The following is a 72089-nucleotide window of genomic DNA, read 5'->3' on the forward strand; positions in this document are numbered from 1 at the left end:
TTAAATGTTATCAAAAGTTAGTTCTTTGAATTTCTAAAATTAAAATATATTTCTCAAAATTCCTCACTTATAGATCCGCAAACCTACTTAACCGACTTAACTTATTATTGGGACATTCTGTTTAGCCAGATTACCTTTAGATTTAAAGCGAAGGAAGATTGTTGTACATTTAGTAAGCAATGTTTAATTTTTAATCATATGGTATTTTTAAAGTTGTAAGAAAAACATTTTTAATAATTTATCATAATAATTATTCTTAATAATAATAATCGAATAATTATAGAACAAATTTATTCTACATAGAATATAGATTTTATTATATATTATTAACAACACAAAATTCTTTAATTATTTAATAAATAATTAAAATAGTTTTATAATTGTGAAAAGTCAGATAAGTAAGAAAACATTAATTTCCTTCCAACGCTTTGCAATTATCCGATTTTGACTCTGTTCATGGATTAAGGTTCGTTTCTAATTAAAAAACTAGTTTAAATAGATAATTTCGGTGAACTGGATCAAGCCTAACATTGTATGCAGAGGACGAATATCTAAAATTTTTAAATAATAATATAGTTCTATATTTACTATATTATTTAAAAATAATTTTAAAAATCTATAATAAAGCAAAAATATAATGTTTTTCAAATGAATAAATGATTGTGTTTATGTTTATTTAAAGAGTCCTTATTAACTTTATGAAGATTAATTATTTTTATCATTTTTAATTTCAAATAATCATCACATAATTTAAAAAATATGGGATTTTTTATAAGGAATATATGTATTAAAAATTATATGAATTAAATATTAAAAAACGGGAAGGGGGGAGCAGGGTAGAAAGATATATTGTAAATATTTTCTGGCTTAGAACCGAGGATGAAGATAAAATCATATCTGAATATCTCAAGAGATATTCTTTATCTAAAAGTATAATAAAAATTGGGATCTCTATTGATTGTTGTTAGTTAATTTCTTAACCTAAAGATTTTAAAAGAGGATATCCTTATAAAAAAAATTAGAGAAGTTAATGATATTAATATTTATTAACATACTAGTAGACTTTCGATATACCGTCAAGAATGGAGACCTGATTGATTTCTATTATTTTTAAAAAAATGCCGATCATAAAAGAACTCCAATTCTGTTTAAATGATTTCGATCATTTTTTACAGATAACCAAATTAACAACTACATGTGCATTTTGAATTTTTATTATTTTTTGCCTAGTAAATGTTCTTTTCTTTACATTCCTAAATCTAAAGTAATAATATAATATATCTTATCTAGTCATATAAATATTAATATTATGAGATAACTGAATTTTTAGCTCTTAATTTATAAAAAAAAAATCATAGTGTATAAAAATTATTATTTAGGTTGCTTAAGTTTATACAACATGATCATATATATATTTAAATATGATAAATTAATTATATTTAATGCTCAATTTTAAAAATAATTAGTTACTATATACTTTTTATATTGTGGCTACAAGGTTATATCTATTAATATTTCAGCCAAATTATAGATTTTTGATTGAAATATCAAATAAATTAAATTTTTTTCAAATAAATAATTCTTGCTTTAAGTTGTTCTTCTCATTACCATATTTAAAATCACAAATCTATGACTAGCTTGAATATCTTATATTTAAACTTGTTTCTTATATAAGTTTTAATGCTACTAAAATATATTTAATTAATTGTTAGAGAATAATATGATAAATACTTTAATTTTGCCTAAAGCCATTTTTGAATGAAAAGCTAGTCATATAAAATCTATTGGATATATATTTATAGAACATTAATATTTTTATATGATAAATCATTTATTGGTGTATCCAGGACTTTCCTAATGGTGGTTGAGACTTTTCCTAGATAAATTTTATTGGGAGGCCCTCAATCTCACTTTTTGCATCTATCTTACTTTTAAAAAATAATCTTGGTACACATTTTTTCAGAAAAAATTTTACTGCTAAAAATAGCTAAATAGAGTCTGAACCCAACCCTAGAATTCCCAGAACTACTTTAAATTTAAGAACTGAAACTTAAATACACTTTAAAATTTTTAGAAAAAAAATATAGATGAGACCACTTATTATGCATAATTTCTTATTTACTCATCTTTTGGAAGGGAAGGGTGGCAAGGATATAAATTTTTATTTTAAAATTATATTTATAAACTTTGCAAAATTTTTAATATATGGATTATTGATGCCAAATCACTCCATTTTATTTTAAAAATGACGAACTCAATATTTTAGGTAGAAAAATATTGCCAAAGTTTAGAGATTTCACTAATAGATGTCCAAACATTTCTGCCATTTATGAGCAAAATCTTCAGGCTTGCATAATATTTATCTGGAGATAATACTGAGTTAGCCATTATAAAAAAATTGGCTGAAAAGAAACAATTTTGCATCACTAATATGGGGACCTCTCTCCCTACTTATGGCCTATGAAATTATTGAATAGGACTTTCTTTTTAAAAGATAATGTACCAAAATAATTTAAAGAAATTGTTTTGTTAATATTTCATCTGAAACAATTTTTTTCATTTAGTTTCTTTAATTTCTTTTATCATAAATGATTCTTACAACCATTCTTTTTTATAATAGGAATGCATTTTTCTGCAATTTTTTGAAAAAAAAGACTTTATTATATTTAAAAGTTGTGCCAATATTAAAGGGTATTGGGTTCAATATTTTTCATTTTTTAAAAACAAATGGATCCAAAAAAAACTTCTATATTGTTATTTTTGGTTATTTTATTATTTATATATAATTAATTATATATCATTTTTTTTATTTTACTTCCCATTATTAATGAATTGAATAAAAGGAACTTAAAAAAATTTAATTGTATTATTTTTTAAAAAAAAGGATATTATTATTTGAAACAAGAAAAGGATTTTAAAAATATTTAAGAAGTCACATTCAACCATAAATTCCCCACCTTTTAAATGCCATGATTAATTTTTGGGAATAAAAAAAATAATATACTTAATTATTCAAGATAGATAATGCAATGAGAAACGGGATATTTATAACTGTTTCATTTTTTCCCATAGTTTATAGTTATTTATTTTTTTGTAGAAAATATTGGTTTTTTATGGCATAAATAAATTACGGAATCCGTTATCTCGAACAGCTAATTATTGATTCTTATAGCGAGATTAAGGAAAGAATTCTTTTAAAAAAATTTTTGAATATATTCTATATCATCTAGCGAAATTTTATTTCTGTTTTCTATTTATCATAGCGAATAGAAATACTTCTTTTACGATAAAATGTACAATTACAACAAAGTTGCACTTTTATTGATTATAATATTTATACATTTTATAGATAATTTTAATCCGATAAGATTATCCCCCCCCCCATATATAATCACAAAGAAAATGTTAGTTTAAAGTGAATATTATGGTAATAATTTACATTCGATCAATTTTATATCAACAAAAAAATTTATGATTTATAATATTAGGGAATAGTATAGTTATGCTCTATTCATATTCGGAAATGATTGGCGTTTGTATTTGAGCACTATACGGACCTGTCTAGAATTCTTTAAGGCTGTTTAAGTCGGAACCTTCATTTAAAATTGGACCTAGAAAAAATATCATTAACCCTTTTTAATGGTTTTATAAAAAAAAATACTCATTTCAAAATAAAAGATCAATTCTTATTTTTCTTTAACTTTTTTTCCGGATTAAATATTAGAACCTATTTCGAAAATAAGAGTTCGAATCAGCTTCTGGCAGGACCTGAAAACTCAGTTCGATATTTAAATTTGACTCCGATTTGTTTTAAATAAAATCGAATCTTTTTTTAAAAAATGATGACATTTAATTATACGCACAAGTTGAGCATTTGCGTTTTTTCGTACTCTTTTAAGAAAAAAAACATCTTCTTTGTTTAAATTGAAGTTTCCTTTTTATTAGTATCATCGATTCGAAATTTTGATTAAGACCTCATTTATAGTAAACGCGATTTGTTCAAGCGGTGCGGTATTTAACTCTAGGTTATTTACAAAATCAAGCCAATAGATAGGTATAATTTATAAATATGGAGCGAAACGATGAAAACATTTTGATGACATTTGAAAAACATATGTTGCGACGTATATTTCAAAAATTATTATCACTGTGAAGAATCAGATATGATTTCGATAGCTTTAAATACCGCATCTCTTGAACAAAACTCGTTTACTATAAATGCGGCGCAAGTTACAAAAAAGAATTAGTTTTTATGTGTTATATTATCGTCTGGCTTTTTATTTCATTTTCTAAATTTCCCATTTAAAAGACAATTTATTTTTTTTATATTTTATATAATATTAAATTAAATTTACATATAATTAACCAGACTATGAAGAGATTTTTATTCCCCCCCCCCCTATTATTCTTATCTGCGTAACAAGGCTTTGTTTGCTTTCTTGCGAAAAAAAACTGAGTCAAACTGGTCGTAGACTAGTTTGCGTTTTTTTAAAATGGTTTCTAACGCAAAGCGATAATTTGACCAATTTACACCATACTATAATGCTCAATTTATTCGCACAATAAAGCTCATAGAGTAATATTTCAGAGTATAAATTGAAACTCATATTTTATTTTACACCACATACTTTTAGATATTTTACCACTTAAAAATCTGTGCATTTTATGCTAGTTGCGACAACGAACTTGATATAGGAAGTAACTTAAATATATGTGCACTCGAGTGATATTGGATATCATTATTCAATAATATTTTTTTTATATAAGCGCCATTTTAGTTTTTTTATAATTGTATTTATATTTTTTTAAATGTTATACTTTATTTTTTGTTTTCGATGGGGGAGAAACAATTTACGTTGTATATTGGATATGGAAAACATGTCGATACATATCTGATCCTTTGCAAGAGGTTCCAGGAGGAATTATTAATCCATCGGTTGTATTGGGGCCTGTCATTGGATCTTGGCTCTTAGCCCTGTTGATATTCTCGATTGTTCTGCTGATAGATAAGACAAAAAACTAAATAATCGGAATTATCCTTTTCTTTTGTCAATTAATAATGGTTAGCGCCTTTATAATAATAATATATAATCATAATTTTATTGCGAAGAAAATTTGAGCACTCATTTTTAATGTTTTTTAATAGTTCTGCTTTATATATTACATAAATATTTTACACTTTCATTTTTTTTATTAATAGAATCGATTTTTTTAGATCCTTTAGAGTAATATGAATAATTTGTAAAAAAATTGTTACTTGTTTTTTCCTTAAAATGTTTTTATTTAAGAAAAACTTCCTTTTTTAAAAAATATATAAGTTTGAAAAACGATTAAGTTATGACGTCATTACATTAGAGCCCTGTAAGTAGGCCGAACTTAAAAAAATTATCGGGCCCAATTAATTTAAATTTTCATTGCCCTAGATGCCATGGATAAATTATAAACTAAAAAAACGTAATTTTTTAAAAAACCGAGATTTTTTTAAAACGTTATATATAAAAAAATTTTATTTGGTGAGTTTATTTTTGTCATACAACGAATTTATTAATTTTTATTTGAATATTATGCATATTTAACAGAGTTGTTAAAAGATACATTTAAGTGGATCTGATACAGATACATCGAGAATATCTAGATAATACAATTTTTATCATACTTATATTCAGGGTTCGCCGTTGTTCTCGAGCAGAAATTGATTATGAGAGCACCAAATACTTAAACAACATTTTAATAATTTGTTCAAATTCAATTCGAAAACCATATAAAAAATAATGATTAAAATATCAATAAATACCTCTATTTTTATCGTTCTTTTGAACAAATTCTCTTAAAAATGTACAATATAAAAAATAATTTACATTAAACTTATAATTTGGTAATTAAAAGTTAGCGAAATATCTATAAATTAAAAAATTCTAAATAAATTTGTTTGCTTAAAATAATTTTGTGCATTGGTATAGTTTTTAATAATTAATGGACATCATGGTCAAGCAAGGATTTATATATTCCTTTACATGATAAAATTATCTTCTACAATCTCGAACTGACATCTATAGATTTAAATGGGGAAAAAATAATAATTAATGAATGTTTATATATTTTTATTATAAATCTTAATATTTATTTAAATTATATGCTCATATGAGATAAAATTAATTTTGCATTCAAATATTTTTATTTTTAAGATAAAAAAGCGTTTAATTACAGATCTAAATGTATCTTAAAAAGTATCCAAAAACAGCAGATACCTCTTAAATAGAATATAGATACATATATAGATACGGCATTATGTATCTAGATACTTTAACAACTATATTTATAATGTCAAAATATATTTAGAAAATTAAATACAAAAATCTCTTCATAATTTATTGGGAGAATCTATTTTATTTAAAAGTTTCTTCTCTTTGGAAATAATTTTGCGAACTCCTCGTAATTCATGTCAGAATTCGGCTTCTAATAAATCGAATGAGAGCGAAGAACAATTTTTTCGCCAAGACTTACTTAATAATTAAACTAAAATGTTTCATCTAAGTGAATGGAGAATTGGAAATATTTGATTACATATTTTTTTTTCAAGTTTATTGCTTGATTATCTAAGAATTTCATCCTTTTTTATGAGATTAATTTGATAAATTTTCAGTTTTGACGAATTTGCTGCATATCGTTTAAATTTACATTTTTAAGTTTAAAGCTATCTACAATTCTTTCAAAATGTTCGAACTTGATTGTATAGTTTTCATTGTCATAAATTTACAATATTTATATTTATTTAATCATTAAAATCATATCTTTTTTCAATATATTTGATAATATTTCAAATAGTTCTGAGCTACTGCTTTATAAGCTTTGACTTTATCTAATACACTTGCATAACCCAGATTTTACAGTTGTACCGTAAAATCTACGCTCATATTTGTCCCAGAAAATAATTGATATTTCATTAAATATGAATGAAATTATAGCTGTTTTTTTTAAACTAAATTCATAAATAAACTAGAGATTTTAAGATTTATGACTAAGCTGGATTTTTATAGGGAATTTTTAATTTCTTAATTTCCACTGACATTTGGTCGCGTTTTTTCTCGGGATAGGTAGGTCTACCCATGGCCCGAAGAAATGTTTTTTCCTTGATTGAGTATCACTCACAATTATTAAACGAATACTAAAAATGTTTTTTCGTATAATATTTTGTTATAAAATAGATAAACAAACAACCATTAATATTATCCAAGTTATCGCAGAATATATAAATTTAATTTGTCACTGTAACTTTATAAGTATTGTCAATAAAAAATTTAATTGGCTACTTTGTTATCATTTTTGGGAGAAACTGTATATATTAAATCATTCAAAATTTTTAAAAAAGAATTGATTTTTTTAAATTATATTATCGTCTGCCTTTTTATATCATCAATTTCTAAAAGTGTTTGGTGCTATTTTAATTTGTTCAGTCGTTATTTCATCTAGCCAAGGGGCTTTATTATACACAGTTTAGTGATTGCTTTCCCAATTTCAACGGAGGCGGGATTGAGTGTTCTCTTATGTTCGTTTTGCAGACGGCTTTTCTTGAGTCGAAGACCCTCATATAGTAATCTAAATAAAGCTATTAGCTCGTCTTGATCCGAAATTTGTTTCCCGAGTACCAATGTAAATATCTTTTTAAGGAAGGAATGGTTAACTAATGAGGCAGTAGTTAAAATCAATCAGCTTAAAGAAGGAAACGTTTTAAACAAAGAATTATGGAAGGACATATAAAAATGTTTGAGGAGCGATAGAAGGATATACATTGCAAAAATAGCTTTTGAAATTGATAAGGATATGAAGGAAAATAGAATATATGATGCGTACAATAAACTAAAATATTTTTGCAAACCCTATAGTTTCAAAAACTCCCATCTCTAGTTTTAAAGAACGGGAATATTTCGGATCAAGACGAGCAAATAGCTTTATGGTTAGATTACTATATGAAGGTCTTCGACTCAAGAAAAGCCGTCTGCCAAATGAACATAAGAGAACTCTCCCGCCTCTGTCCGGTTTCTCCACTGATGAAATTGGGAAAGTTATCACTAAACTGCGTAATAATAAAGCCCCTGGGCTAGATGAAATAACGGCTGAACATATTAAAATAGCATCAAACACTATATCATACTATCTACTACCTCTTTTTAACAAAATCTGGGATAGTGGTGAAACTACCAAAGAAGGGTATATCTCTTTATTATGTAATTTCCCCAAGATATACCCAAAAAATTTCAAAGATTATCGCGCGATTGCTTTCACATCTACTGTGTCTAAAATATTCATGGTTCTGATAAAGAACAGAATATGTCATCTCTGCCAACCTTGCTTCCGAAATATATTTGTGCCTACAGACCAAAGAAAAATATGCTGGAATCAATTTTAGCACTAAAAATAATAATGCAAAAATGTTGGAAATATAAAATTCCCGCCCACTTCACTTTCGTTAATTTCAGCAGAGCTTTTGACAATGTAAATCATGATGCTTTATGGAAGACGCTGTTGGAATGCGGGATCGAATCAAATATAATTCACATTAAAAACTACATGAATCTTACCGGTTGTATCAAAATCAACAATAAGACATCCCCCCTTTCAAGATTAAGAAAGGTGTGAAACAAGGATGTGTACTACCTCTTCTGTTTAATATCATAATGTCTTAAATTATAAATGAAGTCTCGGGAGCCGCCAGTTTAATGGATCTGAGCTCAAACGCAAAGTTACATCTAGAAAATAGGATAATATCATATGCGGATGACATCGCTGTTGTGTCTGTAAGCATCAAAGAAACGGAAAATTTGTTATACCTTTTAGAAAATTTAAGTCTAAAAATGGGATTGAAAATAAATTTTAACAAAACAGTCATTCTTCCTTCCTCTAGTGCAGCCCAAAATCCAAATATTATAATTGGTGGTAATATTATTAAGGTAATAGATAAAATTAAATACTTAGGCATATTGATGGACAACAAGGGCTGCTGTAAAGAAGAAAATAAGAATACAAAAGGCGAAAGGGGCTTTTTACAAGTATATGAAAATATGGAAAACAAAGGAGATCTCTGTTTACATCAAACTTAGAACTTTTAAAATTATCCCCATATTGAATTTTTTTTGGGGGGGGGAGGGGGCTTATGGGAATTAATAAAGCAGAAAATAGGAGAGACTCCAATCCTTTAAATAAGTGTCTTAGAATCGTAAATGGCATTTTTTATCCGAAGGTTATAAATAATAATTTATGGAAAACATCTAAGCATACTCATACACATCACCGAAACGCCGCATTCAATTTTTGGCCCATATCATAAGAAATTTGGATCAAAATTTAGATGATGCCATTACATGGCTTTACACTTATAATAAGAAAGAATATACAAAATATAAATCTCTCTGGTACTATAAGACTATTAAAGATGTAATGGAGTTAAATCTAAATATGAAACAATTCATTAAATTAAATAGTTGCAAAAAGTCCATTAAAAGACTTTTCAGGATAAAGGAAAAATATTTCAAATGAAATATCACCTGTGATTAAAATTTCAATCGTCAACATCTTTTTTCAAATATGTGACGTTTCTAAATCAGGACAAATAGCAAATTGAATGGGTAGGTACTTTAATTCTTTTATAAACACTTTAAACTTAAAATCAGTCACAACCCATCCTTAAAGTAATTTACTTAAACTGCAGTTCTTGGGCATAGGCTCTTTTTTTGCCCCGCTCCTTTTGGTTTTTTAAGCCTATGGACGTCTGCGACATTTTTCGAAATGTTGAGCGTACAAGTACACGCGGCTTGCCCACAAAACATGTGGAGGGCTCCTCATATTTTTTTTAACTTATACCCAAATTAACTTTTGTTCCAATTAGATGGAAATGAGGAAAACCTGGCGTAGCTCTATTGTTACTCAACAGCAGAGGGTATATGCGCTATATATCACGTAAATATTCCATTTTAAAGGAATAGTTTTTTTTGTTACATTTTATATAATATTTAATTTAATTTACATATTAATTAAACAACTAGAAAACAATTTTTAGTACCCCCCCTCCTTATTTTTTTCAAGGGGTTTCTAAATACAAGTTTGAGTTTTACGATATCATTTGAGATGCATTATTTGCGTTTGAAGAGCGCAATTGTAAAATCGTCGCTTTTGAGTGTTAGAATGGACTATCTAACAACTCACCACCCTTAAACCGAGATTTAATTTCGTTATATCTAAGTTTGGGTTATTTTTAAAACTAAATTTTTCAATTCAGACCAGAAGCCTATTTGATGTAACCATTCTACGTAATTCGGTTATAGTCAGAGACGCCTCGACCGATGACTCACGGAATCGATCGTTATCGGTTTCGACGGACGGTTATAATTTTAACCGCCAAAACGATCATTCCTTCCAAACTATAAATGCTTTGTTTAGCTGCACCAAAATTATTTTTAAAAATAAGCCTTTAAAACTTTCTTACCAAAAATTTAATTAATCGTTATGATTAAATTTTTAGAATGTTCTATAAATATATATTTGATTACTTATTCGTTTGTAATTAGTAAACTCACATAAAAATAAAATTATTACAAGAATATTCTTAGAACCATGATAGTTATATTAGTTTACCAAATTTTCTGACCCCATTGAAGGCTAGCAAAAAATAGTTTTATTAAGGCTAAGTTCAAAATCTTTTAAAAAATTCGAATTATTTTGAAACCTTCAGAAGTTTTATAATTTTTTAATGAAAATTTCTAGAATTATATTTTTGGACACGTAATTTTATTTAAAAAAGTTTATATATTTTATTTTTATTCTATAAAGTTTTTAAAAAATATGCGATTCGTATTTTTTGATATTTTTGGACTATCCTTAAAAATAAATATTTTGTCATTAAATAAACATTCGTTCAATGAATTGTATATCATTTTTTTTGCATCATTTCGTTGGGTTATTGACAACTTAAACTAATTTGTTAAACAACGACTTATTTTCTAATACGTTTATTGATTCTGGATTCTGGATCGAATCATGTCATAACCTATGAGCCCCGTATTTGGGACTTTGCCAAACCTATATCTAACCTCGATCCGAAAATATTTCGGTTTATGAATTCGGATCCTCCTTGTCGGGAATTTTTGGTCATTTACGATTGATTTCTAAACAAATTTTAAAAAAATTTAGGTTGCTTACATGTTTTTTTTTGTTCATGTACTACTTGTCCTAGCATGATTTTTAAAATATTATTCGTCGAAAAATTTTTTTATCCATTTTTCGCATTTATTTAATTTGAAAAATTTTCGTATTATCCAAAATTTATCTCATTGTTCAAAATTTATCGTAGAGTATTAAAACTTATAAATATTTTAAATTATTTGTAATTATTTAACATGTATCTTTTTAACGGAACGTTTTATTATTTTTTACTTTATTTTCACATCTAAATTTTAATAATCTAATTTATATCAGTTTGAAAAATCTACCTTTAAAAAAGAAAGATTTTTGATCACCTTTATATATAATCTTTCAAGATAAAATCAAAAAATATTTTTTTTCAAAAATATTCAGAGATTTATTCATTTGAAGATTTATTTCATACTCTGACCTTAATTTTTGAAAATATTATTTAAAGAATTTAATTTTTGAAGAATATTCAACGAATCAAATCGGTTGTTTTTATTATTCGTACGAAAGCAAATAAGGAATTATTCGATTATGAATCGAATACTTCATCTTTATAGTAGGTATAATTTATATTATATTTAATTGTTGTGTAATCCAATCAATAATTTACCTTTCTTGGATTATTAAAAAAAACCCTTTATTTACATAGATGGAAATTTTTATTTTGACAAATCAATAAACTTTTATCTTTTCATCATAACTTGCACTCTAGTTTTAAAATAGATCAAAAAAAATCTAAAAAAAAAATAATTCTTAATATAATATTAATATATTAAAAGAAGTCGGTATTGAACTTATTTTTATATAAATTATTTAAAAATTGTAATATATATATATAACTATTTATTTTTAAAAGATAAAAACCTCCCAGGCTATTTTAAAAGTTTTTTCCAAAAAATAATGAAAAAATTATAATAATGATATCCAATTTCCGAAGAAGGCATCTATCCACATCCTTTAATAGATAATTTTACCTTCTTTTTATGGCCCAGATTTTTTTAAAAATATTTTATTTTTAACTTTTTAGCTAATAATAGCGATACGGCCCTGCCCGAGTATATTTTTTTAAAAAAATTTCAGGCCCGTTATATTTATAAAAATTAAAATTCGGCCCGGGCTTTGAACCGGGTCTGCAGGTCTCTGATATTTCATATTTTTTATTTTTAAAATTGGGAAAATCCCCTTAACCCTACCCATCCCATATTTGCTTATTTTATTTAGAAACTTACCTGGTAATAAAATTCCATTATTTATCTGGTTAAAATATTTTTTAAATAATAACTATTTGCTGCTTATTTTGGTGCGAAGGAAAAAAATGTACTTTATTTATATTTCAAAAAAATATTGAGGTAGAATTTTGTAATATGAAATGGGCCTGTATATATAGATATTATGTTATATTGAAAGCAGGATTTTGGTATTTTTTATTCTCACAATTATTGTTTGCTTCATACACAATTCATTAATAATAGAGGGTGGGAAAGCGATTATATTGATTTTTTGTGAAAACAGTTATCCTGTACTCCCCATCGACTATATGGCTTATCATGCAGAAGGGATAGATAAAAATTTTTTTATATAATGTTATCTTGTATCTGAGATACTCTTATTATATAAAAAATATTTTTTATTATGATACAATTTTTTTATATATAAAGAATCTGTATCTCTAAATTCTGTTTTTGGGGACCTGCCCAACATTGGTTATGCATTAGATTTAAATATTCTTTTATAACTTTGATATTTATTACATAATATTATTTTTAAAATGAACTGTAAATTATTTTTTAAATTTTTCCTTTTTTTAAAAATATTAATTTTATGACTATAAATTGATATTCAATCAGACAAAAGGGTAGAATAAGAAAGAAATATAACAGAAATATATTTTGTGCCACGGGTCGGAGCATATATTTTATTGATGATTTTGCCGCCGGCCTGTATGCAGGGTTGACGGCCCAGGAAAATAATTTGTTATAAAAAAGTGCCAGCTCGGTCACATATATTTTATCGAATTAGTTTCTTTGTCTTAGCGATAATCGGATTATCGGTTCTATTTTTCCGATCCAAAAAAATGAAGGTCATTTTCGATCGAGTTCTGAGAGAATATCTGCCCAAGTCCGAACTATCCTAAGGCTCTATTTACGGCAGTCATTTATAAGTTATTCGTGTTTCACTATTTGAATTTACGCGTAATGTCGTATTGTATATGGGAATGAAATCAATGGGGATTCCTCTTACTTTTGCCGAGGGCCATTTTAAATTAGAATATCAAACCCTGGTGCCTTTTAGAAATTTTTTTTGCTATGAATTTGTATAATTTTTGAACCTATAATAATAGATGGGTAGTTTAAAAGTTCCTGGGAAGATTGTCTTGCTGAATGAAAATATTCTAATATTATGCTGGAATATGTTTCCAGTCAAATCAGACTTAAAAAAAATTTTCAAATTATAATCGAGAGTTTCCGAATTATCCATAATACAAAAAATGTTGTTAAACAACTCGATTTAGCCAAATTTAAAAATTTAAAAAAAATATATTACACGAGTCAAAAGCTCATAGACCGCGGAAAAGTTTGGACACCTATTAGCGATATCTCAAGACTTAGGTAATACGTTTTTTTGCTGAAATATTTATTTCGTCGTCTTTAGAAATTAGCCATGTCGCATTTGACATTGACACTACTAAATACGACGCATACTATTATTCAAAAGGATTTTCATAGAAATATTTAACGATATTTTTATGATAAAAGATCCAGGGACCGAACTGTTAAATGATTTTTTCTGCTAAAATATCCTTAAACCGGTTCATGCCACATGATTCTACGCTTATAAAATATTATTATTATTATATTGCTGAAATTAAATTTATACCCGAAAAAGATTATTGTTAATCAATTTTGATTGATAATTGTAAGTCATAATTTTTATAAGCATTAGTATATTGCCATTTTATAACATTTTAAATATTTTTAAGCTTATAATGCCTTAGAGATAAATTGAATTCAATATATAAATTATTCAAAATTAGTATTATAAATGACACATGAAAATGTAATATTACTGATTATAACACAACTATGAAGGACCATGCATCACCTAGCATATCTTGAGTGTCGCATAAAAAAAGGCCACCCTCTTAGAACTCAATAAAATTAACAAAATATCACAATAAAATATAATATAATTCGAATGTAGGTTATGTATACAAAAGGGTTCGGACCGATATTTTTATTTTTCATGAACCGAACTTGAACCGTTATTTTTATCCGAACACGAGCCGAACCAATATTTGGTCTGATCACCGGAAATATCACAAAGTTTTGTTTAAAAATCAAATAAAAAAAATAATTAATTCATCATTTTTAAAACGGTAAAGCATTATGCCTTTTCTTTTTTAAAAAAATATTTCTTTATTTTAAATTAACACCAGATCCATTTTCCATATACCATCCGCGAAAATAATTAAAATGTGTTTTTTTTTGTTTTATACAAGAAATAACCTTGAAATCTAAAGGAATAATTTTTTTTAATCAAAATCGTTTTTTCATTAAAATTCACGTATATTAAAAATATTTATAAAATTGATAATCTAAACATCAAAGGTGCGCTTAGGTTAGCATCTACTTATGATTTACTTGCCGGTGCCTCACATGATATCTATATCAAACTTTGCGCCAAACATCATAACTACCATCAACCCTATATATCCTCTTCCATACTCGATTCATAGGAAGAGAAAAGCCCTTACATTCCATTAGTATTCCGCCCATGAACTGGATGGAATTAGTCCTGTAATTCGGCAGAACATTACCTTCCCATTAATATTACCCCAATTTTCAATGCAATCAAATTTTGGCCGGTGATATTCAGGATTTACGTCTCTCACTCTTTTTGGTGCACGACTCATTGCTTTGCAAAAACCCAATATTGATATCAGACCAATTGTTATAGGTTCTTCATTTAGGCACCTTGTTGCCTAAATGATTTCCTCTAGAATTAAGCATGATGCATCTCTCATCTTGAGTCTTTTTCATCTGGGCGTTGGAGTTGGCCGTGGTTGTGAGGCTGCGATACACTTAACTCATATAACAATCCTTCCAATGAAATCTTAATAAAGATCGACTTTGTCAATACCTTTAATACCCTCTATTGGAATTCTTCTATAAAATCCTCGAGCACTCTTTCCTGAATATAGAAAATTTTTCCATTCCAACTATCAATCTTCCACTTTACAATTCAATTCCTATAAATTCCTTCTAAAGAAAGGATTCAACGCTATTTTGTCTCGGAATCAACGATATTGATAAATGAGATCAATAAAGCGATCTATATAATATTAGAGATCAGCTCTTCTTTAGGGTTAATTCTGAATCAAAGCAAATCAGAATTCATCCAACTAAATAGTTCCGAAATTAACTCACACAATTTTAGAGTCATTAATCAAGATCTACAGAAACTCAACTGTTTGCACCTTTCTGGATTCAACCCTTGTGACTCTTATCAAATTGGGTTATATCCTTCTCCTTTCCTCTCATAAGTCATTTTTTCTGTTGAATTTTTTTTTAATACACCGCCCATTCTTTACGCTCTTAGGGCTTCTTCTGTTTTAAATATTCTGGTCCTTAGAATGTATATGAAACGGGAATCAAGGAACTTACTGGAAAGATACTAAATCTTAAGTTCGGAAAAATTTCTCGGGCTCAAGCTTCTCTACCAATAAAATTTGGCGGTTTTGGCATCAGATCTCCTTCTGATTTCACTTTAATAACTTTTATCTCAAGTTGTTAACAAAACCAATTGTTACCGCTCACTCTCCTATAGACGATTCGTCGTACACTTAGCTCGAAATCTTGTCGATAATCCTTTACCTGCCACGTGCAAACAAAAGGAATGGGGCATCCCAGTTGCCTGCTGCACCGAAACTACTTTCAAGCAATTAAGCTCACCAAAAATTTACTCTTGCCATTGTAATCCATCAATTGCTCAATTACCCAACCTTACCGTTGCTCTGGATTTAATGTTCCTGTTGACTCGAAGGGTCGACATAGTCTGAACTGCTGTCCATGCAAAGGGCGTATTACTAGACACAATCATTGTAATGCCATTATTCAACTTGCCCTTATATCTACGTGGATTCCATCGATTCTAGAACCTAGTGGTATTTTTAGATCAGTTGAAAACGTCCAGATGGCATTACCCAAATTCTTGGATGAGAGGTCAATTTCTAGTTTGGGACTATTCTTGTATGGATCCCCTAGTTACTACAATTCTTATCACAAACATCTTTGACATCAAAGAGCTGTCCAAATTATATAAATATTCGGAAATATCCAATGAACACATTTTTATAACTATTCTCATCTAAATTAGCCACATAGCCATGTTTTAACCTTCTTCAAGGAAATCGGTTCTCTTATTCGTAAAATCACTGATGAACTTAGGTGAGGTTTTTACCCTAGGCAAAGACTCTCCATTGCCATTCATAAATCTACATCATTTTCATTGGAGTCCTCCTTCCTAAGGAGCTATCCTAACTTTTTTAAAATCCTTTTATATATTTTATTTTTTTTGTATATAATAATCCTTTTTACATATTTTGATTTTATGTTCCTATATATTAACATATGAGTATGAGATGGATTATTATTATAAAGTATATATATTAATATTTTTATAATATAATATATATTAATTATCATAATATGTATTGACAGACAAAATATGGCTATGCACGTTTTATATTGTAAACTTAATAATAATAATAAAAAAGAGTTTCTGGGAACAGGAACAAAAACAATTTTGTCTATCCTATTTAATATCCGCTTCCGGCGGAAAACTGTTCCCTTTCAGGTTTCGAAAAGTTTCTGGAAAAATTATTTTATTATATGTCGCATGGGGATTCGGAATCTCTTGATTCTAAATAATTTTTCTGAGGACCAATTTTAAATTTGAAAATTCTGATTTAACTGGAAATACATTTCTGCATGCGTTTGACCTACCCTGTAAATTGTAGACATTTTATGCCATGAACATTTGAGCATAAAAATCGATACTCTATACTAACTGGAAAACATGGTCTTTATATTTTAAGTATTCTTATTTTATCAGAACTTTATTTTAGTAACTAACATCAAATCAATCTTTACAAAAATTTATATATATCAGAGACCTGCAGGGCCGTATTTTAATTTTTTTAAATATGCCCGGACCGGGTCTGAATTTTTTTTTAAATACACGGGCAAACCAAATATTTTAAATCGCCATTATTAGCTATAAAAATTAAAAATAAATATATTTTAAAAAAATCCGGGTTCATATAAAACAAAAACGGTTAAAAAATATTTTAAATTTGATATTTAAAAATTTATTTAATCTTTAAATTGCATAAATAGAAATGCTAATAAATGAGTATAATAGTTCATCAAATTGATCGTTTGCGTTTTGGTCTTTAGAGTTGTTAAAGTATCTATATACAAGTATCGAGATCCTGTATCTAGATATAAAAATGTGGTATCTGTATCTTGATAGATTTTTTATTAAAATATCTGTATCTAGATATTATTTTAGAGGTATCTATCTGTTTCAGATACTTTTAAGATACATTTTGATATACTTTTATTTAACGCTTTTTATATTATAAACAAAAATATTTGAATGCAAAATTATTTTATTTCATATGAGCATATAATTTAAATATATATATTAAAAAATATTAAGACCACTATAATAAAAAATTATATTTAAAATATTAAAATATATAAAAAAATAGATATATAAATATTCATTAGATATTATGTCAGAGTTTATCAATAAATCCGACAAATTTTGATTTAATTTTCAATGGAATTAGTTAATTTTATTTTATTATACTAATTTTAAAAATTTATTTTAGATTAATATTAATAGTAACGAAGAGGAATAAGTAATCATTAATGGAGCATCGATAAGTTCAGACATTGTTTTTCCATTTTAAAATAATATCTCAAAATAAAAAACAAATCTTTGATAGTAGAATGTTTGCAATATCTACAAAAAAAATATAAAAATTTCAGTTAGCATTACCTCAACTTGCAACATTGTAAAACATTTATGGGTTAAGATACTAAATAAATGTTTAAAATTGTAATTTTTTAAGAGAAAAAATCAAACACTGTTAATGAAAAAAACAATTAATACAAAGATTAGTTGATGAATTATCAAGGTCTTCAACTGATTGCAAACAAATAACCTGCGAAAAAAAAACACTATTTTTTCAGTACCCCACAGCAGCAGATATGATTGTTAATGATTTAAATTTTGATACTCAACAAATTTTAAATAATTTTTTCGAAAATGAATGCCCAGATTTTAGTATTTTTAAAGAATATTCTGATAAAAAATTGTTATTCATAAAATATAACACCACAATCCCTTCAAGTGCCCTGAAAGGCATTTTAGTGTAGCGAAAAATGTCTTTATGGATTAATGAGGATGCCTTAATGACCAAAATTTGAAAATATTTTACTACTGAAATTTAATAATTATTTATAATCATTTAATCATATATTATATTATTATATTAAAATCTAAAAATCATTATTGATAAATGTGATATCTAGTCAATAAAGTTTTTAGTCATTTCATACATTTTCACAATAGAATCCTAATTTAGGTTTATGCAAAGCTTATATAAGAGTATTAATGAATTGTATCTGTATTTAGATACATTTTAAAACTTGTATCTGTATCAAGATAACATTTTGGACGATATATCTGTATCTGGATCTAGATAACTTTTTAGACTCTGTATCTGTATCTAGATCCATTTAAAAAGTATCTTTTAACAACTCTGATAGCGTCGATTTAAAATTTTAACTAAGGGCTAATTTACAGTAAACGCGTCATGTTCAAATGGTGCGTTATTTAAAATCAAGCCAATAAATAGGTATAATTTATAAATATGGACAATTATGACGATAACGCTATGATAAATTTGAAAAACATATGTTGCGATGCGATAATAAAAAAATATGCGATACGAAATACCGTTTACTATAAACGCGGCCTAAGTTATAAAAAAAAGAATAGATTATTTAAATTTTAATATCGTCTGCCATTTCATTTCATTAATTTCTAAATATTCCATTAAAAGATAAGTTTTTTTTTACATTTTATATCATATTTAATTTAATTTACATAACAATTAAACAACTAAGAAAGGATTTTTAGTGTTCATCCGCGTATTTTATCCTTATATGGGTAACTAGGTTTTGTCGGCTCTCTTGAGGAAAAAAAACAGAGTTCTTAAAAAATGGTAGATCAATGTGCAAAATGGATGAATATAAAAAAATAATGAAAAAGACTAACCAATTTGCTTAAATAAAATGGCTTCTAATACCAAGCGGTAACCAAATTTGCGCGATACCATTTAAAATGCTTTGTTTACGTTAGAAACGCTTAATTTATGCGCACTATGATCAGGATTTTGAACCGGTCCGGAAACCCTCGGGAACCGTTACAAATCTAGGAACTAAAACTCACCTAAGATTGTTAGGAACATATGTTAAAGGAACAATGGGATGGTTCAAAATAGGTTGGAACTAAGTGACGATTTTTTTATGATCAAAAATATCTAAATCAATCAACCGAGCAATTTTTGCAGAGGAGGCCACGGATCGGATCTATATGTTATATTTTCTCATGTCCTATTAAATGGTATTTGAATTAGAGGGCTGCAAATTACAAAATTTTTAGGCCCGGTTCAGTTAGATTTTAGCTTTTGCCCTACCAACCCAAATTTGAACCTTGCCCGACTCTTTTCCAAATTTTTATTAAGGTCTAACCCGAATATGCAGTTGAACACCAAAATAAATAACTATCTAGAATATTGGGGAGTGGTTAAATTAAAAACACTGAATTTTATAAATGATCACTTATATCAAATTCAGAATTCTTCAATAATTCAGCATTGTCATTTTTTGGCCCGGCCCAAATAAATTTTCTTTCGATTTTGCCGGGACGCTGCAGACCTTTGAATGATCTATTCTATAGCTTATTCTATTTAGTCAGAATCCAGAAGTTTGCAATGGGCGGGGGTTTAACCCGAACGCGCACCCACCCATAAAAATTACCTCTTACCCATTTATCTTAAAATTTTACTTAACCCGTCAGCCCGACCAATGTTTAAAAATTATTTGATTGACTTGGCTCTTTTTTCTACCTTAGAAATATAAAATATGCGATATTATGACAAAAACAATCTTTTTTAAATTAAATAATAACTTGTTATAAAAATGTTTTTGAGACCCACCCAATGTTTTATACTTTTAAACCGCTCATTACAGACTTCTATTGTTATATTTCTTAAGTACATTTTATATTACGTGTGTTACATAATCTCATAAATAATATAACGTGTTTACAATAACAACTTGATGGATAGATATATGAATTTCGATTTTATAATTGGAGAATTTTACGGAATTTGTTTACCACCGAAGCCATTTTATTTTCTAAAATTTCATGAGAAAAAATTATATTGATTCAGTAACGAATCATTGAAACTGGATAATTAATTACTACTAGTATTTATCTAATGCTAGTGCATCATTATTCATATTCGTAAAAAAACGAGCCGAATTATCTTTACATGTGTTGTTAAACGGCTCGATTTGAGCCGATTTTTAAAAACGGCTATCTCAGTATTTTAGCCAGAAAAATATTGCCTAAGCCTCTAGATTTCACTTATAGATGTCCAAACTTTTGTGCCACCTATGAGCAAAATTTTTAGGCTTGCGTAATGTTTTTCTGGATAAAATATTGAGTTGAGCCATTTAACAACACTAATTACGGTGTATATTTGAAGTACATGAACTTCTATCATTGTAAATAATTGTTATATTATTAACGATAAACACATGTTTGCCATAATTTTCTTTTTATATATAATTATAACATTACTGAAAGATAAAGTCACATTAATTATATTTTCAATTTCCTAGATTAGTAAAGAATAAAAGAAATTTTTTAAAAAATTTGAATTTTTCGCTCATAATTATTTTTTTTTAAAATCATTATTTACACTTCATCGTTTGCATATTTAAATTATTGGCTGAATCATATTATTTTATTTTTTTCAATCCAAGAATAAATAATTTTTCTTTTTTTAAAAAGCCCTTAATTCATTATTTTTCCTTCTTTTCAAAAAAATCTTATTTTTGCCATTTTAAAAAAAATAAAATAAAAAGTATATATCAACCAAGAACAAGAATTTGTGATCATTTGTCAATCTAGGCGCTCAAAATTCGACCGATATTCCTTTAATTTATTTATTTGTGATAACTAGCCATTTTCGACCGTAAAATTATAATTTAAAAAAATAATAAGAAGGTGCAATAACTGATTTATCGGGTTCAACAATAAAGCCTTTATTTAAAAAAAAAACTAATAATAATCTCCTTATTTATATACGAAAACGATGACAAGGCACAAAGTGAAATCAAAAGACGGAAAGTTATAACGAGGTGTCCATCATCGAGGGAATGTCTTCCTGTCTTACTTTCACCCTGGTACTCCTTCATTCTCTCAACAAATTCAAACTACTCATCTATTCCCTAGGCACCCTCCTCCTGTTCAATTATTATTTTGGATTCTTCGATTATTATAATCAGAAAAGTTTCGCCAAAGAGTTTGTATGGTGGCAGCCCGATTTTTCGGTCGAGTTAGCTGACCTGGACTCAAATTGTGGGGAAGAATCATCGGGCGACCCGGGCATCTATCTCATTTTTAAGGAAGGGGGGAACGACACTGACTATTTGACGCGTTATTCCTTTCCCAAATTTTATTCCGCGCCCACTAGCGATAGCTATAAGTACCCACCCCTCGATGATTCAAGCACCTCTCCCTTCATTCTAGCCAAACCCGTGATTATTAATTCGTTGAATACTACTTCCCTTTACTCGAACTCCACCAATCGAAACCTCGAAATTAAAAACGTATTCATTTCTCGAAATACCGGAGTATTATTAGAGAGTCACCATCGCGATTATAATAATAATGATAATAGTAACGAGGGTACCAAAAATCCCGCGATTTTTGAACTAACGCTTCTCGTCAAGAGTAGTCGAGACAACGTAGATCGTCGCAACGTTATTAGATCCACCTGGGGAAACCGGAGTGTTTTAACATTTCCGGGTGGAGATAAACTCGTTATTCGTTCCGTTTTTATACTCGGGCTCTATGAACGAGAACTAAACTCATACGGTGACAATGTCAGTATTAGCTCGGCCGGGAATCTCAACGTGACGACTAATCGTTCCAAGGTGTTCGGCTCTTATCCTTCGTCTCTTCCGTCAATTATGTCGTTCAAGCACATGGATTATTCGTCCTCCGACAAAACGGCTCCGATTACCGCGACAACTCAATCGTTGATCCAGGATGATCGAACGGACGATCTGATATTCGGGTATTTTTTGGACCATTATTACAATAACACGCTCAAAGTACTTCTGGGACTTAAATGGTATTTTTCTTCGCGGATATACGAGGGCGTTAAATTTTGGCCCGGTGTTAGGGAAAAATTGCGGTACCACCATAAACGCGGACTTGCCGATTGTAGAAATACTTATAAAAGAAGGTTTGATTGATATCAAAATATTGTTTATTCTATGGTAATTTATTATTTTCGATATAGATAAATTTTGGAAATGCCCCCTTTTTATGCAAAATAAATTCTACAAATATTTTTTATTTCGATCAAAACATTTTCTAAATTACAATCCTGCTATCCCGCATTTTAAGGACGGAATTAAGGAATTGGCTAATAAGAAAAATCAATTTAATTAAAATCGCGATATAAATCACCCTATTCTTATATTAGTCCAAATTTGAATTGATTTAAAATCAAAAATATTCAAGTGCACTTAGATAAAAAAAAATTATAATTTATTTGATTCATTTTGATTTCCTTTATTTCAATTTTTGACAAAATGTATTAAAATAATTGTTAAATCCTTATCTCGATATAATGAAAAATTATTTAATATTTCTAAATTTAAAAAAAAAAATTTATGTTTTTTTCTTTACGATAAAAAATAACTAATCATGTTGTCAATACATTCCAAAATTTGAATTAAATTTGAAATGCACTCCAAATGAGGCTTTCGCAAAAGCGTTCCTTTCTTTTTTACTTTGTGCCAATTTTATTAATTAAGTGAGTCAGATCTTTAGCTTGGAATTTTACCAAGATACATAAGAGATCGGCATTAAATATAAATTTGGCACCTTCGATAACATTGGCTGTTAAAAAAAACTTTTAACATATTTTGGAGTTAACACTAGATTTTCTTCGAAAAAAAAGTTTCTCCCTTTTTATTGGTTAAAATAATATCTATCGTAATATAATTTAAAAACCTTTAATAGAAATAAGGTTCTAAAAATTTTTTTATATTGGGGTTGCACTAGACAATTGCTGCAACATAATCAATATATTTTTTTAAATGACGTGGTTTTAACCGGTTTTATTTGAATCAGAAACTTTCAAACATGTAACCCAATATTTTAGCCAACAAATATTACGCAAACCTGGAGATTTTACTCATAGATGGTAGAAATGTTTGGACATCTATTAGCGAAATCTCGTATTTTGCCAACCCTAATCAATATGTACTGGAATTATGAACATGATTCCATATAATTTCATTGAATTCTAAGTATGCAAAATTTGTTTGAATCTTTAGAATTTAAATTTGTGTCGACACCAATAATTATAATTCATTTTGTGGGCATATGATTTATACTTTCTCTTAGCTTATTAGAAAAATATAAAATTATTACTCTGGTAATTTCACTCATAATTATTATTTTTCCAGATGTTTCATAATTTTAATTAATTGAATCAGTTTGAGTAGTGATTTTGTTTGACATTATTCTTTATTATTTTAGTTGCCATCTTTAATTATTTAATTGCTTAAAATTTAAGCGTTTTGTTCTATTTCAATTAATTGTAAAATGATGCAAATTATTCACGATTTTTATTGGGAATAATTTAAATACTATTTTTGTGAGTTGCTTTAAATGCTAACTAATCTCATACAATTTTCATATTGACAAGAGGGGGATGTAAAATGGCTAATGAAAAATTCTAGAAGACTTTATATTAAATGGATGTTTTTATCGTGTTGCCCTTAAATCTAGAATGTATATTATATGTTTTGTCTAAAATCTTGAAAATGCAAAAAAAAATATAGAAAATTTTTGGCCAAAATGAAAAAAAATTATATTGTTGATAAAAGCTCCCAGTTTCTGAGCAAAGATTGCAATTAGATAATTAAGCATCTTTAAAAATGTATAAATATTTATATATTTACAATCCTCATTATTAAACTTTATATATTTTTTTAAAGTAAATATTAAATATCGATATATATATATATCAGAGACCTGCAGAGGTACGATTTGCGCAGCCCGGCCTGGCTCGGATTTTTTTAAAATATTTTTTAATTTTTAAAGCTAATAATGGCTATTTACATTATTTGTTTTTAAAATATACATCGCAACCCGGGTATTTTTAAAAAAAATTTAGGCCCAGCCCGGGTATATTTAGGAAAATTGCAGGTTTCTTATATATCGTTTAATTGCAGGTTTCTTATATATCATTAAATTGCAAATTTAATGAGGATTCATTTAAATATATATTTATTAATCAATTATAAACTTTGCTCAGAAACTAAAAGTTTTTGTTAAATATTATTATTTTTTTGGATGACATTTTTTTTATTACGATCTTTAAAAAAAAAATTTTTTTCCGGTCATGGGTTACTTTATTTGAATATTTACTGATATAAATTGAAATTTTTATAAATTAATTAAAACAGATTAAAAGTTGAGGTTAGTGTTGTTAAACGGCTCGTTTTGAGCCGATTTTTAAAAACGGCTAACTCAATATTTTAGCCAGAAAAAATATTGCCTAAGCCTAGATATTTCGATAATATATATCCAGACTTTTGTTCCTTCTATGAGCAAAATCTTTAGGTTTGCATAATATTTTTTCTGGATGAAATAATGAGTTAGCCGTTGAATTATACAAAAGTATTGTGTATCCAGGGCGAATGATAAAAAACATGTTTCAAAGCCTAAAAAACGGAAAAAAAGCTTAAATATTATTTTAACAAAATTTTTTAAGACATAAGGATTGTAGTAATTGCTCCCTATTTAGTCCTTAAATATTATCTAATATTTAAAATAAATTCATAAAACCCGTGCGGCCATCTTAGTTTTCATATTTAAAAATTGTTATTAAACTAGTATTACTTCTTTTCAAAAGTAATTTTGGCACAATGGACTAAATATGCAAATCCTCAAAAAATATCTCCCGGTGCTTCCCCTTCCAATTTAATGAAATGTATGACTCCGGCCCAGAACCTATTAATAACCTTCCCTGAATTCGAACCCCAGATATTTATCGTTTTCTACTTTTTTTTAAATCAGGTTCTTCTTAGAACTATTTTTTAGTTAACAATTTATCTAATATTTTCCCCATTTTAATCCACACCTAATAATTTTTACCCATAAAAAAAGATCCAAACAAACCCCGCCTTTCATCGACTCTAACGCGCACAAGTTCGTCGTCCTCATCGACGACGATTATTACCTATCTCCTTCACACCTTTACAATTACATTCGCCACAACCTGACTAAGGATTCGAGATTTTTCAAGCCATCCTCCGCCTCAAGCGACGTTGGTCAGAATCAACAAGCTCGATCTCAATCCGTAAGTGGTTCCTTCCGTAACGTGTATTGCGGTCACGTATTCAACAGTAACACACCTCACAGGCTCAGATCTAGCAAGTGGTTCGTGGGGCTTGAAACGTATCCTTACGACATTTATCCTCCTTACGTTACGGGCGGTGCTATATTGGTTATTATATTTCATAAAAAAAATCCCTAAGTGTCGCAAAGATTGGCTATATTCGCTTTTCTCGCAGTTCTTCATCTTACTTGATTAATCCGTTATTACATGCTATAATTGAATGTTAACCTTCTTTTTTTAAAAATATTCACCAGTCAAACTGATGGATATCATTCAGTTGAATGAATAGCTAGCTGTTTTTCCCTCCATGAGTTTCCTTTTTTAGTTAGATGGCTTCTATAAAGTTTACCTCCCCAACTTTTATATTTCCTAACTTTTATCCCAATATTTATTCAATAGCAAAGATATGCGCCATTATCCTCACATTCTGAATTATAGCATGCAATAACCATTTATTTATTTTTTAAACCGCATACTTTTTAATACATTATGAATTATTTTTTGGGATATTATTCAATCGTTTGTTATATCATGTTATTTATTTAACTTAATTATCAAAAATAATTTATTCATTTTGTCTAGTTGTCCCATGATGTCGCGCGCTATTTTTACGAAATGGCTTCGATAACCAAGACGTTCGTTTTCGACGATATATATTTAGCAATTTTGGCGCTCAAATTAAAAGTAAAATTATAGATTTTTTTTATATCTAATTCCAGATATATTTAAGAAACCATCCCCATCCATAAGTTTATTCTCTATTTGTAAAATAAGTAAAAAATGCTTCAAATAGATAAAATGGTAATGTCTAAGTTTTTGCGAATTCGATGAATTTATTTAGACTTTTCTACCGATCAAATTGTTAGCCAATGGGTTTCGTTGTGCTTAAGATTTTTTTAAAAAGGTTATTGTTTAAGGTTCGAAATTAAAAAATTAATGTTCATTTTAATTCCAAAATAGATTCGAACCCGCCCCAGTCCTAAAATACCCTCGGTGGAAGTAGTTGTTTAAAATAATTTCTCTCCTGTTCGTACAATTTCCAACAATAAAACAGTTTCAAATTTTTAGAACCCAAACCTTGCCATATTAATATATATACTCTTCCTTTTTTATTCCTTTACAAGAAATGCCCTGTTCACAACCCTGATTTCGTTCTCTTCCCAACATATAATCCCGAAATCGATTTGAAGGACAAAATCGCTAGCCACGGTTACAGCGACCCCAAAGAGCTTTTGAAAATTTGGCGACTATTAAATCCTGTGCTTCCAATCAGCAACAAACAAATGTATAAAGTTAACCCCCTCACCTTTCCCTCATTCTCTAAAGAATCGAAATTATTTTAATTAACTTGATTTCTGATTAGGTAGAGGAAGGCCATCTCGGTTGTTTATTTATTATTCAAAAAATGTCATTTATTATATCCCGATATTTTGTATTCATAATACAAGCTGTAAATTTAACGAGAAAACGATTAAATATCGTTTTCTTATAAAAATTTATTGGACGATATTAGGTTGTAAACAAGATTGTTACTTGATTATTGTATTACAAATTCTTTGTTTTCGGTTTAGATTAGAGGTGTAACAAAACGCCTTCCCCCCTTCCATCAATTTTAAAAATATATATTAAAAAATATCATAATATATATATAACAATATTGAAATATCATGTTAACAATTTAAAACAAGACAACTATTTTTAAAAAGCTTATAAGAGGGGTGGGACCAAAAAAGGCTCCCAGCGAGATCCGTGGATTTGAGTTGATTGTAACATTTTAAAAGAGGATCTATGTTCACCATTAATTTGATAAAAAAAATTTACCTAAAATCTTAAAAAAATGGTAGACGGGCTAGGGTTCCATTGGTATAAATAAATATTGGGATAAAGTGAAAATCTGAAAAATCATGGTACTTTCTAATTATTGACCTTTTGGCCATAATGATCGGATCGATTGGATTAGAGTAAAATTGCGAGACACAGGTGAAATCCCAAAAAGGTGTTTCCCTCTAGGCCAAGGAATGCTTGTGAGCCTGAGTTTAGATAGGGCCAAAATAATTTGTTCGAGATTATAGTTAATAGCTCTATAGTGACTGAACCATCCTTTAAAATATAAACAGGTTAGACCATGTCGGCCCTTAGGTGGAGTCTCCTGTATCCTTAACATTTATCAGATAGACATAGGTCACAGCCTTGTCTGTATTCTATGGTCACCCTCAGCTCCTCATTGGACAGCAAAAGATCATGGCACTAGGGCATCTAAATAATCAAGAATATCTTTTTCATTGTTAGGAGTAACCGTTATTATGTATCACATCCGCAAAATAAGCATAGTTTCATCAAATCTCTATTACTTTCCAGGCATAGCTTTTGAATTTTTCTGTCTGATTATGGTATGATCCCCCCTAATTAAAAAATATATTAATACTGGTCTTAACAAGTCATAGCAGACTTAGATATATATACATATATTTGATCAAGGAATTCTCTTTCCTGACATTAGTGATAATTATTTCGAATATTTTTTCATACTTATTTTTTTTTTGGAGTCTACAATAATAAGCAACTGCGATAAAAATAGCGTTTATTGATATTCGAATGACCTATAATTGAAGAAAACCATGCTTAGCATTGTTACACGGATCGATTTTTAAAGACTAACCCAATATTTTAAGCAAGACTAGAGATTTTGCTCATAGATGGCAGAAAGGATGGGAATCTATTAACAAAATCTCAAGGTTTTCCTTTATACAAATTTGAAGAGGCTTAGAAAAATAGTCTGCATATCGTTTCTTCGTGTTATAAACGTATCTCATTGCTGCCATCAACATTATGAGCTTTTTCTAGTTTCTTATGATCTTGATTTTGGAGTATTGATAATATTGCTCAATATTTAAAAGATGAATACTTTGAACAGCGCCATCTTATCTTGTTTAAGCATTTTTTTATCGAGGATGAGTAACTTTCAAATACGACTTTTCCAGATACTTGAACTTATTAATAAAATATATATTTTTTCCTTATACATCTTATAAAGATTAATGCATCTCCATCCATTAAAATTATATTCCAAATAATATGCCTTTTTTATTTGATCTTGAAATTTGATATAAAAAAGCGGGATTTTCCCCGGGATTCCTGCTTACCACTTGAAGGATAGGTTATCTACCTTCTTCATGTAAACACTAGTAACATACTCTCAGACTTCTGGTGAACTGTCTGAGAACCTTTCGTTACGCCCCTGGTCTAGCCTGCAAATTAATTATATATATTTCATTTATAAATTAATTTATCATTTTTAATTTTCTTTTAAGCTATCCAACTACAGGAAAATGACAGCTTTCTCGGATGCTTGTGCTTCTAATATTGCCATTTTATATTATGAATTAATATAAATCTCTTTAAACAATCTCTAATATTATTATTCATATTATGTCACGTATAAGTATTTTATATATATATATTAAATTTACGAAAAACTGCCCTTATTTGTTATTTGTAAAATAAGCCTTTTTTCTTTATTTGAATCGCCAAAAAAAATTTATTTTATATTTCCACGTTCAAAATCTAATTTCAAATTGCCATTTATTTTTTATAAAAGCCATTTATTGTCAATTTAATACATTGTATTTCCATCTAATCATTACCCCATTCTGTAAAAAAAATTCCCCGCAAATTTTTTTTTAATGTTTATATTATCATTTTGAGTGATTGTATGAAGACATATGTCAATTTAATTACCAATATATAAAAGCCCATTTAAATGTTCCTTTTTTTTTATCAGAGCCCTACACCAAAAGTGTTTTGAAGGTGCGACCATAACTTATTTTTATCAGCCACTTCCGGCCTAACATTCGTGAAAGAAGTCTGAGTTTGTCTTACGCTTTTCCATGTTGGGCTTTTTTGTTGTAACCTTTATTAACTTTAATATTTTTTGATGAGTTAAAGCTTGAACCTCCAAAAAAAAATTTTCTAAAAATATTATTTATCAAAAAAAATATTAACTAGTCAATTTTTTTAAAAAATATATATTATTTTTATGCTTTGGCTCATCACTGTCATCCTTACTCCACCTTTACAGCTATCGCAAATTCTCGGGGAAGTATAAAAAATATGATTTAAATATAATCTTCATTCATTTTTGTATATTTCACCCCAAATTAGTGTTAACTGTGAAAGCAGGGTTACTCTTTACATATAAAATTCTTGTAGATTCCGTTTGCAAAAAAAAACAGATGATTCCTTTTTTTACAAAGTATTGTGATATATATATTTTATATATTAATGTAAAAATAATTAATTTCTTGCTTTAAAAAAAATAAAATTTGTATATTTTAAATATTGTTTAGTAATTACCCAAATTTTTTTTAAAAAAAAAAATTTCGACCTAATTCGTATTATTTAAGCTTTATTTCGACATTTGTTTTACATTATATAATATTTTTTTAAATGCAAAAAAAAACAAACCCAATTTATATTGTGATAAATAAAAGATTAAATTTGAAGTCGCAAATTTTACCTTTTTCCCCGAGAAATATGTGTTTAAAAAAATTGTATCGTGATTTTATAAGGGAATACATGTCTAGAAAATTGTTAATACTGTTGTTAAATGGCTCGATTTGGCCAATTAATTAAGATTTAAAATAATATTACGCAAGCCTCGAGATATAGAATTGGGATTTGCGTAATTTGGCTAAAATATTGTTTTAACTATTTTCTAATTTCTAGTGTATAGTTTTGGAATGATTAATCCTTCATGTAATTTTTTTATATTGGCTGATCTGATAATATTAAAACTGCAAATCATAACTTTTTTTAATTTTAAAGTGATAAATATTTTTTTAAATTTATAAATCACACAAGAGCAAAACATTTCAATGATTAAATCACATATAATATTGGTATCAAATGGAATTAAATATTTTGATATTCCCCAGTGTCTGCAGACCAAACACCATATGGTACGATTTTAAAGCTGGCCATAGGCATATTTAGCATTTTCTATAATAATAAATATTAACATTTTTAAAAAAATTTAATATAAAAATGCTTGATATAACATAAATAAGTTAGTACTATATGAACTTTAAGAAAGACTAAAACTAATATAAAAGGAATATTGTGAATTTCTCGATCATGGAGATAAATTTTTATTTCAACTATATTTTAAAGTGATTAGGATTTAGAATGTTCTAATTTTTAAGTCTATAAAATGGTATAATTAAATGCCTAAATAGATCATATTATTCGTGTATTTACTAGTATTTTTGATTGGTCAATGGTTAGTTTTTCGCCTTCCATACAAAGAGTAAAATCTTCTGTCAGAGCTATGGTATCTAACAAATAAATAAATGGCATGTTTTAAAAAATTATGCAAACAATTCTATTTAACGATTTGAACCAAAAAGGTTCCAATAACATCTCTTATAAAACTTACATTTTTTAAAAAATCCACTACCAGAGTACGGATCGGACACTGTATATTAATAAAAAATAGAGCGAAATACTTAATTAATTTATCCTGTCAATATTTGTACTTTATATCTATACCGTGTATAAATTGGAAAAACTTTAAAAACTCAATTATCTCATTTTTTTTTAAAAAAGGTGTAGTTTCACTCCTCTAAACACTTAGATTACGGTAAAGTTCTGATTCACTCGATTGTAAAGTTTATCAAAGGAAAGTTAGAACCTTATTATAATTACTAGAAAGAAGATTTATAATAGAATTTTATCTTGTTAAAATTATCGGCAATTTTAAAATGATACACTTCCAATTTAGGAATAATATTTTTATAAGTTTGAAATGCTATAAAAAAAATATAAATCATTAATATAAACTGCCTGGCGTAAAAGGTTAGAGCTCGTCAAAGCATAAGTTTCATGTTACATTTAAAAGGGTCAAAAAATTGTATAAATGGGCACACTAAAACTGTTGGGTTCTTCATGCAACTATTTTAAATTGAACATATGATCCAATTTTAGGCGATTATTAATTTTTGGCCTATGTATGTAGGGGAAATGTGCCATAAATGGCCATGGGTGAAGACTGGCCACCACCCTTTAACTTTTTATCTATTGGACCAATTTCTCTCAAAATGTGTATATCTATGATATGTACCTACCTAAGTTCATTTATTGAATAGAGCAATTCAATAAAAAAATATTTAAAATAAACTTAGTACCTCTTTCTGGAAATCACGTTATATATTTTTTTGTTTAGTGAAAAAATTACTAATTTAGATTACTGATATTTTATATTAAATATTATCCTTAGGCATTTAGATTTATTCACACAAAAAATTAGACTTTAAAAGCTTTATTTAATAGACATATAAAGGCGCTTAATAATAATAGAGAGGTGAGTATTGTCTCACCATATATTGATTGGCCACAATTTGTGCATTCACATATTCATATTGAAATGAAAAGTTTGTGCAAAACAACATATGATGAACTTTTAAATGATGAACAATCTTAAGAATGTTTAGCAAAAAGATAATTAAGATATTAATTTATAATATCATTAAATAGATGGTGATAAATTGAGATTTTAATGCTAATTAAATTAGTGTATAATTAATTTTTTATATAACTAAAAAATGTGGAAATATTAACATAGGTCTTTAACAAGTATTTCATATTGTATTATTTCATATTTATAATAAAATTCTTAAATAATATATTATGGTCAGTTAACACATACAACTTTCACATAATTTCATCTAGTTCATAAAGTATTATAGATAAAGCTTTGATTCAAATTTTATTTTAGATTAATATTTAGGTTACATATTGATATAAAATTTGTTTGGTTAAACATAAATTTTAATACCTTTTTTTCAAAAAAGCAAAAACATGGCCATTATTGACGCATTTCTTCTAATTAAAATTAATAAGATTTTCTGTTTTTTAGTCTAATAATATTATTCCAGGAGTAAAAATTCCATCGATTAGCAGATATAATTATCAACTTATGACGTAAACACAAATAAGAGTAAGCAAAAATCTTTTCAAAATGTCCGAACAAAAAAATATAGGATTAGTTTAAAACGCAAAGAAGCAAACCCGGACGACCTCTTAAATAGATTTATTTTTTTAAAACAAGGAGTAAATTAAAATACCTTTTTCCAAAATGACAGGCATACCATATTTTTTAAGGAATTTTTCGGAAGCGTGAGTTAAGCCTTTTAAAGGGCCCTTAGGTAATGTTATAGTTTTAGGGCTATCAACTTTGTATCGAGCAAAATTCGTGTGACCGAAACCTTTGAAGTATCTAAAATATTGATTATTACAATTTAAAAGGTAAACCCAAAAATCTAATATTTTTATTATTGTAACCTTCCTTCACACCTGATTTATAAATATATTGAGTTATATTTCATTGGCTGAGTAATCCATTTTTTTGTAAAATGGCTTTTTTTTAAAAAATGAATTCTTCAGAACTATTCATATATATCCACAATAAAAAAAATGTAAATATATTGAGAATAATCTTTTATGTGCATTATTATATTTAAAATATAAGAAATACTTAATTTTTAGCTCTTCTGAACAAAATAAAAAAAAATGGATATAAATAATACTCAGCTGAGGCCGACGATTTGTATCTCAGAAAAAAATGGTATATTTTGGATATGAAAAATTTACATGCTACTCCAGGATTATCGTAAATAGAAGGGGGGGGGGACTTTTGGCACCATAAACTTTCCTGGATAATTTTTAGGTTATCTTTGAAAGGCTAATATGCATTTCAATAAAATTATCATGGTGATGTGATCAGCAAGATATATCAATTGCATGTGAAAGGCTTTCTCAGTTAGACTTAACTAATTTGCTGTCAAAAAATGTCATTCCTTTTAAAGAATTAACAATAAAAGAAACTTTTTGATTTGAAAAATGGCTTGGCATTACAAATCAATTTGATTATTAGAATATTTTCTTTTAAAAATTAGAAGTGTGATAAATTCAAACAACTGTCAATATATTTTTGCATAAATTATTTTGTAATATTTAAAAAAATGAAGCATTTCATTTGAATAATATAAATCAAATACAAATAATAAATATAATTATTGGTATGAATTAGAGATCTGCAAATGGCAAAATTTACCAGCCTAACCCTGCTATTTCTGCCCAGTAAATTGTACCCAGCTTGACTTTTAATAAGGTAGCCCAGCCCAGTATTTTTAAATAGAAATATGTCCTATGAAAAAATAACTACTAATGATAAGGATTTTATTTTCAACATATTTTATTATAGCAGCATAGTGTTGTTAATTGGTTGGTTGTGTAAAACCCAGAGGGGTTTTGGTCTAAAAAATTAACTAATCCAGAGCATGAACCCCGAGCAGAGACCCAGGGTTCAGGCCCAGAGCAAAAAGTCAATTTATAGTTGTTTTTTGTTGAACTTAGGAAAGTATATATGTTCAATATATATATCTAAGACCTGCAGGCCCGGCCCTAAGTCAGGAATTTTAAAATATGGCCGGGCCTAAAAATTTTTTTTAAAAAATACCTGGGCCGTATTTTTTTAAAAAGTTTATACAACATGAATTATTATATTCGTCAATTAGATATGGTTATAATGATTATATATAGTTATGATTAATATAATAATGTTTGGTGAAAGTTAACACTAGCTAACACTCATAGTATCTATTACATAATATAATTATAGTTATCCTGCCATGGAATAAATACACAAAGGATTAAATACTTTATTATATAATATATGTTATATTTTTTATTAATTAAAATATCAGTTTTATTTTTTTTATAAACACAATGAATATAGTATATTCTCAAAATATTATTTACATAAATTTTTTATGGTATCAATTTATAATATACTAATCTGTTTAGAATAAAAAAAAATAAGCATGTAATATGTAGTGTTGTTAAATGGCTCATTTTGAAATGATTTTTAAAAAGGGCTAACTCAGTTTTTTATCCAGAAAAATATTATGCAAGCCTGAAAATTTTTCTTATAGAAGGAGCAATAGTCTAGACATATAGTATAGAAATTTCGAGGCTTATTCAATATTTTTCTGGCGAAAATATTGAGTTAGCCGTTTTTAAAAATCGGTTCAAAACGAGCCGTTTAACAACATTAGCGAATATACTTGCTTATTAAATGATAATACTTGCTGAAAACTATGATAAAATACGAAATAGATGAATTTTTTGTATATACCAAGTCGAATATAATTTTAAGGCCTAAAATTTTTAAACCCAAGCCGGGCTGGGCCGTAAAAAATTTTTGAAAAAAATATCCGGGCCAGGCCAAAACTTTTTAATCAGGGCCAGGTTGGGTCGGGTTATGCAAATGGTACCTATGCAGGTTATATAAATATATATATCTATCGAGAGCTAATCAAAAGATCTATTCATTAGGAGGAAAAGTGTATCCTCTCAATGAGCTAATAGGCTTGGGGGGTCAAGAATATTTTTATTAACACAAAATAATAATATTGGTATCAAATAAAAAGTATTTTAATTATATAGTGACTGTAATCATAATTATTATTCTAAGTGAACATTTAGGTTTTGAGGGGTCAGGAATATTTTTGACAACATAAAATATTGATATGATGGGTGTCAAATAAAAGTTGATTAAATTATATTTTGATTGTAATCATAATTATTATTTTAAGTGGGCGGATTTAGGTTTTGAGGGATGAAGAATTTTATCCACTCAAAATATTGATATGGGTTAGAGATCTGTTAGGCCCAGCCCGTATCCGGCCTGAACAGGCTTTGGTCTGGGCTCGGGCCTAATTCTATTTAAACTAATCGGGTTCAGGCCAGGCCGGCAAAACATTTTTAAAAAAATTTGGGGTTCGGGCCGGGCCTTGCTTGAAAAATTAGGCCGGATACAGATCTCTAATATGGGTTTCAAATAAAAGGTAATTTTAATATATTTATTTGTAAACTAAATTATAAGTGGATGGGTCTAGGTCTTTGGAGGCTAGAATTTTTTATCATCACAATTTATCAATATGGGTATTGATGTAGTTATTGAAAAATAATTTAATTTGGATTTCACAGCTATTCATGACATGACATGAAATATCTAAAAGCATGTAGAAATACTCAAATTACATTATGTCAGTAAATCTTGACACGTCATATAAGTATCATGGATTTAGACATATATCTATCTTATATCCTATTTTTATTTTATTAATATCTCTAATCTTATATTAAACTTTGTTTAAATCTAAAATAAATTTTTAAAAGAATATTCAAAAATAAATATATATTAAAGTCTTGAAATGCCAGCTCAACCCACCTTGCCATTAGACTAGGCTGGTGGTGAGATCATTATGAAAATATAAACCTAGCCTATTGCTCAAAAAATATTAATGTTTTCTTCCTATCTTTTGACAGATTGAATATCACAATTATAAAATAAATTTTAAAAAAAAAATAGGAGATGAGAATTATTTACTATTCATTTTTATATCCTATTTTGGGATTTATTGAATAAAATATAACATTATTAAATTTATCAAGGTTACTGCTTAAATATAAATTTTATCATTAAAATAGAGAAAATAAATATTTTGAGCTTGAGATTTCCTCCTTATAAGCTTCTTTTTAAAAATTTGTGTTATGGACAACAGGGAGTAACATAAAAACATTTGATAATGTGGTAGTACATCTCTAATTATTCAAATACAATGAATTATTATAAATTATATATTAATTAGCAAATGATAAAAACAAATTTTTAAAAACTTACTGAACAACATATTCTAGGGGTTTGTCTGTAAATAACATGCCACATTGCCCTTTTAAATTCTTTCCCACACTATGTAGACCATCTTTATATTCTGACTCTGGGCTTTTGCCCAGAGCAAAATATATCAATGAGTTTTTACTGAATAAAAATCTGTTTTTAAATATTAAAATAAAAAGCATGTCTAATAATAAAACTTAACTTGCTAGGTTTCCACTCTTCTCTCAAAGCTTTAAGTTGAGCATTTCTCAAATTTTTGAAATGTAATAAATATATAAATTGAAATTTGTCAACATATTCATGAATCTAAGCAAATCCTAAATTGTTAGATAAATTTAAATTATACTAACTTCGTGAATCAACTTCTGTTTAAACTCTAATCCTTTTTTCGTAACTTTCGTAAGTGAAACTTTAATAAAAAATATTACAGAAAATATATATAAATCATATTAAAACTTGGTTTGTCTCTTTTCGATTTCGGCATGTCTTTTTGATATGAATGAAGGACTCAAAAGTGCGCTCGACTTGTAGTTTTTTTAAAAACTCATCGTGATTTGATTGCTTATAATTACATGATTGAAATTTAATTCCAATTAAAAAATAGTGTAAGCATATTTAGGGTTAAAAATTATTGTACAATTTTCTTAAAAAATAATTTGCACTCTTAATTTATACTGCGATATTTTATTTTATTTCAGGTATTCATATATATTTAGAAAATTAATATTCATAATAAAATATCAGAATGAAAAAATTGTATGAGAAAAATTAAAGAAATAAAAGTCTATAAAATATGTAAATAAATGGATATGGAAATACATATTTCTGGGGATATGATTATCCTTATATATATGTTTTCCTTGAGGTTACCGGAAATATTATAGAGTTTTTTTTTCCTTGGTGCTTTTAGGAAAAATGTCTCATTAAAATAGTTAGCTGTTTACAATTATTTGTGAAAATTTTTAATATATTTATTAATTTGCGTGGTCTAATCAGCGTTTACATGTCAGGAATTTCACTGGACGCATACCACCCCTCAAAAACCTATTCCTACCCCCCCCCCCCAAAAAAAAAAATTTCCCATTCTCAATTACACCTTTTTAATTATACTGGTACTTTTTTTATAAATTTTGAAAAAATTTAAATTATTTTAGCACTACTACCAACTATCAAAATATTGTGAATATTTAAGGGTTATTTTTTAGATTATGAATTTAATTAAAAACCCCCTCATTTACAATGAATACATTATTATGGCATATTGATCGGTATGAATATGAGTATGCTGAGAATGTCTATTTTAATTACATTTAAAAGGATAGCAGAAAGTTTTATTTAGAAAATAATATCTATGATTGTTTGCAATATATAGATTTGTTGGATGACCATCAATATCATTGTATTATAATAGGACCATAATAAAAGTAATAATTTTTATATCAATATATTTTAACCTATTTCATCTAAAAATTTAATAAATAACCCCCCAATATATCCTACACCTTATAATGTGTTACTCCCTACCCCCTCCTTCAATAAATTATATGCAAACTGTTCCTACCTCCCCCCCCCCTCCTTTTATGTAGACTCTGGGTCTAATCACACCAAAATATAATTTACGAATATAATTGGGGAGGAATAATTGGATTTCCTTACTTTTGCTAATTTAGATTTCTTAGGGGGGGGGGATATAAAGTTATCCGACTTATGAGAAGTGCCAACATTTATTTAGCCTTAAATGCAATTCAACTGAAGAATGTTTGTATACCTTTTTCAAAATTCTAGTATAAATGGTAGAAATACTCATCAAAAATCTCATTATATTGGAGTAAATATACTCACTGCTGTGCGAAGACCTTTGATGGTTTTGCCTTTTAAAAAACTCAATTTAACTAAGCTTACAGCTTACTTAGTCATTTTTTAAACTTGAATTAAAAATAAATTTTTTTGGTTGTCCCCTAGACGATATCTTTCATAATTTTATTAAGTAATATATAGATTTAATTTTATTATTTAAAAATTAATAAGAGTATCTAAATTTTTATTAAATTAATACAATTTTAATTATAAGATTAGATTAATACATATAAGTTATATTTTCACTATGTCAGCTTGCAATCAAATTCTATGTTAAAAATAGAATATCAATAATATAACTCTCTAAATATAAATATTAATTTAGCATTAACAGCTGAAGCTTAATTGACTTTTATTATTTAAATTATAATATAACCCTTTAATAAATTTAATATTGTAATTATCCGAGTTCAAAATCACTAATCAACTATAATATTCATTTTAAATTTAATTACCAAGCCTCTTCCTAAAATTATTTTGAAGGTCCAAATAAGTATAAGAAATTTATTTATAAAAAGTAAGTAGACATATAGTTTAAAATTATATATTATATATAATTTGTGTTGTAAACGAACGCGTTCAAAAAGAACGCGTTCGTAAACGAAGTTCGTTTTTTTGAAAAAAGGTGATGAACGGCGTTTCTTTTTTTTTGACGAACTTTGAACGTGAACGCGTTCCTTTTCTTTGATGAACGCATTCAATTTTACGTTCGTTCAATTTTAAAAAACACTTTTCATTTTTATTTATTTGAAAAATTAATATTAATCCGCATTTTTTAACAAAAAAGTTTTATATTTTTATTTATTTGAAAAATTAATATTTAATCCAATTTTTTAACAAAAAAGTCTTATATATTTTTTAATAAGCTATTTTTACTTTTTCCTCTTTCATATTGCAATTAACCTACCATAACGTGCTACTGCTAGAGAAGATAAGATTAAAGTTTATTAATTTGAATATTTTATATTTTAATTTAATAGATTAGCATTTGCATGGATATAAATATTTCATCATCAGATTCTGAAAATCAAAATTCAATATTAGATGAATTAGGATTACCATGGCCCAAATATCAAAAATATTTCTTTTAAAATCAATTCCGAGATATCTTTTTTTTTGAAGAGGAAGAAGAGGGCAGATTGGAGGATGATAACATAGCTCAATTTTTTGAAACAATGGATAAAACATTAAATGTTTTTAATAAATTCCCCCTTTTAAAAGAATTGTTTATCAGGTATAACACCGCAATCCCTTCATCTGCCCCTGTTGAGCGAGTTTTTAGTATAGCTAACGCTGTATTAACTGCCAAGCGTTCATGCCTAACAGATGAAAATTTTGAAAAGCAATTATTAAAAATTAATAAGAAAAATTTTTTATAAATTTATTTTTTTATCGCTCTATTATATTTTATTTAAAATTATATTATCAAAATATAACTATTATTTTTTATCATGGCTAATATATTGTTTTGAAAAATATAAGGCATTTATTTATATTAAATTAAATTTAAAAAAAAATTTATCATAAAATTTTGAACGCGTTCCTTTTTTTGAATTTGAACGTGAACGTGAACGCGTTCGATTTTTGTCAATGAACGTTGAACGCGAACGCGTTCGATTTTTTTAAAAATGTTTACAGCACTATATATAATTGATTTTAAAATATTCGGTAAAATGCCACTTCATACGTATTTGACAGTTATAAATATATTACACTTAATATTTTAATAAATTTTATTAATAAATGTTTTGATAATTAATATAAGTAACAATTTGCATTCAATTTTTTAACGTAATCATTTATATAAATATTATTAAAAATATTACATCTTATTATTCATCTTACAATGGATGTAATAAATTAGAAATATTTTCTTCTTTTTTTTTAACTTATTTTTAGGAAAGCTATATTTTTCTTCTTTGAAAAACAGTTTTGAATTAAATTTTTATTACGAGTATATTTTTGATATTATTAAAACTACTATTATTTAAAGATATAATATACCTACTAGGGGTGATGCGACAATAATATATAAATCATATTTGCTTTCATCATATCACTCTGGTTATTATTTCATCGTTAATTTAACATTAAATACGGCAATTCGTAGTTTAGTCATTTTATTTTAACATTAACTACGGCCAGCGTCTACATGAGCGGAAGGGGTAGGAACAGTTTGCATCCTATTTTTTGAGGGAGTGGGGTAAGCTGTTTAATGGGGGTAGGATAAATTTTTTGTGGGGTTATCTATTAAATTTTGAGATGAAATAGGACAAAATTTATTGCTGTAAAAATTAATACTTTTCTTATAGTATTATTATAATACAATTCATCGACCAAATCTATATATTGCAAACAATCATACACATTGTTTTCCAAATAAACTATCCTTTAAATGTAATTTAAAAGGTTTAGATATTTCAGCAAGCTCATAATACCATAATAATTAATTCATTGTAAATAATGGAGGTTTTATTTAAATTTATTATCTAAAAAATAAATTCTTTATATTCACAAAATATCGATAGTTGGTAGTAGAGATAGATTAATTTAAGTTATCCTTTATAAATTCTTTGAAAAGAGTATCAATAAATAAATAGGTGAAAATAACGATAATATGGCACCTCCTCCAAAGACAGGGGGGGGGATTTTTTAGGGGGGTTGGCAAAGGTTTTTGAAGGGGGGGAGGTGCATCCAGTGAAAATCCTGTCATGTAGACGCTGACTACGGAAATTCGTAGTTAGTAATTTTATTTTAACATTAAATCCGACAATTCGTAGTTCAGTCATTTTAATTTAACATTAAATACGGCAATTCGTAGTTTAGTCACTTTATTTTAACATTAAATACGGCGATTCGTAGTTTAGTCATCCTATTTTACTCATTTAATCATAATTAAACATTATATACGGCAATTTGTAGTTTATTCATAGCAATTCGTAGTTTTTAGCAATTCGTATTTTGGTCATAGACGTTACAAAATGTTTCATTTCTAATATAGATCCTTGTCATGTAAATAACTCAAGGCTTCAATATATTTATATAATTTCTTTTAATTATTTTTAGTGTTTTTGTTTTATCAATTTATCTAACATAATAAATTCTGATATGAGTTAACATCGTCGGTGTCATGGTTATGACTGCAAATTAATCAGCATTTATTATTTGTTTGGCTATTTAATTTAAGATTATTACTATAGCTGCTGAGAGCATTTAGATGAGCAATAATGGTCAACTGTGTAGTCGTTTACATATCATTAAAAATGGAAGATAATCTTTTAAAAATATAATATCTCACAATAATTTTCTCGATTAGTTATCTAGCTTCAACTTATGTCATCTAAGAGGAAGCTCTAAACACCATATAGTTTTATGATTTGGATTGGTCGTTTATATTCTCTTCTTGAAGAATTGTCATTTTGGTTAGGCCTTAATTTTTCCTCAATGCTCCATTCTATAAAACTTTGTGTAAAATTGTAACAGAGAAGTAATATTAGTTTCATGACCTTTTGTCAATGTAAGTTGCTAAGAATTATATTGCCTTATGTGGTTTTAAAAACCATTATCAATTGAGGCATACTTATGAATTATTTAACCTTTTTTATCATTTGTAATTCTTTAGACCCAAAATTTTTTTATATCAGCGAAAATATTATAGATTTTGTATTAAAAAATAATATATTTGGAAATGTCTTTTATTGTTTTAATTATTTATATGCTAGTTTATTTTTTATGCATAATATGATAAATGACAAAATACAAAATTCGGAATAATTGATCCAAGTTATCAAATCTTAAAAATGTATTATATATTAATATAAAATCCTGCCAAAGGCCGGGCAAAAGCTGACCGAAGGCCCGCAAATTAGGAGAATAAAGGGGGCGAGCCCTCCATAAAATTTTTTTAGTTGAGCTCCTGAGATTGTAAAGGCTAGAGACGCCCCTGAATATATTTGTATAAATTATAGCTACAAATATACGTATTGAATAGTAGTTTGATTCAGGGTAGGAATTTTGGGGAATAATAAAAATTTAACTAATCATGTAAAATTTATTAGAACTAATCATCATATAAAATTTATTACAACTAATCTTATTTAAAAATATGGTAATTTCTAATACAAACAATAAAATATTGGAAAATTCAAAATATTAAGAGCGAAAATAATACGGATAGATAATATTACAACTATGTGAATACTATTCTATTGCAACATAGAAAACCAGAAGATAATACAGGAATTTCTAGAGATCTATGTGTTTGTTGACGCCAGAGCAAAATTATATAATTTTGAATATCACCGACAAACAGATCATCTCAATATTAATGTCAACTCAATTGAGGATTATTATAAAATAACCGTTTTTATTCGACTTCTGGATTTAATTTAAGGTCAAATCAATGTATAATTTGTAATTTATCAAATTGCCTTAAAATTAAACATTTTATAATGATTTAAAAAGTTAATCAAAATATCATCCATAAATGAAAGTTTAATCTTCTTTGCGATTGAGTTAATTTTTAATAATTTGTTCTGTGTTGTGGATTAGATTTCTATGAGTAATTCAATCAATTTTAAGATGTCTTAATTTTGATAGTAATGAAGAAAAAGTCCTCTCATGTGTGCTTGCACAAATTGATATCATTGCCAAAATATACAATAATTATAAAAATTTGGAAAACTTATGAAATATTCGAAATTCGCAATGCCTCCTACCGTATTTCTTGGAAGATTATCTACAAAAATGAATCTTTCTTAATTGGCCTTCAGTTACATTTCTCTCTTATGAATAAAATTCAACAAAATATTAAATTTTTCAATATCAAAATTTGATATATCCTCAGATCAGAGGGAGTTATAAGACATAGATTTGTAAATTGGATAGAGCCATATGATAAATCACAAATAGTATTTGAGTTAAATTAAATCCGAAAGTGGAATAAAGTTCACATTAATATTGAAACGAATAGTTTATCAGTGAAAGTTGAAACTTCTGAATCTGAAAATCCTATAATTTCGCTCTCACGTTAACAATCACATACCTGGTCGATATTACCTTTTGGTTTTCTAGTTGTAATATACCAATATTCACGATTCTCATAACTTTCGCTAAATCCATTTTTTTGTAAAAAATATTGTAGAAATTGTTACGTAATAAAGAATTTATAAATACCTTCCTAAAATAATCGGCAATTAAATTAAATCTAATAATGTACAATGTATCCGCTTCAGATGAAATATCTGTTTTAGGTCTGTTATTTCTTCAAGGGCATACAAAATAAGCCCTTCTAGATCCAAGAAATGTTGTAACAGCTTGATAACGAAGGCTCCATCTTGTCGTGCAGGCTTTTGCAGCTTCTTTTTTCATATAGCACAAAATGTTTCAGAAATAATTATATTCAGCAGATTCTGCCTATTTGGATATCTAAACATTCCATACACTTTAGAAATTTTAGCATATTTATTATTAAAAATAAATTAAATAGAAATATTTTAATTGGTAAACTTTTCTTTTATTCATCTTTAAGGTTTAAAAAATGTAAGTAAACTTAAAATTTTTCGTAATATAAAATATTAATATACAAGAAATAAATATTTAAATTAATTTTTACTTTTTAATGTAGTATTTAATATGAATTCTAAAATTTATTATTTGTGTCCCATTTGAATTACTCGAATAACTTGTTTTTTTTTTAAATTTTATAAAATAATTAATATGAAAATATATTAACAGATTATTTAAAAAGAAATTTATTGCCCATAGAATTTTGAAGAGAAAAATTATGATTATCTGATGATAAATAGGCGATCAAGTTATTAAGAGAAATAAAATTGCATATTAGTTTAAATTATAATGCCAAAACCAATTTTTAGGGCAAAGAATTTTTCTTATTGTTTCTTCTTCATAAAATCACATTACCTGATATATTGATAGATTATCAAAAATAACAAATGATTAAGCTTAAAAAAAACGTATCATAATTAATCCCAATTATTTGAATATTTGTTCAAATTATACCAATAATTAGAATTTTATAAAGCAAATTATTCGAATAATCTGTCAAATATTATTAGAATCGAATAATTATTTATTCGAATTCGAATAAAACTTACTATTCGTATTTTTTTTTAAATTGGCCTATTTCAGATCTTATAAATAAATTTTAAAAAATGGATTATTAATATTTAATATAAATAAATGCCAAAATAATATCTTTTTTAACCAGTTTGATTTAATATATTTTTATATATATAATCTAGAATTGATTGGTATGACTAATTACTGGATTTTAAATAGTTATGCTTCTAACGCCCTCTTATGGATATATATTTATTAAATTTTAAAGTTGCAAATAAACATTTGGTATTTATATATATTTCACCATGAAAGGAGACTAACTGGATTTTAAATAGTTATGTTTCTAACGCCCTCTTATGGATATATATTTATTAAATTTTAAAGTTGCAAATAAACATTTGGTATTTATATATATTTCACCATGAAAGGAGACTAACTGGATTTTAAATAGTTATGTTTCTAACGCCCTCTTATGGATATATATTTATTAAATTTTAAAGTTGCAAATAAACATTTGGTATTTATATATATTTCACCATGAAAGGAGACTAAGGATATGGCGCGAGGTGTGAGTCAGTAAAAATATATTTTATTAACTCTATTATCACTATCTTTTCCATTTTACACTTCATTTATATATATATTTTACAAATCGTGTCGTTGTTATTATTATCATTTTTAAAATTATTATCATTTCTAAAATTATTATCAGGTCTAAAATTATTATTTGGTCTAAAATAATTATTGTTGTCGTTTCTATTTTTATTGTAAAATTTTTTATCTTTATCGGACTTTTAATCATTATTTATATAACTTATATTATTATCCTCAGACTTATTACTAGAGTCCAGTTTCACCCCTAATTCAACCATCTGGTTTAATGTTAAGTCAAAGTTTTTAGAGAATTTATAAAAAGTCCGATAAAGATAAAAAAAATTTACAATAAAAATAGAAACGACAACAATAATTATTTTAGACCAAATAATAATTTTAGACCTGATAATAATTTTAGAAATGATAATAATTTTAGAAATGATAATAATTTTAGAAATGATAATAATTTTAGAAATGATAATAATTTTAGAAATGATAATAATTTTAGAAATAATTATGATAATAGAAATAGAAATGGGAATTACAATAATAATTTTAGATACAATTATGATAATATAATTCGATATATTACGATAATTATAACAATTATAACTACAACAACTATCGCTATAACAATAATAATCAATCGAATTATGATAGAAATAATATACATGGTATGATAATAATCAAAGAAAACAAATCCAATACGGTGACGGAAATCGTAACAATTACCAATCTTATTACAACAATTCAAATAATTATAGAGGTAATGATAATAATCAGAGAAAGCAAATACAATATAACAACAACTCAAATAATTATAGAGGTGGCGACAACAATAATAGAAAGCAAATACAATACAACAATGATTACAACATGAATATTGAAGAAATTATTGAAGAGAAAGTTGACTCTACTAAAAACAAAGATGATAATGATTTTAATGTCAGCAATTTATCTGGTGACATGCTTAATGACAAAGATAACGCATTTATGACTACTTTAAAAGTGAACGATATTGTTACTTGTATGCTAGTGGACACTGGATCCAAACATACTATTATACCTCATGGTTTGGCTAAAAAAACTTGGTATTAGAGATCTTAAGAAATCCGAGTTACAACTCACCGCTTATGACGGGAATTTAATCAAAATCATCGGCACTACTCAAGTTAAAGTGACTTATGATGGTATCTCAAAATGTTTGCAAGCGGTAGTCGTCGAATCAAGTAAAAATGCTTTATTGGGACGTACATGGATCAATGCTTTCAAAAATATTTTAAATAAATTTATAGCAAATGTTGACACTAATTACGAAGATGAAATAAAAAATTTAATTAAAGAGTGTGAATCCAAATTGACTAGTGGGCCAATCAACAAAGCAAGTGTCAAGTTACATTTAAGAAGAGATGCCCAACCTAAAATTATTCCGCCTAGACGTATTCCTTATTCAAAAATTGATCTTGTTAGCAATGAAAAAAAATGGATACATGATAAAATAATTGAGCCGGTGAATGATGTCCGATGGGCAAGTCCTGTTACCGCTGTCTACAAAGATGATGGGAGCATTAGACTTTGTGCTGATTTTAAGGACACTGTAAACCCAGCTCTAGAAGATTTTAGATACCCTCTACCGCGAATCAATGATTTAATTGTTAAACTTTCAGAAGGAAAGAAATTTACGAAGATTGACTTTAAAAATACTTTCTTACAGATACCAATTGATAAATGTTGCAGAAATATTTTAACCATATCTACGCACAAGGGATATTACCAATTTAGAGACTTCCTTTTGGGCTTAAGACCTCATCTGCAATTTTCAACAGATTATGGATCAAATTTTTGGTGATATGGATGACGTCATATTTTATATTGATGATTTACTTATAACCGGAAAAAACGATGAAGCCCACCTTAACAACATAAAAAAAGTGTTTGATAGAATATCATCGTTTGGGCTAATACCTAACTTTATAAAAGTGTGTTCTTTAAAAACAAAGTGAGGATCCTGGGTCATGATATTGACGCTAAGGGGATCCATGCTAATCACGACAAAATTGAAGCAATAATTATATGCCAGAACCAAAATCAGCTGCTGAATTATCAACATTTCTGGGAATGGCTGGCTACTATAGAAAATTTTTGAACAATTTTGCAGAAATTGCCGATCCTCTTTATATGATTGTCAACAAAGAAAAATGGGCTTGGAACCTTGAACACTCTAAGAGTTTTAATGATCTTAAGAAGTTGATTAGTCTTCCACCTGCTTTGACATATTTTAATCCTGAATTACCTATAGGGATAGCCACTGACGCATCAAAATGTGTTTAGGAGCTGTACTATTTCATATTGAAAAAGATGGTAAAGAAAAACCTATAGCTTTCGCGTCGAGAACTTTATTAAAATCTGAAATGAACTATACCAATATTGAGCGTGAGGCTCTCGCCATAATGTTCGCTATAAAGAGATTCCAGGAATATTTAATAGGCACAAAATTTACAATTATTACTGACCATAAACCTCTAGTTCACATCTTTACCAAGGGTCTTAAGTATAATAGCACCATGTCCTTAAGACTCCAGAAGTGGAATATTACTTTAGGAGGATATGATTTTAATATAAAATATAAAGCCGGTAAATATAATGTTGTTCCTGATTGTCTTTCAAGATTACCACAAGAATGTCATGATGAAACTATTGAAAATATAACCATAATAAATGAATATGAGGATTTACCTATTAATTTTAATCAAATTCGAGATGAAACTTTGAAAGATATGGAATTAAAACAAGTCATAAATGATATTAATAATAACAGGCCTATTATGAATAATATTTATAAAAACATTGAATTGGAATTAAGTATAATTAAGGATTGTCTTTACAAAAGCAACAAAATAATAATTCCGTCTTCTATGAGAAAAAATATACTTCAGTCATTACATGAAAGTCACTTGGGAGCAGGAAAAATCAAATCCTTAGCCAAAGATTACATGTGGTGGCCTGGTATAAATAATGACATAGTAATGGAAGTGAAAAGTTGTGATGATTGTAACATATATCACGATAATCCTATAAAGATACAAAAACCATGGGTTTCGGCAACCAAACCGTTTGAAAGGATACACATAGATTATGCGGGTCCGTTTTTCACAAAAAATTGGTTGATAATAGTCGATGCCTACAGCAAATTTCCAATTATTATTCCTGTTAAAAATATTACGACTGATGTTACTTTAAAAGAAATCTTTAAAACTATTTCGCTATATGGAATACCTGAAACTATAGTTACTGATAATGGCACTAACTTTAAGAGTAACGATTTTGAAAAATTTTGCAACAATTTTGGCATTAATCATGTGCTTACATCTGCTTATCACCAGCAATCCAATGGCCAGGTAGAACGCATGGTGAGAACTTTCAAAACACATATGAAGGAATATTAATATTGACGTAGATATCGCACTTAGCAAATTTTTATTTAATTACAGAAATACGCGTAATGATACTACAGGTGTTACACCTTCTCAAAGAATGTTTAATCGAGATATTAGAATTAAATGGGACTTATTAAAACCGATGGAGGAGAAGAATAAGATAAACGTTACTTTACCACGTAATAGAACATTTAACGTAGAAGATTTTGTTTGTTACAAAGTACAAGGTGATGATAAATGGTGCAAAGGTATAACCACACATAAATAAAGTGATATGATGTTCCAAATTAAAACTGAGAAAGGTATTTTGAGGAGACATTTAGATCAAATAAGAATTAGAAACTGTTTTAACACAATTATTAACTATGACTCTAAAGATTCTTTTAAGGAGGGAAGTGTGGACAAAAATATAAAAATCACTGATAATAACGATATAACACCTAGTTCTAGACCTGTACGAATTAAACAAAAACCTGTTTATTTAAAAGGCTACATAACTTAAAATATAAAATAAATATTAAATTGCATAAAATAAATTAAATATTAAAACGCTTACACTAAAACGCAAAAAAATCAAAACGCTGAAAATATTATATAAAAATCTAATTGATTTATCATTCTTCATTTATTCTTATATCCAATATGATGAACTATTATTTCTTATTATTCGCAACTTATTGATGATAATAACAATTTTGAACTAAGTACTACCAAGCAAGCTACGATTTATGGAGACAACTTACGATAAGGATATCAAGCTTGCGATTTAAACAAACCAACGTGCAAAATCGATTTAATCAAACCAACAATTGGGACAAGCCAACGTTATGATGATTTGTGAAACAACCTGATTACCAAAACGATAAACTACTTGGACAACAAACTCTCTATGACTTCTTAGATGTATTTATGGGAAGGCTTTCAGAAGAGGGAGAATGTTGCGTTGTTACATTCTAATTTTTTAACCTTTTTATTATTTTTTATAATCTAATTTTATAACTTTATTTTTTATATTGCGTAACCTTACTTTTTATATTTTGTAATATTTTACTTTTTATTTTTCGTTTTTTATTCTAATTTTGATTTGTAAAATATATATAAACGAATTGTAAAATGAAAAAGTTAGTGATAATAAAGTTAATAATAATAAAAATACATTTTTGTTTAATAGCACATGTACATGTTCCTTTGCAGTATTAAATAAAAATATATTTATATACTAGTTGATCTGATTTATATCCAACAAAAAATTGATTAAGGAATATAAATTTATCTATTTGTGATTATTTAATGTTGATTCTACAGGCATATTATAAAATATGATTTTCTTAATTTTTTTTACATATATATATAACAATTTTAAAAAATAGAAATCTCTTTAATTCAATTTAAATTTTTTTAAAAAATTTAATTTAGATCAACAATGTATTTTGGTGATTATGATAGTGATGAGCAAACAATAATGACTCAGAAAGATTGTAGAAGAATTTAATGGATAGATTCTAAAAATATCCCATATGGAAAGAAAGGGAATATGTGTCAGTAAATATTATGAACCCAACCTCCTATACTGCATCAAATTTCTGAAGAAGATAATTGATATTATATTTGAACATTCTTTAAATTTAAGTAAATATGAACTAGAGCAGTTTATGGATATATATAGCTTCCAAGATCAAGATTATATTGGTGAGCAAATACAAGGCAAGTTGCTAATGTAATGTGCCAGAAAATATGGTAACAAATAAAAGTTTCCCTCCACATCTTCAAGATTTTCGAAAAATTTTTAATAGAAATTCCCACGAAAAAATCGCTTTGTGTGAACAAGCAAATTATTACATACAAAGAAAATTGTTAGATGAAACAATACAATCCTCAAAAACTAAAAAAAAAAATAGGGATACAAAGCATTTCTATTATGCAGTGATGAATACCTGGTTTACAACTTCAAAATATATACGGGAAAAATAAACTAGTAAATGGATATGGGGCAAGCGAAAATGCGGTATTTCAACTATTGGTGAGTGTACTACTACATTTCAATTTTAAATTGTGTTTTGATAATTGGTTCTATGGTATAAAACTTCCAGTATTACTCACCCAAAGGATAGTATTGCTACAGTGAGAATATAATTTATAATTGCAAGTTTCTAATTGAAAAAGAATTCAAAAAGATGGGCCGTGGATCTTTTATCAAGAAGAAGTCAATAATAATATGGGAGGTGTCGATTTAATGGATTCATTGATTGCTTTATATCGAATTCACATAAGACCACATAAATGATATAACCGCATCGTGTTCTATATACTTGATAAGAATGCTCATAAATTCTTTGAAAATAATGGATGAGCTTTTGTAGCTTTAAAGTTACTAGTAAAAGAACAAATGCCATAGTAACCTTAAAATTTCAATAGCAGAGGTACTCTATAAGTACAATAAAAATATGAACTCTAACCTTAAATACGAGTGATTGCCAAATATAGATAAAAATGTCGCAAACGGACAAGTCTTATTCCTCAAAAAGAAATAAGACATGATTTAATAACTCATTGGAAATATAATACACCTGGATGCAAATTGATTACTAAAGTGATTTGTACCAAATGTTGTGTTTTCATTATTGTTTTATACTTCAAAAATCGATTGTTTTAAATTATTTCTTGAAAATTAATATAAATTTGTTTTATTATATTATTTATCAAATAATAAAATTTTATGTCCCTATTTTTTGTAAGTTAGAAATTTTAAAAAAATATATAATATAACTTTTTTACACGCATGGTAGTTAAAAAATAATTTCCCAATCTAAAAGCGCATTTGACCGAAGCTGAAGATAGGAATTGCCATACTATGCTTAACTTAGATAGATTTTATTTCGGATAATTTATTTAAAATATTCGATATTTATATTTCATCAAAAATAATAACGAGGAGCGGATACCTGGTCCTTAGCTTCTACAACTCTAATTTTATACCGATTTATTAAAATATGATACAAGTTTATTATTTTTTTATCATTTCACGTTTTTTGGAAGCTATCCGAATGAACATATGATGTCTTTATTGGGATTTCCAAGGGAATTCGGAACCTCTCAATTTTGGAATCAATTAATGAAAATTATGAATAGACCGGAAAGGGATAACATATAAAAATTTCAGCCACCCTAACTAACCTAAACTAAACTTAATTTGTCTTCCATTTTTGCATAGATTTTTTCTTATAAAATAAAACCATACACAAAATTTAATGGCAAAAATTTGTCTAAAATTTATTGGGTAGTTTACTCTACATATGCTAGAATACATTTCCGATCAAACTTATAAAAATTTAAAAATTGCTCTTAATAAATTAAATTAATATGAATTCCATAACCAATATACTATACATATTATATTGAAAAATTTGAGATCAACTATTGCAGACCTTTAGCTAAGTTACATTTTTGTTTTAAATAATAGATTTTATTTTTCACTTTCATTTTATATAAAAATGTTTTTTTCCTTAATAATTTTGAATTATATAGTCATAATTGTAAAAAATATTGACTTTTGACTATTTATTTTTCCAAATGATAGTTTATGGGGGGAGGGAGGGGGGTAAAGGGGGGGGGGGGGGGTGGGGGGTGGAAGGAGATTTGCTATTGTCCCCTCTGGCCACAACTATGATATTATTTTATTAAGTTTGATCTTTTTAAAATATCCTATTTACATAAAAATTTTAAATATAATATAATATAATATAATTTAAATAATTAAATTGTAAATCTTATATGATAATTTGTCATAAATATTTAATCACTATTTTTGAATTGATGAAATAAATGTAAGTCTTCCAGCAGCTCTTAATTTTTTACATCCTTCATTGTATTATAAATTAATATACTTACTTTATTTTTTATATTGATTATCCAAATTTTTTTTTAAAAAAAAACTATATTATATTGAATAAAATGCTTAACAACTAGCGTAGTTAAATGGTTCGATTTGAGCCTGGCTAAGACGATATTTCATCCAGAAGAATATTGCGTAAGCCAGCAGATTTTGATCACAGATGGCACAAAAGTTTGGACATCCGCGAAATCTTGAGAGTTAGGCAATATTTTCCTGCCTAAAATATTGAGTTGGCCATTTTTAAAAATCTGCTCAAATCGAGCCGTTTAACAACACTATTAACAAGGTTTGGGCAAAATTTTATTTTTCTAACGAATTTCTAAGAGTGGCAACCATTGCAATCTTACTGATAATCGTTTTTAAAACCCCAAGGAGGGTTAAGGAAAATAGGAAAAAATAGATCGGCAGGTTTGTGGGTTTGAAACTCTTCAATTGAAGACCTCTCTCTAACTCACACTAAAACAACGTTAATTTCATTTATAAAGATCTATTGATTTCTTCTACTTGATTTATACCAATTACTAATCTTATATTTTTTATAACTGGATTATAACGTTATAATTATAAAACATTATATCCTGTTAATATTCATTATTTGTATTCGTACCAAAAATAAAATTCATTATTCGTAAATGATATCTTTTTTTTAAAAAAAAAATTCAATTATTTTTAATATGTAAATATATAGTATAATATTCTTTATCTAATAATTTATCCAAAAAAATTAATTTATTTAAAAGTTATGAATAATTATTGATATTTTATATTTTTTTGATTCGTACTTTTTAAGATTTTAAAATATTAATTTAGAGTATAGTGTGGTAAAAAGGCTCGATTTGAAGCCGATTTTAAAAACGGCTGACTCAATATTGTATCCAGAAACAATATTAAGTTAGTCTGAAGTTTGGCTCATAGATGGCACAAAAGTCTAGACATCTATTAGAAAAATCTCGAGGCTACGGCAATATTTTTCTGGCTAAAATATTGACTTAGACGTTTTTAAAAATCGGCTCTAAACAAACCATTTTAATATCATTAGTTTAAAGTTAAGAAAGAAAAAAGAACAAATTTCACCCAAAAAATAAATTTGTAAATTTTAAAAAAATTCTTGTATCTCAGTAAGAAGAGATAATTATCTCAATGATTATCAAAATGCAACCATAAAATATTTTTAAAAAATATTCAATAACTTATTCTAATTATTCGAATAATTACGAATAATTTACTATTTGTATTTGTTACTATTCGATAGATGGGCCTTATAATATGATTAGTTTAGATGTTTTTTTTGTAAAAATATCGGCATAAACTTGATTTTTAATAAATAAAGTCAATTGTTTGTAATGAATACATTATAACACCTGTTAATACACGTTTATTATATTTTTTAACAAGAAAATAATATAATTCTCATTTTATATACTAATTATTGAGACTTGTTTTAACACGAGTAAATAATTGTTTTTAAATAGCGAAATATTATATAGATCTTACCTTCTTCCTAATATAAAAAAAATGGTGGGGGAATCATGTCAAAAACATTCTTTCTTTTAAAAAATAAAATATAAGTTTAGAAAGATTTAATTCAAAAAAGTGTATGACTAAAAAAATATTATATCTCCATATCAGAATCTTATAATTTATTCTAATATTCCTATATTTAAGGGGGAAAAAATGTTCTATACCATTTTCCCATTGTATATAAATATTTTTTTATTCAAAAAGCTTATTCCCCTCTATTACATTATAGGGTTTGAAAAAATCCTTTATTCGGGTTGATTTTTTAGCCAAAATAATATTATGTATTCGAGATTTGCCAATTAGAGGTCCAAACCTTTTTTCCATCTATGATCAAAATCTCCAAGCTTGCATAATATTATTCGGGCTAAATTTTGACCCGAATCGGGCTTCTTATCAACCCTAATCACATATTATATAGAACTTGATGATATTATTAATATAAAAGCTTTTATGATAAATGAGCAGAAATGTGGAACAAACAGGGAATGCAAAACATTTATGTCTATCAGTGATATTTTCTTGGTTACCTAGGCAATTTCCTCTTACATTGTATCTGCTGCTTATTATATAAAAGGCAGGCATTATAAAATCATGATATAGTATTATTATAATTATATTCAAAAAATTTGTTATCAATAAGGTTCCACATTACTATTAATTTTATATCTGTTACGAAATAATAAATTTTTAGTGAAAAAAATCATTTTATAATAATTTTTTCGCACAATTTTCAAATGCGCCCCATGGCTTCTGTTCCAGATTACTCCGACAATTTTTTCTTTGTAAAATTATGCGGCCACGGGTATTTAAATATTTTTTTCGTTAACATTGAATAGAGGAATCAACAACAGATTATTTTTTTCGTTAACATTGAATAGAGGAATCAACAACAGATTATTCTTTTGAGATAGATGATACTATGTCAATGTTATATATATATATATTATAAATTTTAGCTATATCTATTTCGATATGCCTCCGCTTATATGGAACTGGAACTCCAGATCTAGATATATATGAGTCAGCGTCAATGTGTTATTTTAGGCAATGTGTTATTTTTACAAATTTAAATCATTTTTTGAGCGTGTTTTTTAAAATTTAAAAATCGGATTTTACAGGAAAAATATGCCGTTAATTTTTGGAATACCTATCCTATAAATTTTCAGACAATTTTTCCATGAACTTTTAAACTTAATATAATTTATATTAAAATTTTCCATATATTTTTTATATAAATTATAAATGACTCTAAGGTTTGCAGCATTTATCTACAATTCATAAGATAGGTATTTCAAATATGGAACTCAGTAAAATCAGGTTTTTTAATTTTAAAAAACGCGCTAAAAAAAATGATTTAAAGTTGAAAAAATAACACATTGCCGGAAAAAAACACATTGACGCTAAATATTAATTATTTTAAATCTCTATATAATTTTTGCATTTTCCTTATACCTTATATTTTCACAATTAGTGTTGCTAAAAAGCCCGAAAGGTTTTAACCAAAAATAACATTACGTAAGTCTAAAGATTTTGCACACAGCTGACAGGAATGTTTGGACATCTATTTGCCAAATTTCGATGCTTACATAATATTATTTTAACTAAAATTGGGCCGTTTTGATAAATCGACCCCAATCGGACTTTTTTAACAACACTAATTTATAAATTTATATTTTAAATTATTTTCATATCTTTCACCTTTTCTTTTTTCTCTTTTCTTTTTTTTTAAAAAAAAAACTTTTAAACATTATTGATTTTATATTAATTTTAAGAAGCCACGTGAAATGTTACGAATAAAAAACGATCAAATTATCTTGTATATTCCACCTTATAAATCGTTTCTTTAATTATCTATATGTTTTATATTATATATATTATATATATATACATATATAATTGAATTTAAATCGATTATTAAACATTTTCTATTATTCTCATTATTTTTTTAAAAGGTAAAACATGATATTACCTACTCTTCCCCCTTACCCTCCCATTTCCCCATTTTTTTTCCTCCCTTCCTCACTATTTTTTATGTCCCTATTACGTTTAACCTGCGTAGGGTTAATATTATATAAATAATTTATTATTGATCTAAAACGACGCAATCGCAATTATTGTAATATTATGTATATATGTAATAATATTAATTTATATATTTTTATTTAAAATATATAATATGTACATTTTACTTATTTACATATATGTTTGTTTAGACAAACAATCGGGGGACGTGCAGGGGGAAATCTATATTCAAAAAATTTGTAAATTTTCGTAAATATCATTTTGAACTTTTTGTAAAAAAAAGTATTCCTCTACCCCTACCCCCACCAAATCCCATCTCATCCAAAGTAGCCAGCCCTAATTATTATTTTTTATCATGTAACCCGACTAGAAACCTACAACAAGAAGGATTTAAAATCCTTCAGTAAAATGGCTTCCTCTCTCCTGGTAAAAGGCAACAGTCGGAATCTATCGGTATTTACCGAAGCTAAACCCGAGGATAAAGGAGAACCGTGGTCCGGATAGGTCTTAATTTTTTCTAGCCCGAACCGGTCTTTTATTAATAATTAAATTTGCCTTACTATTCGATTCATATAATTTTTTTGCTAAATTTTTGCTTCATATATTACTTTTCTGGAGAAGTTACTTTAGTTTTGTGTTAATTTTTTTCAAATTTTAGTTCATTTCTATTTTACAAATACACTATGAAAACTAGGGTCAAAAAAAAAATTTACTTAGAGTGCCAATAAAAAACACAGGGATATGTGTTCACTGCAATATCAAATTTAATGAATCTATCAGCAACGGTAATTTATAATAATTTATATTAATTCCAAATAAAAAATATTATTAGATGCTTAAGCAGGACCATCTGATAAAATATCAAATTTTAAACTTTCATGGCGTAAATATATTAAAATCTAATCTACTCTTAATTTATACCGTCCAATCCACAAATTTACTTTTTTCAATACCACTACAAATACCAAGCTGAACATATGGATCAAATAATATTAAAATGGTTTATAATAGACAAAATGGAATTAGATCCACCACTATTGAGACCCCTTTTCTAATTCCCTAGTTGTTTTACAAACAAAGACATCAGCATTTATTTAAATTAAATATTTGTATATTATTTATTATATTATCAATATCTGGTCTGATATTGTTAACAGTAAACACTTTTATATTTAAATTAAGTTTAAAAAAAAGTAAATATATAAAAAGACCTGTCACCATAATCTAGTCTATATGTACCGATCCGGGCCGGACCAAAGACCGGATCGCGACCTTCGCTACTCCCCCTGGAAAACAAAATCCCGGTTAACTACCATGCTTTATTTAAATTGTATAAAATTATACACAATACACATATATAAATAAATAAAGCGTGTTTCCATTTTGAAAGCTTCTTATTATAGGAAAAGCCTAAAAAATCCAGCAAAGCAAATTAACTTTTTTTTTTATCATTTCTTGATAGAAAACTATCCTATTTTTGATACCTGTACTCACAGTTGGCGCGATTTTGCGGCGGATTAAGATAAAACCAGAGCTAAAATTGGAAAGTTTTTCCGCAGACCAAATATAACCTATCACTTTGCACAAAATATCAGAGATTTGCAGACCCTACCCTAAACCCAGCCCGGTACGGATAGACAGGCGGGGAGTTATATTAATTTTTTTAAAATATATCCAGGTCGGGTCGTATATTTTAAAACCAAATATTTAAAATCGTCATTATTAGCTAGAAAAATCAAAAATAAATACGATCCTAAAAATATAAAACCAGGGTCGGAAAAAATTTTTGAAAAATAATCCGGGCCGGGCTGAGCCGGGTCGGGCCCTTCAGATGGTACCTACGCAGGTCTCTGTAATTAAATATAAATTTTAACATAAAAAAAACACATTTAAAAACAAATAAAATATTATTTCTCAATTTTTTTTTTTTTGGGGGGGGGGGGGGAAATAAATTAAATAATACATTCTCTCTCTTTTTTTAAATTTAATCGATTTATATTTTAGTAATAAATAATATACCATCCAGCCCCCCTCCGCCATTTTTTTCCTCATTTTTTTTCTAATTCAAAAAAAAAAAAATTTTTTTTTAAAGTATTTTAAAAACTTTTTACGGAATATTATAAAATATTAAAATTTGATCTTCGAGTCAACTATTTTTGCTTTTCGCTTTTCATTTATTTCCTTTTATGCTTGTATTTGTATATATATTTGAAATTTTAAAATAAAATTATATAAAATCATTATAAAATTTTTAAAACCTTTTTTCGTTGTTTTTGAGAAAACCAAAGAAATATAGTAAGATATTATTAAAAATGGCGCGAATGAGAAAAAGTTCTGTCAAACTCCTGATAGCTATAGTATTCTATTTCTGTTTTCTTCTTCTGGGCGCTGCGATATTCCTGAGGATCGAGAGGCCCAAGGAAGAAAGAGCTCAACATGCTCTCAAAATGACTTATCAAGAATTTCTGGCGGAGCATAAACAGTGTGTTGCTGGTAAAGAAAAAAAAAATTATTTATATTATATTATAGTCAAATTGTATTTTTATTTTCTAAATTTAAAAACACTTAAGATTCTCATAAATCTTTTCTTATATCATAATACTTTTTTTTTAACCACTCTCGTTTATTGACTGGCCATTTTTAAGGTGTCCTAGTGGAAAAGGCATTTTAACGACAGTTTAAAATTTATCATTGGTTCAGTTATTTTAAATTACCATGTTTAAAATATTTAAATATTCCTTATTTTTATAATGAATATATTTTGTCTTTTTATAAAAAATATAAATATATATGTTGTGCTAATGGGTTCATTTATATTATAGTAATGGACACAATGAGGTATATATATATATATACTACTAGATTGGCGATTCATTCAACAAATGCATTAAAAAGTATCCCTAGAGTTGGCTATATATTATTGTTAAACGGCTCGTTTTGAGCCGCTTTTAAAAAAAGGGCTAACTCTATATTTAAGCCCAGAAAAAAATTGCTTAAGCATCCAGATTTCGCTAGTAGATGTCAAGACGTTTGTGCCATCTATGAGAAGATCTTCAGGCTTAATATTTTTCTGGATAAAATACTGAGTTGATCGTTTTTTTAAAAAATAGGCTCAAAATGAGCCGTTTAACAACACTATCGACGTGCTAACCACAAAATGGCGTACAGCTGGCTCCTATGTATGGAATGAATCAACAATCTAGTTGAACATATACATCATTGAGTGTGGATAACTAAAGAAATTTGAAACACTTTCAAGATACCTAAAAAAAGAGATTGATATTCTCTCTTTCTTTCGATTTATATCTTATTAATGACGCATTTTTTATGATAAAATTTACTTATACTAACGCCTTAATAGCGAAGTTTAAGAATCGGCTTCTAATCTAATTATATTTAAAAGTTTGCTTCATTAATCAAATCAAGTACCGATTTGTGAAAACCCGATCCGGTATTCGGTCCTCTGAACGGGACCTTTAATCTTCTTTATTCATGAGCAATAAAACTTTTTGATTTTGACAATGAGTTTAGTCCTTGGATTTAAGATATATATACTAAGCAACCGGGTTAATCTTTAAAAAAAAATTGATTTGAGATGAAACGCTCAGACTTAAAAAATAAAATAGAAAACGGTTGCTTTTACTTCGATTGTCTAATCGCTAGCTGTTTCCGATTCATAAGGCTCACCAAGCCTTCCAAATTTTTTACGGGGTTTTCGCCCCCTCCCCGTGTGCCACTGTGCTTCCTCTAGCGAAACTACTGCATCATTCTCGGAGTTGGAATTATCATAATGATCGGAATCATAAAATATAATTTGTTCAAAGAGGTTGAGCTTCGGAATGGTTCATCATAAGGCATTTTATGTAATTTTTCTAAACTTTCTATCTATTTCCTTAAGAGGCCGTTCTTATCTTAGCCTTTTTCTCGGCAACTTTACAATAAGAATGGAAAATTTTATCATATTTTTTCTTGAATCAGCTGACATTCGCTTTTCCCCAGTAACGTTAAAGAAAATCAGGAATTTACATTACTACCTTAGAAAAAAAAGTGCAACAAAATGTAAGTTAGGATGGCCTTAAACTAGGGTAGATCCTCCCCCCCCCTTAAAATAAGAGTTATTCCAACTAGTGATCTGCATCGGGCCTAATGTTTCAAGCCCGCCTCGAATATATTTAAATATATATAAAAATATAAATTATCGCTTTGTTTTTTTTGCAATCATTTTAAAATATATTCAATTTATTTGACAAAATGTAAATGATATCATATTTGAAAATTTAAACCCGACCCAACCCGACCCAACCCAACCCGGCCCGGCCCGAATTCTTTTTTTAAAAAAATAGGCCCGACCCAGACCGAGAAATTATTTTTAAAAATAGACCCGGGCCACCGTGATTTTGCAAACCTCTAATTCCAACTATTTCTATTGAATGTTCTGGTAAATGCAATTAACCTTATTTTCGAGATTATAAGTATATATTAATATAAGTGATAAATATTTTTGAAAAATTATATATTTTGGGAGATTTTTATTTTACTAGACCACACCTGAGCAATCAAAGGTTGTTTTTTTTTCTCTTCTCTTAACTGTAATGTTATAATATTATATAAATTTATAACGTTATAAAATAAATATTTTGCGGGGAAAAACTGCTTATTAAGTATGTATGCCAAGTTTTTAAAATATACCATTGGTTATGGTTAACATCATTACGAGAAAATAAAAATGGGTCTCTCCCCTCTACCCCCAACACATGTTTTACCCCCTATGCCTCCAAGAGCGTGTCTCATAGTTCTACCTTATTAAAACACATGAGAGCAAATTCCTCCTCCCTCACTCCAGATAAGGTAGTTTACCTTAATAAGGATTATACAAAAAAATTATTTATTTTGCTTGAGAATATTTTATTTAACATCTTATTGGTTATCATCTCCTATTCTTGATACCAATTCGCTTGGTACTTCCCAGCAAAATCCTTATTTTAAAAATGATCGTATAAATATTCTGTTATATTTCTCTCTATTCTTGATCCCATCCCCTCCCTATGAAATTTGAAAATTTCAAAGGAGCTATATCGTGGTTTTAAGTTTTTAAGAAAAATTCAGGGCTAATCTTCCTGTACACAATAATCCTCCAAAATTTATATTAAAATATTAAAACAAATTTATTATAGTTTATAGAAGTTAAATCATTATACCCTTTTTAAAAATAGCAAGATTGGTTCAACAGAAACCCAGCCCCAAGTTAAGGTCCTTTTTATTACCGCTAAATTTTTATTTGTTGAGACTAATTTTGATATTATGTTACCCCGGCGAAATCTAACATAAGTATGACTCACTCTATGATGTATATATCCTACTAAATTGGTGATTCATTAATTAAAAGTGCCCGTTCTTGGGAGTCAGCTGTAGCGCTATTTTGTGGTTTATATACTTAGATTAATTATCTTTATTTATCAATATATGAATGCATATTAATGTCAATGTAATCGACATACATGCCACAAAATGGCGCTACAGCTGACTCCTATATATTGACATTTTAAAATGCATCTAATCGCGAATTTAGTAGTATATATACATCGTTATGCTCACTAGATTCATATTTTTAACAGCGCGTAAAAAAAACGTGACGCGCTACCTAATTTCACCATTTTTCGGATCTCGAAAAAGCATCTATATGAACTAGAGTATAATTATCTATAAAAGTTTGTTTGTGAGAGGGGGGGGGTTAAATTTTTCTAAAATGAATTATCGACGATGTTCATAATTTTTGAGACCGCTATAAATTTTGACATGAGATAGAAATACATTTTAGGAAGATTATTTTAAATTTAAAAAAACCGCGATAAATAAAGGATTTAAAAGTTGGTAAATATCCGATCATATGTTTAAATCGTTTTCTTTTTGACATTTTTAATAATCTCAATTTGCCAAAAATCTATACCTGTATGTGAAGAATTCCTATAAATTTCAGATAATTTGAATCATGAACTTTTGAATCATTTTTAATGTATATACTGGGCAATAACGCGAATTGACGAAGATTTAAATCAATCAGTCAATATGCTAATTGAATTGGTTAGGTGATTTGATTTAACATATTGATTCTTCTTTCATTTAAACAAAAAAGGTAATTACTTCTAGTTCCGATGTAAGATTATTATGAAAAGACATTTTAAAAGAAGTAAAAAAAACACGCTTAAAATATTCACTTTTATTTGAGTAAATTTATATATATATTTTTTTGAAAACGCCTAGATTAAACAGCCCTTTAAGCCTTAATTCGTTATAATATAATAATGTTTCTCTAAAAAAATAAACCTGAAATGTGAATGGTTATATATATAATTTTAATCCAAAAAAAAAGATGATTATCGGGTTTTTGTGACAAGGAGAGGGCAATTAGTAATTTTTATTTTAAAATTTGGATCGGTCAAGCTCATACCTAAGATAAAATTAAAACTACGGAATTGGGCTCGGGCTTGATTCAGGTGATTTGTTAAATTACTATCATTTATTATCTCACTTGCCCCTAAGAAGAATCTGCCATTGAAGCTTTCCATTGTTAAAAAAACTGCCAAGGTCTGGTCTAGCATGCCCCATTACCGTTTCGACCAACCCAGTCTCGGACAGATTCGATGAGAAATAAATTACTCCCTTTTTCTCCAGCCTCAGATTAGTTTGGATAAATTGATCAACTAACAACTCAACTTACCTTTATAATAATATAATTTACAACTCCGCGCCAACACCGAATTGTGGCGCGAATCATTTCAAATTTATTTATTTTTTTGCTCAAATTAGAAACGACTCATTTTCTTAAATTTACAGTACATATTAATTATTTTATTTCACGTGGAAATTTTTTATCGATTTTTTTTATCCCTCCTCCCCCCTTCCCCTCCTGAAAAAAAAATAATTAATGTTTATAAAAGCTTTTGTCATTTTTATATAATGCAATGGAGAATACATTCGCCTAGAATATAAATATTATCTTATTAAATTAATTATTGATAAAAAATAATAATTCATTTTTACTGTCCCCTGCCTCCCTCATTTCCATAATTTAAATTAGAGACTTGAAGTTCGGAAATGGAATGGATCCATTACATGGTACGATTTTACTTTTAAAATCCGATCCGAGCCTTAAAAAATTAAGAACCTGGACCAGCCAGATTTTTTTTCTTTCTTTTTCAAATAAATCTAAATCATATCAATTAGCCAAAAAAAAATGACATAGAAGTTGATTGACATTCAATACGCCTTCTCATATTTCCAATCTTATTTTGAAGACCATTTATTTTAACAAAATCTGGTGGGCTTGAAAAATGAAAATTTTCTTTTAAGATAATATGTATTAGAGGCAATGACATATAATCATACCTAGACTGACGATGCATTCGTAATAATGCATTTGAAAGCGTCGTTGAATGCAGATCAGCTGGACCCGCCATTTTAATAACCCATATGGTAATTATTCTTATGCTAAAAACTACTATTTAATATTGATAACTTGCTCCCTTATTATTATTATCCTCGATGATCATGAATTCTTTAATAAAGTTTGCGTCAGACATAGGAATAAATTGGTCTCTCGCTTAAGATTTTAAATAATAATATGGGTAAATCAAAATGGCGCCCCCAGCTGTTTTCATTGATGTACACATTTAATGAATACATCGTCAACCTAGGTATTTTTATACGTCATCATGTAAAATATGTTATGTGCGAAAATTTCCATGTATTTTTCTCCTAAAGATGATAGTGTAAGCACCTCTTTATATATCTGATCTTAAATAATTTCTCGAATTATTAGACGACCGATTTTAGTTTTATCCTTAAATTAGATTCTAATACGTCATATATTGTATTAAAATATTATGTAGCTTCCATTTATTATCTTCTGTACTTATTTGTTGTTAAAAATGAAAATACTTATTATAATAATATTAAGTTATAAAAATACATAAGATGAGGTCAATAAAATAAAAGTATATATAAATATATATATCTAATCTACATATAAATTCGTTATAAAATTAAATTTGATATTTAAAAAAAAAATTTTAAGTTTCCGAGACCATAATAATCTGTTTGGTTTGGATTAGGAATAAAAAATATATTGGGGGGTGGGGGATATTTACAGAAAGTGATACAAATTGTATAAAGCCTTCTTTAAGGGTTTTTCTAGTGAAATTGCTAATTATTTTAACTTCAGAATTCTCTCTTTTTGTAGGAAGTTCTCCAAAGTTTTCAGGTTTTAGTACCTGTTCACTCCCCCCCCCCAATGATTCTACTGTTTCCAGGTTTTTTCAGGGTAGGGGTTCTTTCGGGGATATTATCATAATTTATGATAATTAGGGAGGGAAAAAAACGTAAAAAACAAGAGTTGTTTTTTTTTTCGTTTTTTTTAATGCTACACAATTATCAAAATTTTATTGCAAAATTTTTATTTTCACAATCATTTAAATACAATTTTAAAATACAATAAATTATTTAACAATACAAATAATAGACAATCAGGCGGCTTTCATGAATATTCTTTCATTGAAATAACTGGTAGATTGAATTTTGTGAACAAGATTGTATGCTCCTGATGTTGATGTTAGAAGTAAAATACCTTTTATGCTCGAGTATTTATCATTCCTACACAGTTTATATTATGATCCTTTAGTCTGTTGTTGTTACTTGAAGAAAAAAAAGAAGTGTTTTGAGCAAAATTTACATTAAAAAACCAATATTTCCCTTTTTTCTCCATACATAGCCAATAATATCACCATCCTCGGTTCTATGTTTTTAAACCCCCCCCCCCCCCCAACATTGTTTTTAAAATATTTTAGTTCATATAATTTTTATAATATGTTATGTTCCATATTAAATCAATTAAAAAAATCTCGATTATCAACCCGGCCACCTTCAATTTTTTTTAAAAAATTTGTATGTTGGTAGCACTATTGCTCTTTCTATTGGTAACACTCACATTGTTTTTTCCATTTTTTTTTTCTCTTTTTTTAAAATTTCGTTGTTTTTTTCGTGTTTTTTTTGTTAAATTTATTAATTTTGTTTTTTTTTCCGTTTTTTTTCCGTCTCTAATGATAATACTTAAATGATTTTGGTTTAAAATTGTTTTTTATTCTTTTTTTTTATATAGCTTCATCGTGTAATGCTTTTTAGTTTTATGCAACTTTATGGTTGGGGTACGTTTTGTCTATAGTCATTTCGCCTATATTTAGACATTTTGTCCAAAAGTGCCAAAATATGACATTTTTTTTACAATATGAATTATTTGTTGCTGTATAATTTGAGTGTTTCCTATTTATTTTTTGGCGCTATTTGTCACTTTTAGGCGAAACGGCGTTTTGCTAATTTTTGCTAGTATTTTTTAGTCATTTGCCGTCAAATTTTATAATTTACTATTATATGCTCATTTGCTATTAAATTTGGTCCTTTGTCGCTTTTTGACACTTTAGACTTAAAGCCATTTTGGTAATTTGCCAGTATTTTTGCTCCTTTACTATTCAATTTTATGATGCATTATCATATTTGCTCATTTATTACATAAATTTGACTTCTTGACATTAAATTTGGCCATTTGGCACTTTTAGACGCTTTTCGTCACTTTTTGGAGAACCGGTGCGCCAACTTTATACATTTCTTATATATTAGAAACATTCTCATATATATATTAGCGTCAATGTGTTTTTTTCCGGCAATGTGTTATTTTTCAACTTATCATTTTTTGAGCGTTTTTTTTAAATTTAAAAAATCTGATTTTACCGGAAGTGTATATTCCATCATGTTTTGGAATACCTACCCTAGATAAATTTCAGCCATTTTTGCCATGAACTTTAGAACTTTATAAAATTTATATTCGATTTTTCATAAATTTTTTTATATAAATTATAAATGACTCAAAGGCTAACAGCAAAATTATCTACAATTCATAAGATAGGTACTCCAAACATTATGGAATGTATTTCCGGTATAATCAGATTTTTAAATTTTGAAAAACGCGCTCAAAAAATGGTTTAAAGTTGTAAAAATAACACATTTTATTCAAAGATTATATTTATTTCGTTTTTTTTAAAAAAAATTAATTTAGGTAATTAATTTTTCAGGATGATTAAAAAATAATTTTCATTTTAATTATTTATTTTTTTTGTCTTTTTTTACAAGGATTAATTTATCAATTTTATTTTTTCAAAATTTGTTATTTTTATTTTTTTAAAAAAAATTAAATTACAACTGTAGAGGATGCGGAAGAAAAATTCAATTAATCTGAATACAATTTGTAGCAAAAAAAAAAATTTGTCACCCACCTTTGACTAAGCATTGTGTTATTTTCTTACCCAAAAAAACGATAATCAATCAGATATCTTTTTTTACAAATAGCTTGGAATATTTAAATTACTTCCAAAATAGACTTCCATTTTCTTTTGGAATTTCCTCTTTCCGGTTTTATATTTTTCGAGTTTTAATTAAGCGTATACTGAGTGACCTATTTTATATATTATTTTCTTCTCTTTTAAAACGAATCTATATTGAATCTTGAAATATTTCTAATTGGGATTGTGTAAATGTTTTCTAAGTGACTCCTAGGTCGTTTTTTGGATAATCACTAGAAAATAAATTATAAATTAATTAGCTTATGATGATTATATCTCTAACACATAATCTCTCAAACCCATATCCTTTTGTAAACTTCATTCCTGCTTACTTGTTTAACTCTTAAAAATATATTTCATCCTATCAAAAAAATTTCCCCGAGTTATGCAGATTCATTGAGTTGGGTTTATTATCAAGGCGGAAAGTACTAATTGAATGAAGGTATAAATATTAGATATTTAGAAACGGCTAACTTAATATTTTAGCCAGAAAAATATTGCCTAATCCTCGAGATTTCGCTAATAGATGTCCAAACCCTTGTTCCTTATACAAACAAAATCTTCAGGCTAGCGTAATAATACTTTGGATGTAATATTGAGTTAACCGTTTTTAAAATTCGGCTCAAACGAGCCATTTAACAACACTAATAGATATATATTTTTAAAACTTCTTACTAAAACAAAAGGGGAAGGTTAGTAGATATATACATTAATTTGTATATTTTTTATTTTTTAGTATTATATTAAAATAAATATAATTCGCTGCGTTGTCACTGATACGGTAAAAAATAAAAATATGAACGAGTTTAAAATTTTGCCTTTGCCGTGACAAGAAATATAATTCATTATATATTAAATATTAATAAAATCAATAAATATATTTTATTTTGATTTTTATAGTATGATAAATGGAGGATTACAATTACAATATGAAGTCTTTTTAGTGGATTTTTAAAATATGAAATTAATTTCTAGGCAAAGGCTATACTAGTGTTGTTAAACGGTTCGAAATTTAAAAAAACGGAATAACGCAAGATTTTAGCCAAAAAAATATTACGCAAGCCTGGAAATTTTACTTGTAGATGGTAAGAAAGGTCTGGATACTAATAACGAAATCGTTAGAGCTATGAGCTTTTACGGGTTTGAGTCGTTTGGGAAATCATTATTTCTTTTTTAAAAAAATGAAAAACTATAAATATAAAATTTATAATATAAATTGTAAAGGTTTTAATATATTATTAATATCTTATTACTTTTAAAATATGGAGATTAATTCTGAATTAATATACAACTAATAAGCAGACTGTAAAAAAAAATTAAATTTAACGTGCGAACATTTTAGAAATTTTTAGGAAAAATTAATTTTCACAAACGTTTCTTATTATGGGCTTCACTATCTTTTTAACATTATGCGCTCAAACGCTAAACTGGTATATGTATTTGTTATAATACAAAAATAAAATAATTTTAAAAATATTACTAGAGAGCGATAGATCAAACCCAAAAACCGAGTACGGGTCGAATGTATTATCCAAGCGCGTGCGCAGTGGAAGTAAGGGTAACCAATCCGCTCCAAAACCAAATAATTTATATAGCGAATCAAATATTTTTTTTTAAATGTTACTGATTCCTAGCTCTTATAGCATATATATATTCCAATTTACATTTATTTATCACATTCACGGCAGAAATAATCACATTACAAATTTATTTTATGAAGTTAATATCGATTTCAAATTTTCATTGGCGATATATTTATCTACCAATATAATATTTCCCATGAAATCATTTGAAACCTTTTTATTGTGAAAGTAAAGTAAAAATGATTCAAAAAAAATGCATCGATTTTATTGACATTGTAAGAATAGCTGAAAGCATTATATTCGAACTTAAGATAATCAGGGCGAATGTAGATGACGAATTTAAGAAATTATATGTCATTGTTGAGTCACAAGCAGAGCTCTATGATTTTAATATTTGTTTACTTCGATTTGCAGCAAGAGCCCATCGTTCCAATATTTTTATAGAGGTCATTTGAAGAATATTATAAAATAAATCTCTTATATCTCTCGTGGATACTTTTTATCACTTAAATGAATGAAAGGTTCTTGATTAATCAAATGACACTTACAAATCTGCAAATATTATTACCACAGCCCTTTAGAATCTAATTCTGATCTTGAAAAGAGAACAAAATTAAATATTTGGTAGATTTTTATAGTGCAGTAAAGTTTACCATGTGTCATTAGTAGCTGAATATGGTATAGTTAAATATGGTTGATATTGTTATAAAATGTTAAAAATGCTTCGCATATTATCATACACATTTTTAGACAATTTTTATATATTTTTGTTCTACCAACGAAATAGCATTTCCTTCTTTGCCAAGAATAAAAGCTTATCTGAAAATTAGTATTGTTAAATGGTTCTATTCGAGCTGACTCAATATTTTAGCCATAAAAATATTGCCTAAGCCTCTATGTTTTCTTAGTAAATATCCAAACTTTTGCTCGCTCTATGAGCAAAATTTTCAGGCTTTTTAAATATTTTTCTAGATAAAATATTGAGTTATCCGTTTTTTTTAAATGCTTAAATATAGTCGTTTAGCAACACTACTGAGAAGTACTGCCTCTAAGAATAGATTGAATGGGTGTTAGTTGATATAAATAGGGTGTGGTCCACTAAGCACTAGTAAAATCATTGAGAAATTAGCTTCAATCCCAGAGAAGATTAAATTTTACATTATAAATTTATTTTATGCTTCTTAATTATATTTTTCCCCGATTTTTTAGTAAAACAAATTTTTATTTAACTTCTTAAGAATATTTTTGTGCAACATTTATTTCCAACATTCATTTTTTTTAAAAATATAATTTAAATTTATATATCAAATTTTTAATTCTTTGAAAGAAAATTATATTTTTTTACAGGGGTAAGACAATTTTTTTATAAAATTTCAGGCATTGCCGGGTTTGAAGAATTAGGCCCGATACAGATCACTAACAAGTTATCGTTACGAGTAGTGACATATTTAATTGATTTCATATCTTTTATTAATTTAGCTATTAAGGTATATATATAGGATTGATAATAAAAACCGTTTTTTTTAAGTCAAAAAAAAAGTTTTTCTTTTTTTTTCACTTCTACAATCTTTTATTTGGTTGGAAATTTTTCATCATTACAATCATTATTAACTAGTTCATTTTGCTTAAATTAAATTAGCTTATTAATTTTTACAAAATTTTTGAGAGTAGTACTGTTAAAAAGCCCGAATTGGGTCGTTTTTTAAATACGGTCTCATTAAAATTTTAGCCAAATGAGTAAGCCTCTAGGCAAATACTTTATGCTATCTAGTGCAAAAATCTCTTCCATAATATTATTTTGGCTATAATCTTAATCGGGCCGTTTTCCCGAATCGGTCTTTTATAACAACACTATTTGAGAGTTTCAATATATTTTGTTAAAGATATTTATGCATTGTTTTTCTCCCATTTTTAAACGTTTAATAATCTTATTTTTTTTTGTTTTAATTGTTTTTTATTTACAATTTCTATATAAAATATTCCTAACTTATTTAGAATATAATTTTTATTTTTTGCTATAGCGTTATTCTTACTAATAATTATTTCGTTTGTTGCTAAAATATAATATTTATATAGTATACGATTACATGTCAATTTGTCCAAAATTCAAAAAAAAATTTTTTAAAAAAAAGAGATTTAAAACTAAATGATTGTTTTCTATGTCGCATTAAAAATTATATTATTTATATATTACATAATATATTTTTTTTTCAAGGTTATATAAAGGCATTTCTTCAACAATTTTTATTTTTTTTGTTAAAAAAAAATTAATGTGTATACTATTAAATGGATGAGAAATGAGATGACCTATCAAACTATACCAATAAAAGTAATTTTATAATATAATAAATATGGCATATTATATAAGTATATGTAAGCGACAATGTGCTTTTTTTAAAGTTAATGAGTTATTTTTTTTCAACAAAATAATGTATTAAATAGCATGCGTAGGTTTTGGGATTGTTAAGAAGCCTGAGGGTCGGTTTTTAAAACGAGACATGAATGAAGATTTGAACCAAAATAATATAATGATGGCACAAAGTTATGGGCCTCTATTTGTCAAATTGGCGAGAATATTAGACGGAGATCGGTTTATCAGGGGGGGGGGGGGTAGTAACCCTAATATATTCTCTGTAATTTAATACAATAAATTATATTAGTTTTTACATAGATTTCTTTTTTTTAAATATAAAACTATAAATGACATTTAAAGTTTTGACGGCAAAATTATCTGAAAGTCACAAGGTAAATAATCTAAACATGCTGCGAAATAAATTTCCAGAAAAATCAGTTAAAGACTTCAAAAAATGTTTTAAAGCTGGAAAAATAACGTTGTCGGGAAAAACAACATTGATGCCAAAATATTATACATGCGGGATTGAGCAGCTGCGATCTCTATCCCCTTTGCAGCCTAGCACCTACCCCCTGCAGCATATATTGTGAGAAATATTTCTTCCTCCTCCTTTGTTCATGACGCTGACCATCATATATATAATAATTATATGCTATCATTTTTATATGATTTTTAATGTTCAATTATTGAGGAAGAATTCAACATTGAGAGATAAATAAAAAAAATTTCCTTCTCAAAAATGAGCTAAATAAATAAATAAAATATAATTAACTATTAATGCACCCTTTTTCTGTGATTTGAATTTATGAAAATTATTGTTTCTTTTTCTTTTATCATGGATTGGCTCACATTATTTATCCTAAGTTGGTTAAGGGAGATTTTTTTTTTATATACTTTTCTTTCTTTCTTTCTTTCTTTCTTTCCTTTCTTTCCTTTCTTCAATTTTAATCGTAAAACAAACAAAAAACACGCCTTTTAGAGTTGGAGTTTATTTCATATCATTCTAGTTTCCATTTCATATGCGGATTTTTTTTTTATTTTCAATAAAAATTATCGATTTTCTCCTACCCCATTTTTGCCACTTTTCGTGCCCACTTTGGGCAATGCATAGACCTGCATTCACAGTTAGCGCGAATTTGCGGCGAAGTGTACAAAATATGATATAAATATCATAAATTTGGATTGTATTTTTGTATCACTAAACCACGAATTGGCGCTAAGTGAATTCATGGTGTGGTAAACCACGCGGTCCGCCCTGCCTTCTCATTTTACAATAACCGAGAAAATAGCCATACATATTAAGATGGCTTAAACTATAAAATAAATATTGCAGTTTACGCTATCGGTTAACGATAATCTTTAACCTAAATAAATCAAACAATTAATCGCGTTCGCTATAAATTGAGTTATATATAAAGTTACGATTTATTTATTTTCTATTATTATTAAAGCATATTCACTTTTTTTCTTTCCAAAGCTGTTTCTCTAATTTTTTAACGGCATATACTAAATGTTTAAACAGCTCATTATAAAGTAAAAATAAAATTTTTGAAATAAATTTGTTCAAATTCTGGAATATGGTATAAATTATATTTTCATAATGACAAAGCAAATATTAGGGAATATTTTATTTTTAAAAAAA

At 27.2% G+C, this 72089-nt stretch overlaps 3 protein-coding genes across 4 annotated transcripts in view; 2 read left to right on the forward strand and 1 right to left on the reverse strand.

Moving 5' to 3' along the window:
• The first annotated feature begins 1131 nt into the window (after window positions 1-1131).
• Window positions 1132-30319, forward strand: LOC135931253 (uncharacterized). 2 transcript variants are annotated; one of them, XM_065468227.1, is made up of 6 exons: window positions 1132-1264; window positions 21417-22804; window positions 25747-26086; window positions 26561-26662; window positions 27103-27263; window positions 29290-30318. In XM_065468227.1, exons 2-6 carry the CDS (start codon window positions 21711-21713, stop codon window positions 29309-29311), a joined length of 1719 nt encoding a protein of 572 aa, XP_065324299.1. In that variant the 5' UTR covers window positions 1132-1264; window positions 21417-21710; the 3' UTR covers window positions 29312-30318. The 2 variants fall into 2 exon arrangements, with proteins under 2 accessions (XP_065324299.1, XP_065324300.1); XM_065468228.1 differs by having other exon boundaries at window positions 1156-1264; window positions 21655-22804; window positions 29290-30319.
• Window positions 30320-30615: 296 nt separating this feature from the next.
• LOC135922099 (mRNA turnover protein 4 homolog) lies at window positions 30616-37244 on the reverse strand. The gene is made up of 7 exons (XM_065456512.1): window positions 37176-37244; window positions 37070-37128; window positions 36922-37025; window positions 36723-36872; window positions 33100-33251; window positions 31235-31311; window positions 30616-30976 (listed from the first exon to the last, which is right to left on the reverse strand). The coding sequence occupies exons 1-7, from the start codon at window positions 37201-37203 to the stop codon at window positions 30890-30892; spliced, it is 657 nt and encodes a 218-aa protein (XP_065312584.1). The 5' UTR covers window positions 37204-37244; the 3' UTR covers window positions 30616-30889.
• Window positions 37245-58321: 21077 nt separating this feature from the next.
• The window catches only part of LOC135931772 (potassium channel subfamily K member 1-like), a 24405-nt gene continuing 10637 nt past the window's right edge, over window positions 58322-72089 (forward strand). The window contains exon 1 of the mRNA XM_065469069.1: window positions 58322-58616. Coding sequence (XP_065325141.1) covers window positions 58436-58616 — 181 coding nt within the window. The 5' untranslated portion in view covers window positions 58322-58435. The remainder of the gene's footprint in view (window positions 58617-72089) is intronic.

This window comes from Gordionus sp. m RMFG-2023, chromosome 1, assembly GCF_954871325.1.
Source record: "Gordionus sp. m RMFG-2023 chromosome 1, tfGorSpeb1-WG-v2, whole genome shotgun sequence".
NCBI lineage: Eukaryota > Metazoa > Nematomorpha > Gordioida > Chordodea > Parachordodidae > Gordionus > Gordionus sp. m RMFG-2023.

Coding starts and splice junctions, on each gene's coding strand:
- LOC135931253 (XM_065468227.1), top strand. CDS start 21,711: ATGTCTTCCTGTCTTACTTTCACCCTGGTACTCCTTCATTCTCTCAAC. Junction 22,805..25,746: donor AGAAATACTTATAAAAGAAG/GTTTGATTGATA, acceptor CCATAAAAAAAG/ATCCAAACAAACCCCGCCTT. Junction 26,087..26,560: donor TTACGGGCGGTGCTATATTG/GTTATTATATTT, acceptor CATTTTGTCTAG/TTGTCCCATGATGTCGCGCG.
- LOC135922099 (XM_065456512.1), bottom strand. CDS start 37,203: ATGCCGAAATCGAAAAGAGACAAACCAA. Junction 31,312..33,099: donor GCCTGTCATTTTGGAAAAAG/GTATTTTAATTT, acceptor TTTATTTGTTAG/ATACCATAGCTCTGACAGAA. Junction 30,977..31,234: donor TTGACCAATCAAAAATACTA/GTAAATACACGA, acceptor TTATTATTATAG/AAAATGCTAAATATGCCTAT.